This window comes from Argentina silus, assembly GCF_951799395.1.
Source record: "Argentina silus genome assembly, chromosome: Y".
Lineage (NCBI taxonomy): Eukaryota > Metazoa > Chordata > Actinopteri > Argentiniformes > Argentinidae > Argentina > Argentina silus.
This window is the reverse complement of record NC_139654.1, coordinates 22,520,850-22,592,938: the sequence shown is the minus strand read 5'-3', so window position 1 is coordinate 22,592,938 and position 72,089 is coordinate 22,520,850. Positions and strand designations below refer to the sequence as shown.

The following is a 72,089-nucleotide window of genomic DNA, read 5'->3' as shown; positions in this document are numbered from 1 at the left end:
GTCGGCCGGCGTGTCCCCGGCCTGTGTCGGGCGGTGGGGGTATGTGGGGGGACATGCAGCGTTCGGCCTGTAGAGGGAGCTACAGGACCGTGGCCGGGGTTTACGAAAACGAGGCTTCGTTGCGCAGCTGTTGCGAATGAAGCCTCGTTGAGGAAATGGTTTAAGATGTGTGTGCCTCTGCTTTGGGAGGGGAAGGCTGGAAAGCCAGGACTGGAAAGTGATCGAGTGTGTAACGATTATCATAATAAACGGGACATTCCCTCATCACCACACTGCGTCTGCCTCTCTGTGAACAAGGGACTCGTTACAAATGTATATTGAGATTTGTGTACATTTGTCTAGAGCTGTAGAATCTTCTGTCTTCAGGATTGGCTGAGTAGAATTCCTCCTGTATTTGAATTAAGTGTGATTTGCTAGTTACTTTGTCCGTTTTTGGTAGAATAAGTGGGATTGGTTAGTCTGTCAGTTTCTGTCTAGTTTCTGTTGAAAAGCTGTTATTATTGTTTTTAATAGATTGGCCATCTGGCTGTGTTTGAAGGTGTTTACTGGTAGTTTGTGGGATAATCATTCTCTGTAGGACTGCTGATAGGTGGGAGGGGCTTACACCTCTGCTACGCAATCAGCAATTTGTGAATTATTATTTTTTTTTTGAAAATGGCGCCGCCGATGCCGGTCGCCGTTGTGAGAGCTCCGCAGAGGATGTGCGTTTTTTTAGCTTTTATGTGTTTTCTAAACTTTCTCATTGTGAGAAACTCACTGGCACTGATATCCTACGACAAGGACACACTTCTACATTTAAACTACAACTTAAGACCAAGTATTTTGGATAATTATTCTATCGACACGGCGTGGCCGGCGGAGATCAGAAGGACCCCCCACGATAACAACAATGGGAGCGCGCCAAAAAAGAGGAGGAAACACCGGGGAAAGCGGGCAGGCATTCGGAACCGGCTGAGAGCTCAGGCCCACCGTCCACCTCTGCCTAGCATACTTCTTGCTAATGTCCAGTCTCTGGAGAACAAGATGGATGATCTAAGGGCGAGGATTACTTTCCAGCGAGACGTAAGAGACTGTAACATCCTTTGTCTAACAGAGACATGGCTTACCTCGTTGGTACCGGACCGAGTCATCTGCCCTTCCGAGTCCTTCTCTGTTTTCCGGGCGGATAGAACGGAGGAGTCCGGCAAATCCAAGGGTGGTGGAGTTTGTTTCATGACCAACAACAACTGGTGTAACCCTAACAACGTAACGACGCTTTCTCAGTCCTGCTCGGCTGACCTGGAGCATCTGACCATCTCATGCCGCCCATTCTACCTTCCCCGGGAGTTCAGCTCAATCATCATCACGGCCGTCTACATTCCACCACAGGCCAACACCGAGGCAGCGCTATCGACCCTACATGATACGCTGTGCCGGCATCAGAGCAACCACCCTGAGGCGGCGATGATAATAACAGGTGATTTCAATCGGGCTAACCTTAAAAAAGTTATGCCTAACTTCCGTCAACACATCAAGTGTGCCACCAGGGGAGATAGAACTTTGGACCATTGTTATACTCAGTTTAAGAATGGGTACAAAGCTGTTTCCCACCCTCCCTTTGGGAAATCAGATCACTGCGCCATTCTGTTGATGCCTGTTTACAAACAGAGGATCCAACAGGTAGCGGTCGTGAAAAGGGAGGGAAAGCGGTGGTCCGACCAATCAGAGGCCGCGCAACAAGACGCGCTGAGTGACGTCGACTGGGATATGTTTCAATCAAGTTCCAGCGATGTCAGCGAGTTTACAGAGACCGTCTTGGACTTCATCTCTACATTAGCCGATAACATCGTACCAACGACAACGGTAAAGATCTACCCCAACCAGAAACCCTGGGTCGACAGCTCCATCCGTGCCGCTCTGAGGGCTCGCACCGCCGCTTACAACTCCGGGCTGGCATCCGGCAGCATGGAGGAGTATAAAGCGGAGTCCTACAAACTGCGGAGGGCGGTGAAAGCCGCCAAGAGGAGATACGCAGACAGAATGCAGGCGCAGATGGAGAGCAACGACACCAGGGGACTATGGCGAGGACTACGATCTATTACGGATTACCGGCACACACCCTCCTCAACCGGAAGTGCAGATGCCTCCCTAGCTGAAGACCTGAACTCTTTTTATGCACGGTTTGAGGCTGGCAACACCACCGCTAGCGCGCCGGCTAACAACAACAACGTCAGAGTGCTGGCTAGCGCGGCTGACGGGAGTTCACACGCTGGGGCAGAGCAAGCACTCTCCGTGACGGAACACGACGTGAGGAGGGCTCTGCTGAAGGTGAACACTAGGAAGGCTGCTGGCCCGGATGGCATACCTGGGAGAGTACTTAAGACCTGTGCTAACCAGCTAGCTCCTGTGTTCACCACTATATTCAACCTTTCACTGGCTAATTCAGTAGTTCCCACCTGTTTTAAAAGATCATCTATCGTCCCTGTGCCCAAGATCACCTCCCCAGCCTGCTTGAATGACTACAGACCCGTGGCTCTAACCTCAGTGGTCATGAAGTGCTTCGAGAGGCTGATTAAGGATTACATCTGCTCCTCCCTCCCTCCGACCCTGGACCCATTGCAGTTCGCATATAGACCAAACAGATCTACAGACGATGCAGTTTCCCAGGTCCTCCACACCACTCTCTCCCACCTGGACAGGCAGAAGGGGGGCTATGTGAGAATGCTGTTTATAGACTATAGCTCAGCGTTCAACACCATAGTCCCCACCAGACTGGCTGATAAGATGATTGGTCTAGGACTGAACATTCCCCTGTGTGCCTGGATCCTGGACTTTCTGACGGCCAGGCCACAGGTGGTCAGGGTGGGTAGACACACCTCCAGCTCACTCACACTGAGCACAGGGTCCCCCCAGGGCTGTGTCCTTAGTCCCCTCCTCTACTCCCTGTACACCCACGACTGTGTGGCTAAGTCCAGCGAAAACTCCATCATCAAGTTTGCGGACGACACGGTCGTGGTGGGGCTGATCTCAGATAACAATGAGAAAGGCAACCTGGATGAGGTGGCGGACCTGTCACTCTGGTGTCAGGAGAACAGTCTCATCCTGAATGTCTCCAAGACAAAAGAGCTGATTGTGGACTTCGGGAGAGCACAACAACTAAGGGCCTACACACCGCTGGACATCGGAGGGACTGCTGTGGACAGGGTGAGCAGTTTTAAATACCTGGGAGTCCACATCTCAGAAGACCTGACCTGGACTACCCACATCAGTTCTCTGGTGGGAAAGGCAAGGCAGCGCCTGTTCCATCTCAGGCAACTGAGGAAATTCAGAGTCTCCCGGAGGATCCTTCAGTCCTTCTACTCTGGAGCTGTGGAGAGCATCCTGGCTGGCAACATCACCGTCTGGTACGGTAACAGCACGGCCCAGGACAGGCGAACTCTGCAAAGGGTGGTACGCCTGGCAGAAAAGACTATGGGAGCTCCAACCCCCCCTCTCCATGTCCTGTACACCAGGAGGTGTAGGACCAGAGCATACAGGATTATGAAGGACCCTCACCACCCGAAACATGGACTGTTCCAGCCGCTGCCGTCAGGAAAACGCCTCCGCTGTCATGCAGCAAAAACAGAGAGGCTAAGACTGAGTTTCTTCCCCCATGCCATCAGAATTGTCAACGATGACCCCACCAGTGCCCCCCTCAAGTCACTCACACATGCACTGTCATTCTAACACATATGCACACACATAATCATCCATCTGCTATTTATATTGCTTACTGGCTATACTGTTCATATTGTTTATACTGTTCATACTGTCCATACTGTATGTTTTTTAGTACTTCTATTTTTATTTTATTGTATTTTAAAACTTATTGTGTTGTTGCACTACTCTGTGGCACTGTCACTTTTGCATTTCACTGTTTCACTTGTTAAAGGCGCCGGCGTGAGCAGGCTGTCCATCCAGTAGCTCTCGTTGTTTTGTCTTTGTTAAGTCTTTTAACTACTTTTCCGTTTGCAATTTTTATATTTTATTTACATGCAACGCGTGGACATGTTGTATCCTATGGATACGGATACTTTTCCGCAAGAAAGCAGCAGCACAACGCGGACTTACTCGAGGAATCTGCTACTCGAGCTCAGATCAAAGGGAACTACCGACAGTACTTACGTTAACAGCATTCCGAAGGAGATTCGACGGCCTTATCGAGGCTGCAGAGCTGGGGCTAAAGTTAAGGAGAGGGCCCTAGCGAAGCGGTGGAAGTATAAACCGTCGATCCCTTCGTGTGTGATGGGTAACGTTAATTCACTTTCCAATAAAACGGACGAGCTGGCAGCTTTGGTGAGGAACGTTAAACTGTACAGGGAATGCAGCGTGATGATTCTCACGGAGACATGGCTGAACAACAACACACCAGATGCTAACATTGAGCTCCCTGGTTTCTCGCATGTGAGAGCGGACAGAGACCCGAGTTTAAGTGGCAAAAACAAAGGTGGCGGGCTCGTACTCTACATCAATAACAAATGGTGTAACCCTGGACATATTACGGTGAAGGACATTATCTGCTGCCCTGATGTTGAAGTACTAGCGGTGAGTTTACGTCCCTATTATCTGCCCCGAGAATTTACGAACGCCATCGTCATCGCTGTGTACATACAACCCCGAGCTATGGCTGAAACCGCGTGTGACGTCATCCACTCTACCATCGCGAAACTCCAAGCTCAGTACCCCGATGCTTACATCGCCATATCAGGGGACTTTAATCATGTCACATTGGATTCAACACTGCCCGCCTTTCACCAGTATGTCAACTGCCCCACACGACAGAGCAGAACAATTGACCTTCTGTATGCAAACATTAAGGATGCCTACACCGCCACATCACTACCACCACTGGGGAAATCAGATCACAATCTGGTCTCCCTACAACCACTGTACACTCCATGTGTTCGGAGAGAACCAATCAGAACACGCACCTTCAAGAAGAAGTCCCCCGAGACGGATGAGGCCATGAGGGACTGCTTGGACATAACAGACTGGAATATTTTCCAACAATCATATGGTGATGACATTGATGGGCTCGCACACTGCTACTCCGACTACCTGAACTTCTGTGAAGACATTGTTGTTCCCACAAAAACTGTGCGCTGCTTTCCAAACAACAAGCCTTGGATTACCAGCGATGTCAAGGCCCTCCTCAATAAGAAAAAGAGGGCGTTCAAAGAGGGGGACCTAGCAAAGCTGAAGCACGCACAAGGGGAACTCAAAGTCAAGCTGAAAGAGGCAAGGGAGTTATACAGAAGGAAGGTAGAGAGGAAGTTGCAGCAGAACAACGTGCGAGAGGTGTGGGATGGGATGAAGATGATGACGGGCATGAGGAAGAGCAGTAGCTGTGTTGAAGGAGGTCGAGACCGGGCCAATGAACTGAACCAGTTCTACAACAGGTTCAACCACCCAGCTGCGGTGGCCTACCCCACCCCCTCTCCAGGAGCTGTCTCTGTCGGCGTGCAGGGCCATTCTACACCTCTCCCCCATCTCACACAGCCCCCCATCTCCCAACACCCCCCATCATCAAAGGCGTCACCGACCTCAATCACCAGCCATCAGCCACTGTCTACTGGAGCGCCCAGGGACAAAGAGCCACCCCACCACCCACCCCCCCCTCCCTCCCAGCCCCTCCCCCCTACAATCACGGCAGACCAGGTGCGATCGGGACTAAAGCGACTTAACCCCAGGAAGGCAGCGGGTCCAGACAAAGTGTGTCCCAGACTGCTCAAGACCTGCGCTGCCGAACTGGGAGAGCCGCTGAGGTACTTATTTGACCTGAGTCTACGTCTTGGTAGGGCCCCAACACTGTGGAAGACATCATGTCTTATCCCTGTCCCAAAAAAGCCACACGCAAAAGAACTCAATGACTTCAGGCCTGTCGCACTCACCTCACACATTATGAAAACAATGGAGAGACTGCTTCTACATACACTCAGACCCCAGGTTAGCCATGCACTGGATCCACTACAGTTTGCATACCAGGAGAAGGTTGGAGTAGACGATGCCATCACATATCTACTGCACAGGACGCATTCTCACCTGGACAAAGGGAAAAGCGCTGTGAGAATCATGTTCTTTGATTTTTCCAGTGCTTTCAACACCATCCAACCCCTCAGATTGGGAGACAAGCTCCTGCAGATGGGTGTGGACGCCCACCTGGTATCCTGGATCACTGACTACCTGACAGGGCGGCCACAGTTTGTCAGACTGAAGGACTGCCTCTCGGACACTGTAGTATGCAACACCGGAGCACCACAGGGAACTGTGCTCTCTCCTGTCCTGTTCACCCTGTACACGTCTGACTTCTGCTACAACAAAGAGTCATGCCACATGCAGAAGTTTTCGGACGATACGGCAATTGTGGGGTGTATCAGAGATGGGCAGGAGGGGGAGTACAGGAGCCTGGTGGAGGACTTTGTGCAATGGTGCAAACTCAACCACCTACAACTCAACACTACAAAGACCAAGGAGATGGTGGTGGATTTCCGTAGGTCTAAGCCCACTCTGCTACCAGTCTCCATTGAGGGAGTCAATGTGGAAATGGTCAGCACATATAAGTATCTGGGGGTCCACCTGGACAATAAACTGGACTGGTCAGCCAACACTGATGCGATTTACAAGAAGGGACAGAGCCGGCTGTACTTCCTGAGGAGGCTGCGGTCCTTCAATGTCTGCAGCAAACTCCTAGGGATGTTTTACCAGTCTGTGGTCGCCAGCGTTCTCTTCTATGCAGTGGTGTGCTGGGGAGGAAGCACTAAGAAGAGGGATGCCGGGCGACTGGACAGGCTGGTAAGGAAAGCTGGCTCTGTTGTGGGAGCTGAACTGGAGAGCATCACTTCAGTACTGGAAAAAAGAACTCTGAGCAAACTGCTCACCATCATGGACAATGAAGGTCACCCACTGTACCACACCATCATCCAGCAGAAGAGCTTGATCAGCTGGAGGTTACGAGCACTGACAAGCAAAACTGACAGACTTACTAAATCATTTGTCCCCAGAGCCATACAACTCTACAATAAGTCAATCAAGGGCAAAGAGATGGACTTCTCTGCATAACCTCCACCCTCTGTATCATATCACTATCATGTATCATGTCACTGTTTCACCTCATTATCTACAATGTTTACTAGCTATGCTAGGTCTCATACACAGCTCCTACCTCCCTCCACCAGCCTGGACTAAATGCACTTTAAAATAGTCCATATTTATGTAGCCCGTATTTAGTTTTTAGTATTTAATGCTATAATCGCACTGTCTGCCTTACCTTTTCACACCTCACCTAACTGCAAAGACATTTACAACTGCACCTCGCCTGTATAAAATGCTGCTAATGTTGTATGTTGTATGTGTATGTTATGTGTGATACCCCTATGTCTGTATGCTACTTGGAACCTGAATTTCCCCCTGGGATAAATAAAGTTTCTATCTATCTATCTATATATCTATACTTGTATGCACGTGACAAATAAAGAAATCTTGAATCTTGAATCTTGAATCTTGAATTCCCTTTTAAGCCTCACTGATCTGACAGCACCAGCTGTAGCGTCAGCCTCTTCTTCTAAGACTCGGTGAACAAAGACAAGGGAGTCTATCTGTGGGAGTCCATCGAGGAAGGACAGAGAAGGGCCACACGGCTGAGTATTTGTTTTCGGTATTGTTGTCCTGTCTCATCTCCCAGAGAAACCGTATAGACTTGTAATGGAATTTAGCCTTGAAGGCCACAGGTCCTAGTCCCCCAACTCCCTTTCCCTAGCACCTGGTGTTATTTAGTCTCTGCGTTGTGTTTTGAATTGATGGATTGCTACTATGCGAAAGGTGAGGGGCACATAGGATACTTGGACAATTCTAACAACTCCACACACTCAAAATGTCTTTCTGTTGCCGGAGGACTCTGGAACTGCCAGTCAGCAGTCAGGAAAGCAGAGGCTATCGCATCCTTTGCCTCCTTTTAAATCCCTCCACTTCCTGGCTCTTACTGAGACATGGATCACATCGAAGAACACGGCTACTCCAGCAGCACTCTCCGCTACCTACTCCTTTTTTCACACCCCTAGACCCTCTGGTCGAGGGGGTGGCATAGGGCTCATCATCTCACCTAAGTGGACATTTAATGTTCTTTCTCTGTCACATCTGTCCATATCCTCATTTCAATTCCATGCTGTTTCTGTTACTTTCCCTGTCAAACTTCACATTGTTCTTATCTATTGCCCCCCAGGTCAGCTTGAAGACTTCCTAGATGAGATGGATGTCCATCTCAGCTTCTTTCCTGAGGACGGCACACCGCTCACTCTCCTGGATTTCTTAACCTTATCTCCTCATTTGACCTTACCCTGTCTCTTCTCCGACTCATAAGACAGGCAATCAGCTTGTCCTTGTCTTCACCAGATCCTGCTTCACCTCCAACTTTATTGTTTACCCCTCTTCCGGTTTCTGACCATCACTTTGTATCCTTCTCCCTTCCCCTCAAATACATCCCCTTCATTCAACCTCTACCCATTCTGTTACTACACGCAGCAACATGCAGACCCTCTCTCCCACCTCTCTCTTCTTCTGTTCTATCATCCCTACCCTTGACTGAATCCTTCTCCCTTATGTCTACTGATGCCTCCTCCATCCTCATATCCACTCTCTCCTCATCTTTTGACTCTCTGTGTCCACTCTCCTCTAGGCCAGCAAGATCATCTCCTCCCGCACTATGGCTGTCTGAATCCCTGTGGGCTAGTAGAACAGGCCTTCAAGCAGCTGAGAGGAAATGGAGGAAAACTGACCACCCTGACGACCTAGCATCTTAACACCCTCTCCTCCATTCTAAAATTCAATCATTTGCCTCTGACCCAAGGAAACTGTTTGCCACATTTTCTCCACTCCTCAACCCACCTTCCCCTCCCCCTCCCTCCTCCCTCTCTGCAGATGACTTTGTAAAGAATGCTGATGACATTAGCAGCTCTTTCACACAACCTTGTGCTATCACTACTATCAGTCGTAGATTTGGCTGTGGTTTATCATCACTTTCCCCTCTCTCTCCTGATGTCCTAAAACTTGTCTCATCCATTCGGGCAACCACCTGCCCTCTCGATCCCAACCCCTTCTCCAATCCATCTCGAACAACATCCTTCCTTTCCTTACCTCCCACATCAATTCCTCCTGACCACTGGCTCTGTCCCGCTGCCTTTAAGACAGCCAGAGTCAAACCTGTTCTCAAGAAGCCATCACTTGACCGATCTGTTGTCCAAAACTACAGACCGGTATCCCTTCTTTCATTCTTATCTAAAACTCGTGAACGTGCTGTTTGTAACCAATTCTCGCATTATCTCTTTCAGAACAATCTCCTTGACCCACATCAATCTGGCTTCAAGGCTGCTCACTCTACTGAGACTGCTCTCCTTGCTGTCACGGAGGCCCTCCACACTGCCAGAGCATCATCCCTCTCTTCTGATCTCATCCTTCTGGACTTGTCTGCCGCGTTTGACACAGTAAACCACCAGATCCTTCTCTCCACCCTCTCAGAGCTAGACATCTCAGGCTCGATGGCCGATTGCTGATACCAGGTGACATGGAGAGGGTCGCTGTCCACATCATGCACCCTCATCACTGGTGTCCCACAGGGCTCTGTCCTAGGGCCCTTATTGTTGTTTCTGTATACCAAGTCTCTTGGCTGTGTAATTTCCACTGCTATGCTGATGACACTCAACTTTTTTTTCTCTTTCCCCCCCTCTGGCACACAGGTGGTGACACGTGTCTTACAGACACCTCTGCCTGGATGTCTGCTCACCACCTCAAGCTCAATCTTGACAAGACAGCTTTCCTTCCTGGGAAAGCCTGGTCTCTCCAAGACTTCTCCATCACGGTGGAGAACTCCACTGTCCCCCCCCTCCCAGACAGCAAAGAATCTTGGGATGATCCTGGACAACCAACTGTCCTGTGCGGCTAACATCACAGCAATGGCCCGCTCCTGTAGATTCTTCCTCTACAACATTTGAAGAATACGCCCATTCCTCATGAGAAGCTGCGCAACTCCTGATCCAGGCACTTGTCATCTCCCAACTAGACTACTGCAACTCACTTCTGGCCGGGCTCCCTGCCTCTGCCATCAGACCTCTGCAGCTCATCCAGAATGCTGCAGCCCGTCTGGTGTTCAATCTCTCCAAATTCTCCCATGTCACCCCCCTCCTCCGCACCCTTCACTGGCTCCCAGTAGCAGCTCACATCAGATTCAAGACCCTGGTGCTCACCTACAGAGCAGTAGATAGGGAACAGCCCTTCCCTATCTACAAAAGATGGTCAGTCCCCAAACCATGGCCCGATCACTCAGTTGTTCCACTGTCAACTTTACATAACAATACATGAGTTACACTAAGTTGCCTGCCTCCTAATCATTATTTAATTTGTGCCTCCATCAAGGCTAACCAAAATTTCCGTCAAAAATAAGATTTCGAATTGGTTCCACACCGCGTGCAGCCTGCAGCCACCGGGCAGTCTAGTCATTGATGTGAAGGAAAAAAGAAAAGAAAAAAAGATATCGGCGTTGCATATGGCTTTGCATGTCGCGCAACATACACCAGAACCTATCATTGGGACGGTAAAAAAAATCATTGGATCCAATTGCTTTAACTCAGGTTACCATATATTTTGTACAGTAAGGTCATTTTAAGTATCATTGATGAATTTTTTGTGAGTATACGCAAAATCCCTACCAAATCAAGTGGGTATACTTGCGTATGGCCTCGACTACACCAAGTGTATGGGTTTTAGAAATTCATCTGTGTCCTCTGAGCTCCAATAAGCTTCATATAGCTCCATGTGGGGGGACATGCAGCGTTCGGCCTGTAGAGGGAGCTACAGGACCGTGGCCGGGGTTTACGAAAATGAGGCTTCGTTGCGCACCTGTTGCAAATGAAGCCTTGTTGACGTAATGGTTTAAGATGTGTGTGCCTCTGCTTTGGGAGAGGAAAGCAGGGACTGGAAAGTCCTACCCACCATTTATAATAAACATTCTAAATAAACGGGATATTCCCTATCACCGACATCGAGTCTGCCTCTGTGTTTAGGACCTGGTTACACTCCATTAAGACTTTTCACTGTTTTCGCGTCTTCAAAATAAAAGTTTAAAGTTAAAACATGAATGGAAATGATGAGATCACAATATTTTCTCTTATTTTTTGCTGAAAGGACAAATTACCCAACAGAAAGCATATGGGTGGTTGACATGACATGGCCTTTTTGTGGTTCCGAGTGTCAAACACAAATAAATAAAAATTCAATTTGTCAAAAAACATGCTGCTTTTTGTGAACATACTGAACATTCATGCAATTCATCACTCACTTTTTCACAATTTTCAACCAAACATAAAAAAGCTCATATGTTGTGACTGTCCCAAGCACGTTTCACAAAGTTTAAAGTTGAATAAAACTAGAAGAAAAATAAATGCAACTCTCCTCAATAAAGTACAGAATGATAATACATGTCTATTTGTGAGTCTGCTCTTTTCAAAGTCCAGGCATGATATTTTGAGTCAGCTCTGATCAAGAAGATTTTGTCCCAGAAATGGATACCATATGGTGTGACACTATTTTGTGATATTTAAATGGGCAATTGTTTGGAGACCCTTGGGGAGGAGGGGTGTTCAACCAGAAGTACAGATAACATCTCAGAAGGACATGAAAGCGTTACAAGGTGAGTTATCTCTTGTCATTTTTTCCATAAATCAAATCTTTTTGGCACTCCCACTTCAGTACCCTTTTCCAGTGTCTTTTAGTGTGACGCTTTTTACATAAAAATGCCAAAGATAAATAACTTTTTTGTCATTATTACATTTAAATCGATGTTACCATGTTGCATATAACTACAAGGTCCAATGTTGTGCTAAGTGCATTAAACCTCATATGGTGTGACAGGTTTTGCTTGTCACTTCACTAATACATTTGGGATTGAGTGAGTGGTGAAGCCTGTTCTCCAGTCTGAGTAAGTCAGTTTAATCTTGTCTCTAATCAGAGTGCTATTAAGAGTTGTTTATTTGGTTATCCTGCCTTAAGTAGTTTCTATTGGAAGCCATCTGTTTGAAGTCAATTAGCTGTGAAGTGCTGTCAATCTCCAGTGGGAGGGCCTAAACACTATCCTGCCAGGTATTTAACTCCTGCTCCCCCTGGACCACGACTAATACATTTGGGATTGAGTGAGTGGTGAAACCTGTCTGGTCGTTAACTGATCGTCAGGTGGGAGGGGATGCTACCCTGCTAGTCATCAGCAATCACAGAATCTGCATTTATTTTGTGACGATCGCAGAGCGACAGCCTCCTGACACGAAGACTCCAGACACTAAGACGAAGGAGTCTATCTGTGGACTCCATCGAGGAAGGCCTGAGAGGAAGGCCATACTACTAAGGATTTGTATTCTATTTTGATAATTTCTTCATTACCCTGAGTGTATTGAGCCTACCTGTATCCTACTTTTCCCACTAATCCTCTCCCTCTATACCGGCAAAAAATCACAATGTGCTTTCTCCCCATTCCTGTCATTTCCTCCATCAGGAGGACACATCGATGCTACACCTCCACTCGCAACCCTTCCAATCTAATCTACCCACCATGCTCAACTGACCACGACCTCACTGTCACGGGAGGACTTTGGAACTGCCAATCAGCGGTCCGGAAAGCAGAGGCTATCTCAGCCTATGCCTGCTTCATGTCTCTCCACTTCCTTGCTCTCACAGAGACATGGATTACACCGGATAACACAGCTACTCCGGCAGCCCTCTCTGATGCCTACTCCTTTTCTAATTCCCCTAGACTCTCTGGTCGAGGAGGAGGAACAGGACTCATCATCTCGCCAAAGTGGTCACATAATGTCCTTCCCCTGTCACACCTGTCCATATCCTCCTTTGAATTCCATGCTGTTTCTATCACCTCCCCTGTCAAACTTCACATTGTTGTTATCTATCATCCTCCAGGTCAGCTTGGCCACTTTTTAAATGAGATGGATGTCCTTACACTGCTCACACGACTGGGTGACTTCAACATCCAGTCGGAGAAGCTTCACTCGTCTGGAGCACTTGACCTTCTCTCCTCCTTCGGCCTTACACTGTCCCACTCTCTTCCCACTCATAAGGCGGGCAATCAGCTTGACCTTGTCTTCACAAGATCCTCCCATACCTCAAACCTCACTGTTACCCCACTTCCGGTTTCTGACCATCATTTCGTATCCTTCTCCGTCCCTCTCAAATGCTCACCCTCCCAACCAGTCTCTACCCACACTGTGTCCTCTCGTCGCGGCCTACGCACCCTCTCACTCACCACTCTTTCTTACTCTGTCTTATCCGCCCTACCCTCTGTTGAATCCTTCTCTCTTCTATCCACTGATGCAGCTTCCTCCACCCTCCTGTCCTCTCTTTCCCTCTTTTCCTCTCTGTCCACAGATCTCAAGGCCGGTACCATCCACTCCACGCACTCCCTGGCTGTCTGAAACCCTGCGAGCTTGTAGAATAGGGCTCCGGGCAGCTGAGAGGAAATGGAGAAAATCTGGCCTTCCTGATGATCTAGACCCTTATCTCTCTCTCCACCTCAACTACACCTCATCTGCATCAGCTGCTAAAGCCTTATACTACCATTCCAGAATTCAATCCTCTGTCTCTGACCCAAGGAAACTGTTCTCCACATTTTCCTCACTCCTCAACCCTCCTCCTCCTCCCCCTCCTCCCTCCTCTCTGTCTCCCGATGACTGTCACCTATTTTGAAAAGAACGTTGATGACATTAGCAGCTCCTTCTCTCTATCTCTCACCAACAATGCTACCTCTCCTCCCAAACCCACTGTACAACACCCAGTCTCTGGTTTATCAGATTTCTCCCCCCTCTCCCCTGAGGATGTTCTAAAGCTGGTCACATCCAAGCGGGCAACCACCTGCCCCCTCGATCCTATCCTCTCCCTCTTTCTCCAATCCATCTCCGTTCCTTACAACCTTAATCAATTCCTCTCTGTCCACAGGATCTGTCCCAGCTGCCTTCAAGACAGCCAGAGTCAAGCCTCTTCTCAAGAAACCAACTCTTGACCCGTCTGCTGTCCATAACTACAGACCGGTATCCCTTCTCTCCTTCTAATTTAAAACCCTTGAATGTGCTGTCTCTAACCAACTGTCTAACTACCTCCTTCAAAACAACTTCCTTGACCCTCACCAATCCGGCTTTAAAGCTGGGCACTCTACTGAAACTGCTCTCCTCGCTGTCACGGAGGCTCTCCACTCCGCTCAAGCTTCCTCCCTCTCCTCTGTTCTCATTCTCCTGGACCTGTCTGCTGCATTTGACACAGTAAACCACCCAATCCTTCTCTCCACCCTCTCAGAATTGGGCATATCTGGCTCTGCACTCTCCTGGTTTGCATCCTACCTGGCCGGTCGCTCCTACCAGGTGACGTGGAGAGGATCGCTGTCCTCTCCACGACCCCTCACCACTGGTGTCCCCCAGGGCTCTGTCCTTGGGCCTTTACTGTTCTTTCTCTATACCAAATCTCTCGACTCTGTAATTTCTTCACATGGTTTCTCCTACCACACCTACGCAGATGACACTCAACTTTTTTTCTCTTTCCCCCCTTCTGACTCACAGGTGGCAACACGTGTCTCGGCATGTCTTGCAGACATTTCTGCTTGGATGTCAGCCCACCACCTCAAGCTCAACCTTGACAAGACTGTAATGATGATTTTCAGATGTTGAAGAATGCAGTCACCGGTAGATACGCCGAATAAAAGTAGATACGCCGAATAAAAGTTGGATCAGGATAGTTTAATTCAGATCGATCTGGGCTCACAATGGAAGGTACATGGTCAGAGCATATTCCCCATAAGAGAGCAACGACATTGGGGTTTCGCTCCTATTTATACAGGAAGACAAACAACTTTGTAAGCCTCCCCCATACCATATGTGGCATGGTGCCAGTAAGTCTGGAGGTTGGGGGCCCCTAGGCTATGTTCCACATCTGGTTATCATTACAACAGAGTCTTACGTAGTTTGCCCCCAGCTAAAATTCCTCATAACACAAGACTGAGCTGCTCTTCCTCCCAGGGAAAGCCTGCCCTCTCCAAGACTTCTCCATCACAGTAGAAAACTCTGTGACCTCCTCCCATACAGCCAAGAACCTTGGGGTGATCCTTGACAACCGCTTATCCTGTGTGGCGAACATCACAGCGACAGCACGCTCCTGTAGATTCTTCCTCTACAACATCAGAAGGATACGTCCATTCCTCACCAGAGAAGCAGCACAACGTTTGGTCCAAACACTTGTAATGTCTCGCCTTGACTACTGCAATGCACTCTTGGCCAGACTCCCCGCCTCCATCAGGCCTCTGCAGCTCATCCAGAACGCTGCCGCTCGTCTGGTGTTCCATCTTCCCAAATTCTCCCATCACGCCCCTCCTCCACACCCTCCACTGGCTCCTGGTAGCAGCTCGCATGAAATTCAAGACCCTGGTGCTTGCCTACCGGGCGGCAAAGGGAACAGCCCCTCCCTACTTGCAAGCAATGGTTAGCCCCCATACCCCTGCAAGATCACTCCGCTCTTCCACCTCGGCTGCCCGCCTTGCACCGCCACCTCTACGTGGATGCAGTGGCCGCGCTACTCGGTCACGGCTTTTCACTGTCCTGGCGCCCTGCTGGTGGAATGAGCTCCCCACTACTGTCAGGACTGCAGAGTCACTTCTGATCTTCGGCCGTAGATTGAAAACCCATCTCTTCAGGCTACATCTTAACAGTCCCTCCTAAAGACCGCTTCACCCTCACTACCCCCCCCCCCCTATACTAACCCTACTGGCATTACGACTGCCAATGGCCCCTGGTGTGAGCATTGATTACTTTGTCTTATGATGACTGTTGGATAGATGATTCACTTACTTACAACAATACATTTGTTTAAGTCGCTTTGGATAAAGGCGTCTGCTAAATGCCATAAATGTAAAACAAATTAAAACTTCTTATAATCCATTTGTCACACCATATGATATGAACTGTATTTTCCTACACACAGAATAATGATTCATTTGAGCTAACAATTCATTCTTGTATTTTATAACTAATAGCTACGTTTAATGTATGTTTTGTCCTTTTTAACACTTTTGTCTGTCATCACATGAAAAAAGATGTATACCTACTCCACTCAGGGGAATCCATACTTACCTACTCCATTTGTCACATTTACTCACACGTGCTTCCTTTTTGTTTTGTCAGCTTGAGGCAGATACAGTAGAAAGATGTGCAAAAAGAACACGGAGATACAGGGAGAGATTAAACGCAGGTCCTGCAAGGAGAGAGGAAGTCCTGAGAAAACGACAAACAAAGTAAATAGAAATGTTAAACTTATTGATAGAGTAGTAGGCAAACCTGGGTCAAATATGCCAGTGGTACAACATGTGTAAATGTCAATTAATTACAATTAATTTAATCTAATTATTGGGTTTGTATTTAAAATATTTGAATACACTGTTTTGTTTCTCTGTTAACAGATACAAAGAGAAGAAACTCAAAGGGGAAATCAAAACATTCAGAGTGAAGCCTCTTCCACCATCACAAAGAGAAAAGCTTAGAGAATTATGGAGAAATTCACAGTTAATATACAGGACAAAGACAATAAATCTACAAGTGGTAATGAATTTAACCCCTTCATCCCCAGAAAACTCATTTAACCATGAAGTGGAAATCCAGCCTGACCCAGTGCCAGTGCAATGTAGCACACCAGAACATCCTAGTTATGAGTAATCAATACTTACCAGTAGTGAATATTCAGCAGACTTAACTGTAAACAATACTTACCAGACAATACTATACAAGTGATACTATTCTTTATTCGTGTGTTCCTCACCAGAAATATGGTTCTTCACTAGTCCTGTGTCCGATACCCAAGTCCTATACAGTGTTTAGTGGCACAATTTTCCACTCTTTTGTGTGATTTTTCTTAAACTTTTTTTGTTTGAATGTTAAATGCATATAATACAGTTTTTGCATTGACAAATTGTGGTGTGGTGTGGTTCATCTTATGGTGTGACACTATATCATTTGGTGTGATATTCAAAATTGTGACAATAAAAGTGATGAATCCTAAAAATCTCAATGGAACACATGGAAAATAGTATCAGCAAGAGTCACAAGCATTTTGTTAGATTGAAAGCAGGGTTTGTCAGAATTGATCTAGAATATATTGAAAGACTGAGGACAGATATCTTACTTTGCGCAATGATTAAGAAAAATAAGACAAAATGTAATGAATTTGCACAAGGAAATTCTGGATCTCAAGATAGTAATGATGAAGAATTATGATAAAGTGAGTTACTTAAGAAAAGTAAACCCCATTTTTTATTTTATAAACATGTCTACCATCCATATACAATTTTGAAAAAGTAATTTTAATCTTTAAAATGTGCTTATTGGTGAAATTACATGTAATTTTACACATACCTATTATATTTGTATGAACTAGACTGTACAGAACTGTAGCGAACGGCGAGGTAGAGTAACCTCTCGCTTACAAACCGGCCGCGCTAGCCACAACACCAAGAGAGTTACCTCCCTTGGCGGAGCTGCTAACGGGCCTTAAACAGGGTCGTTACAGAACTATTTTTCGAAGATTTCAATACTTCTCTGGTACCACTCTACTCACCAACACTTCTAGAATGCATATCAGGTGAGTTTGAATCTAAAGTGATGAAGAATTAAGACTCAGAAATCCTAATTTACATATATTTACATTGACCGGAAGTAGATGGGCGGAGTTCCACTATTGGAGCTCAGAGAACACAGATAAGACGTCGATGCTGAAAAGATAAAAATGTTACTGCTTGGCTAGAAAAGTGCCACGGTGAACAACGCTAGCTAGCCGTCTTATGCGTAGCAACAGTGGTTGTGCTTAGCTAGAGCGGATTGTGCTTGATACTGTTTTATTGTTTCCATTTATTTTCAATCAAAGGGTCATTATATGAAACGTCCAATCTGGATCGCGGCGGCACAAACAGGAAGAAGATAGAGGAATTCTCCAGGTCTGCTCGTGAGAAACTGGTCCAGTCGAAGAACAAAATGTTCTCCAAATTTACATCGATTCTCCAGCACGCAGTAGAGGCGGTGAGTTTTATATTTTATTTAAGAAATAGCTTATGACATGACAAGTCTTTAAACGGTAATGGTTTAGTCGAGGTCGGGAAGAGTAGCCTGCTTGGACGGTTAGAGTTAGCTACCCTAGCCATGTAGTTAACGATTGGTCAGTCTAAATGCTGGAAAAGAATGGAACGTTACAGTTGAGGATCATTGATGGCTTTTATGTTTAGCCTAAACATGTCTGTTTGGAAGTAAATACAAAGTGCATAACATCATTTTATTCTGAATTCACAGAGGTCATACGATGGTCATGAAGCTGAAAGTTTCATTATATTTTTGGTCCATGGATTTGTCCGTCTTGTTTACATTAGCTTGCGCTAGGTAGCTATTGGCCTGCCCTGAAAAGCAGCTAGCTAGCTCTTTTTAGTTCGGTATTGGTGTTAGTTTGGGCGTGTTTTATATTTAGCATGAGTTGATATGATATATTTTACATGTGAGTAACCACATTTAATGCTTTATGGCACCCTCATGGTTTGCTAATTAGCGTGCAACAACATTAAGACAGCCTTCAACTAGCTAGCTGTTCTGTGAACGATCTATGTTCTCTGAGCTTCAATAGTGGAATTACGCCCATCTACTTCCGGTCAGTGTAAATGAGGATTTCTTCAAAGTAAGAGTGCCCAAGTTAAACTTTATTTTGTATTTAAACATGGTAAATGGGAGTCAAGGAACCAGAAAACATATGCTAATCAGCATAACAAATATCAATCATCACCATATAATATTTGGTATAGTATTGCCAAAGAAGGGTGTGTAATTGTTCTTATATCCTAATTGTTATTATTTTGAAATGGTATTGCCCCAGAGTAATGGGCTGTACAGAGCAATTTTTCAAAGATTTCAATTAATCTCTGGAACACTTCTAGAATATGTGAGTTTGGTAAATTTGAATCTAGAGCGATGTCATTGCAAATGTTGCTGGCTATTTACTCCAGCCATAGGCCTTAGAGTACCCAGCTCAAAGAAATGTTTATGAAGAGAAAGACACACACACAGTCGATTTCTTCCATGTTTAATTTCCAACATTAGGACCAAGTGGCCTAGAACTTAGTCATACAAATGGGAACTACACCATTTGCATTACCAATGAATACATTTGATTGGGATACAGGTGGGCCATGTCTCTGATTGGTTACCCTGCAATGAGGTGTGGCAGTTATCTTCACCTGTATAAATAGGTGTTGGGCCTCTATCAACAGTCTTCTGTTGAATATTGCGTAGGCTTACGTCCTCTTGAATACTGCATCTCTGGAGAGAATTCTTCTGCTTCAACCTCAGGTGAGTTGAACTTTGACTTTGTTTTGTTTTTTCCATTATACTTTGTCAACAATTTATTCTTGGAAATGAAACCGGGTGTTTTTTTCTGTTCAATTGTAAACTGATAATTGATTTCAGAAATGTTTTCCAATCTAAGATTTGTTTTAAATTATAAATCAGACAATTATTTATTGTATCTGATTATTGTGATCACTGTCAGTGATTTTCTGGGCCCAGTATTGCAAGTTAATCTAGATCAGAATGATCCAGATCATTTTTTGCTGTCCAGGATGAGATCTGTCTTTTGAGTAGCATAGGGGACATTATCCAGCTCGATATGAAGCTGGATAACAAAAATGTATTCTGATGCAGATTAAATGTTTTGCAAATAGGCTAAATACTTCTAAGCTCTACATTGGGAATACCCAGTTCAGGACCACGGACAGCTAACGTGTAGGTCAGAGCGTGCTGAAACGATTGAACTGAATTTATTACTAATGTGAGGAGTGATGCAAGGGAGTTGGTTTGGAACTGACTTTGTAGCTTCTCTGTGTTCCAAACATACAGAACTAAGGTGGTGTTCAATTGGATTGGTCCAACTGAATGACTATTGTGAGGTGCTAAATTTGAGTCATTAGTAACTAATTACTGATGATGTGATGCAAAGGAGTTGCAACATTTGCAATTACATGGCTTTAGATTCAAACTCACCTGATATGCATTCTAGAAGTGTTACAGAGTAGAGTGGTACCAGAGAAGTATTGAAATCTTTGAGAAATAGTTCTGTACAGTCCAGTTTATACAAATATAATAGACATGTAATTCCACCAATCTATACATTTTGAAGCTCAAAATTACTTTTTCAAAATTGTATATACTTTCTGTTGGGTAATTTGTGCTTATTTCAGCAAAAATAAGAGAACATATTGTGATACCATCACTTTCCATTCATCTCTTGACTCGGAAACCGGACGTCTTAATGGAGCTAGATGGAGCTTATTGAAGCTCAGAGAACACAGATATAAGCATTTGCGTCGTGGCAGCCGCACAGCGATTCGCCAGCCACAATAAGACTTCAGGTTTTCGTGGGGGGGATATAAACTAACTTCTTATAATACTTAGTAAAATCATGTTTAGCCTTGGAAAAATGTTTGTGTAGAGTCTTTGTGTTCCCTATGCAATCTAGAGGAAAGCTTATTGGAGTTTAGAGAGCACAGATCTCCATCACGCGACACTCAAATCTATCTGTGTTCTGTGAACTCCGCTCACTTAGCTCAGGTGGATGTAGATGAGGATTTCTTCTCAATAAAAGTGCCCACGTTAAACTTGTTTAAGCATTTAGAAATACTAAATATGGATAAAGGAACCACTAATTATATGTAACTATACCTGGAAATAAACATGTAATCCTCTCGATGTGTTATTTGTGTTTTTAAGGGTTTGTAATTCTTCTAATATCCTAATGACCCGTATAAAAGACTGCTGCACTAATTGTCCGAACTTGCCGGTTTTTGTTGTTCAGAGATCACATCTATCATCTCATGAAATGATGAGTGTCGCGAGCGAAGCTAACCCTGAACCAGAACGACGACTTGCATGCAGATGTGTTGCTTATGCATAAGGAATCACTTGAACAGTTGGTTATGAACCATACCAGTTATCCTCCCTTACACCTGGTAACTTAGCTGTCGTGTGTTAAAAGGAACTAACTACAAGGCTAAGAATGATCTGTCACACAGTAAAAATAACCGATGATGAGATTCTGTCATTTAAAAAGGTTGTCAACTTCAACTTTAGCAACTGTTATGTACTGTCGCTAAATGTATCAATGTTCCGAAGAAGACTCGCCTGACCCCAGTTAGTAAAAGAAAAAAAAGATGATCCAAGCATACACGTATGAGTGTCTTCTTGTAGTTGTTTTAAATGTAATTATGGTTATATATGAATATAATTTTCTGTTTCAGCTTGCACCGTCACTGCCTCTCCAGGAGGACTTTGTTTATCACTGGAAAGCCATCACACATTACTACATAGAGACATCAGGTTAGACCAATACAGTAATCAATTAAATGTATTTGTATAGCACTTTTCATGCGCACGCACACACAGTGCCCTGCATAAGTAATGGGACAGTGAAGCATGTTTTCTTCTTTTGGCTCTGGACTCCAAAAGCTTGGGCTTGGTAATCAAACAATTACTGAGGTTCGAGTAGAGATTCTCAGTTTTTATTTGATGGTATTTGTGTACATATTGGTTTCACCATTCAGAAATTGCAACCCTTTTTATACACAGGCGCCCTATTTCAGGGTACCTAAAAGTATTGGAAAATTGGCTTGACGGGTGTTTCTTGTAAGTCTCCGTCGCATAATTTGTGCAGGCATAAGAGAGCTGTTCATGTCTGATATTGATTCTAGGCTTTGCATTTCCCTTTGTAGTCTGCTATTGATGTCTGTCAACATGAGGACCAAAGAGACTTCAAGGAAGCCTTTATTAGGCTGGAAGAAACAGAAACAAAACCTTTGGCTTGCCAAAATCAACAGTTAAATTATTAAAAGGAAGGAAAAGCACTGGGGACCTTAGCAATTGCAAACAGGCTGGTAGGCCAAGGAACACTTCTACAGTGGAGAAGAGGGATCCTTTAACAGTTTGCTAAAAAGCCTGCAGAGGTCTGGAAACGGGTATTGTGGTCAGATAAGATGAATATTATCAGGTCCCAGAGTGATTGCAAGTGGAAAGTTTGGAGAAAAAAGGATCTGCCCAAGATTTACACCATACCACCTCATCTGTGAAACATGGTGGAGGGGGTGTTAATGTTGGGGCATGTATAGCTGCCACCTGAACTGGCTAACCTGTCTTTCATTGAATGACCCTTCATCACATAGTAAGACAATGACTCAAAACATACTGCCATAGCAACTAGGGAGTTTTTCAGGGACAAACGTTCTTGACTGACAGATTTAAATCCAATTGAACATACATTTAATTTCCTGATGAGAAGATTTTAAGTAAAAAGAACTCAAAAGAACAATAACGACTGAAGATGGCTGCAGTTCGATTGTCCAAGATGGCGCCGAGTATGGCTGCCGTGCTTCGGGCTCCTGAACAACAATGCAGCTTTTTGCTTATTTTATTGTTACTTTGTGTTATTTTACCTTCTAAAGTAGCCTGCTACCTTAGATATGACAGAGACGCACTACTTCACATGAGAGAATTGGTGACTGCGTACCCAAAACCAGAGTTTTTTCACTGGGACCCGCTGCTCGCTCCAGACGCTGGCCAAACAACAACAATAGCCGGACCACAACAACAGAAGCGCCACCGGCGACGACCGAGAGGCCACAGGGCTGGAGTGCTGATGAAGCTGAGACGCCGCAGAAACAAACCTCCGCTCCCCAGCATTCTGCTAGCGAATGTCCAGTCACTAGACAACAAGCTCTGCGAGCTAAGAGCAAGGATTGCCTTCCAGAGAGAAACAAGAGACTGTAACATCATTTGCTTGACTGAAACCTGGCTTACGGAAAACACACCGGACCAGGCAATTGTTCCTCCGGGGTTCTCCGTATGCCGTGTGGACAGGTCAGCAGAACTTTCTGGACAAAGCAAAGGAGGTGGGGTGTGTTTTATGATCAATAACACTTGGTGCAAACCAGAGAGTGTTCATACCCTTAAGACTTTCTGCTCCCCTGACTTATACCTTAGAACACCTAGCGCTGTTGTGTCGCCCTCACTGGCTACCCTGTGAATTCACTGCCGTTGTGGCAATAGCGGTGTACATTAGACCATTAGCAAACACAAGTACAGCGCTCAGCGAACTTTATGACTTTGACAGCAACACAGAAAACAAGCACCCAGAGGCCGCTCTTATTGTGGTGGGCGATTTCAACCGAGCATCGCTGAAACAAGCAATTCCCAAACTTTACCAACACATCGATGTAAACACGCGTGCCGTAAGTATTCTCGATCACTGCTACACCCCCTTCCACCATGCCTACAAACTCCTCCTTCGACCTCAGTTCGGCAAATCAGACCACTCCTCCATCCTGCTTCTGCCCGCCCACAGACACAAGCTGAAACTCGCTCCACCCATCGTGAGAACAATCCAGGTTTGGTTTAAGGAGACAGAGGCTGTTCTCCAAGATTACCTGGACGACGCGGACTGGGAAATCTACCGCGAGATGAATGACGACATACATGGGTACGCGCAAGGAGTCATGGGATTCATACAACACGGAATACAGGAAGTTGTCCCCACAAAGACTGTACGGCTGTTTCCAAATCAGAAACCATGGATTAATAGCGTAGTCAGAGCCGCACTCACCGCGAGAGATACAGCCTTCAAATCCAGTGACATCACCAACGACAAGAAAGCCCGCTACGACCTCCGCAGAGTGATCAAGGTAGCCAAACGGGGATACAGCAATAAGAGAGTCACAACTATGCAGCAACAACTCACGCAGCATGTGGCAAGGGCAACACACCATCTCAGACTTCAAAGGGAGACCTGGCTTCGCAGCTAGTGAAGCTAGCTCTCTCCTGGACGAGCTGAATAGCTTCTACGCCCGCTTCGAGAACTCCAACGCCACCCCAACAGTGAGGACACACCGCAGACAGCACTGCCAGTGCCCTGGTCATCACCGAAGCAGACGTGCGCAGGCAGTTCAGGCGCGTCAACATCCGCAAAGCGGCCGGACCAGATCCCAGGCCGGGTGATCAAAGTGTGTGCAGCGCAACTGGCTGGTGTGTTGACGGACATATTCAACCTCTCCCTCTCCACAGGAATAGTCCCCTCCTGCTTCAAGTCATCCACCACTGTCCCAGTGCCAAAGAAGAACAAGGTAGCATGCCTAAACGACTGGTGCCCACTTGCACTCACTCCCATCGTGAGCAAATGCTTTGAGAGGCATGTCAAGGCCCAGATCTGCAGCATGCTCCCTCACACCCTGGATCCTCACCAATTTGTCTATAGGCAAAACAGATCCACTGACTACGCCATCGTCACCATGCTCTCACCCACCTGGAGAAGATGATGGGGTTGCTGTTCGTTGACTACAGTTCAGCATTCAACACTATTGTCCCCTCCAGGCTCGACACCAAGCTGAGAAACCTAGGCTTTGTCGGTGTTGAGAGAGAGGTTGTTCTCCTGGCTGTACTGGGCCAGGCGGTTGACCTCTCCTGTAGGCCGACTTCTTGTCGGACCGACGACAGGTGGTGAGAATGGGCTCGAAGACCTCTGCCCCCCAGGGCTGTGTCCTGAGTCCCCTCTACTCCCTGTACACCCACGACTGCGTGGGCACTCATGGCTCCAACTCTGTGATCAAATGGTGATGAGACGGCCTACAGGAGAGAGGTCAACCGCCTGGCCCAGTACAGCCAGGAGAACAACCTCTCTCTCAACACCGACAAGATCAAAGAGCTGGTGGTGGACTTCAGGAAGAAAGGCCGGGAACAGGACCCCATCACCAACAACGGGTCCGCAGTAGAGAGGGTCAACAGCTTTAAGTTCCTTGGTGTCCATATCTCCGACAAGCACACCAATCAGCTGAAAAAGGCACAGCAGCGCCTCTTTCACCTCAGGCGGCTGAGGAAGGTTGGCATGGGGCCCAAGATCCTGTGGACCTTCTACAGGGCCACTACCGAGAGCATCCTGACGGTATGCATCACTGCCTGGCACGGCAACTGCACCGCCCTCAACCGCAAGGCGTTGCAGAAGGTGGTGCGGACAGCTGAGCGCATCAGTGGATGTGAGTTTCCCTCCATCCAGGACATATAGAACAAAAGATGTCAGCAAAGCCCGGAGGATGATCAGGGACCCCAGCCACCCTAACCACAGCCTGTTTGAACTGATGCCGTCCAAAAGACGGAGCCTCAGGGCCAAAACTCAGAGGCTCTCCAACAGCTACTTTCCCCCAGGCCATCAGGCTCATGAACAAGCCTACCCCAAACTCTTCACTCTACCCCCATCACACCCACAGAATGGACTTCACTAGCATACAGTCACTTTAAACAACCACCTCTTACACCATCGGCACAGTGCAATAATAATGACATTCCACTGACCCACTTTTACTTACTATTTATACTGTAAATTGTGTCGTCTATTGTCTGTGTCCAACGATCGTCACTGTCCAACTGTCTCACTTATCTTGTAGTGTGTCACTTATTGTCTTGTCCTTATTTCATTGCACTACTGCGTATTTGTATTATTTGTACTATTTGTATGCTGTATGCTGCATTGTCATGGAACCAAGCCCAAGAATTTTACTCCCTGCACTCGTGTATGAGACGTAACAATAAACTTGAAACTTGAGTTCAGGCCTGGCAGAGCATCATCAGATAAGATACCCAGTGTCTGGTGGGTCAATGGGTCTCAGACTTCAGGCAGTTATTGCATGCAAAGGATTGTCGACTCAATACTAAATATGAGTGTTTAATTTGTCCCATCACTTTTGGGAACCCTGAAACAGGGCCTATGCATAAAAAGTGTTGGTATTTATGTCCACATTGATTTCACCATTCAGAAATTACATCAAATAAAAGCAGAGAATCTCTACTTTAACCGTAAAGTAATTTCATTTCAAATCCAAACTTTGAGTGTCGAACCAAAAGAAGAAAAAATGCTTCACTGTTCCATTACTTGCGCAGGGCACTGTGTGTGTGAAAATACACTCAGAAACACTTTATTAGGAACACCTGTACACCTTCTCGTGGTGTAATGGTGTGGGGAATGTTTTCTTGGCACGCTTTGGGCCCGTTAATACCAATCAATCGTCGCTTGAATGCCACAGCCTATTTGAGTATTGTTGCTGACCATGTGCATCCCTTCATGGCCACAGTTTACCCATCTTCTAATGGCTACTTCCAGCATGATAATGCACCATGTCGCAAAGCAAAAGTCATCTCAAACTGGTTTCATGAACAATAATTTCAGTGTTCTTTAGTGGCCTTCCCAGTCACCGGATCTGAATCCAAGAGAGCACCTATTGGGATGTGGTAGACTGGAGATTCACAGCTTGGAAGTGCACTTGAAAAATCTGCAGGAATTGCGTGATGCAATCATGTCATCATGGACCAGAATCTCAAAGGAATGTTTCCAACTTCTTGTGGAACCAAGAAGAATTGAGGCTGTTACCCAGTATTAGTATAGTGTTCCTAATAAAGTGTTGTGTGTGTCTCTTTTGTTCTTTTGTTTGTTTGTTTTGTACAATTTGGATGTGCAACAATGATGTATTTGCAATTTTCATCTAATGCAATGTTTTGTGTATTGGATTTTTCTGGTCAGATGACAAAGTCCCTGTGACGGACACCAACATCCCATCCCATTTGGAGCAGATGCTGGACATCCTGACGCAGGAGGAAGGGGAGAGGGAGTCTGGCGAGACTGGGCCCTGCATGGAGTATCTACTGCAGCATAACATCCTGGAGACCCTCTACACCCTGGGCAAGGCAGATGTAAGGGAACCCAAATGAACACGTTTGTTTGTTTTCCTTTACACCAAAACATGTTACAGTGAACAGGCACAAGGCCATTTCTAAATCCAGTTGTGATGTTTTTTTGTCTCCATCAGTGCCCTCCTGGAATGAAGCAGCAAGTTCTAAGTTTCTACACCAAGTTACTAGGACGCATTCGCCAGCCTCTACTGCCTCACATCAATGTCCATAGACCTGTACAGGTGAGATCACAGGGGTTTTACTTTGTAAATTATGGCTTTATTATGTAGGTCATTATTATGTAGACCATCATCGTTCAAGATTAGGGAGGATGATTTTTTTTTTTAATGAGTATGGCCTGATTTCTATTACAGCAAAAACTGCATTCATATTCCGTTCACCCAGCTTAATTTAACATTGATAGGTTTAGGCTATTACATACCCAGCCCGGGCATGATGCTAGAATTTTCCCACCCTACACCCATCATGTGGTTGCTACAACCTAGCCTACACATTAAAGTTAACAACGCAGGTGCACAGGAGGAGAGAGAGATTGGAGTTATTAAGGTGATGTGACGCATTCAATACCCGCTTGCACAGTCCTGCCTGGATCTGGCCGGTCTGATCACACACAGTTCCCTTTCATAGCAGCCACATACAGCATCATCACTTTGCTTGTTGTATAATTCCTTCTCATCCACACACTCTTCTCCTCTCACCTTTTCCCTTCTCCTGGGAACTTCAGTTCCACAACAGCTGTCTGTAAAACCAGGTGCAAAAACCTCGCAAATAACTGCTCCACAACATGCACGTTGTCACCATATTAATGAAGTTAAGAAACTGAGAACTAATGCATGTAACCTACAATTCCAACCAATGTTTACAATCACGGAAACAGCAAGCGGTTACACCGACGGGCCCAGGTGGCAATAAATTAATAAAACCGAAAGCTTACCATGAATCGCAGTTCCAGTTGGATAGCCTAGCCAGCTAGCTAACAGAAACAGCATTCCTCTGTGTTTGAGTCAGTCAGGTTGTTGAGGAAGCTAAATTGGCTGCATTAGCTAAGTAAAGTAAGGTAAACTAAGAAGAACAAAATAATATTACAAAAATCTCTCGCTCTCTTTCTGCTCCTTGTCCTTCATTTTAGTTTTTGTATTTCTTTCTCATCTCGCTCTCTCCAAAATGTTGTGCCAGAAAGACACGCACATACAGTCAAGATTCAAGATTCAAGATTTCTTTATTTGTCACGTGCATACAAGTATACAGTGAAATGCAAAAGTGACAGTGCCACAGAGTAGTGCAACAACACAATAAGTTTTAAAATACAATAAAATAAAATAGAAGTACTAAAAAATATACAGTATGGACAGTATAAACAGTATAAACAATATGAACAGTATAGCCAGTAAGCAATATAAATAGCAGATGGATGATTATGTGTGTGCATATGTGTTAGAATGACAGTGCATGTGTGAGTGACTTGAGGGGGGCACTGGTGGGGTCATCGTTGATGATTCTGATGGCATGGGGGAAGAAACTCAGTCTTAGCCTCTCTGTTTTTGCTGCATGACAGCGGAGGCGTTTTCCTGACCGCAGCAGCTGGAACAGTCCATGTTTCGGGTGGTGAGGGTCCTTCATAATCCTGTATGCTCTGGTCCTACACCTCCTGGTGTACAGGACATGGAGAGGGGGGGTTGGAGCTCCCATGGTCTTTTCTGCCAGGCGTACCACCCTTTGCAGAGTTCGCCTGTCCTGGGCCGTGCTGTTACCGTACCAGACGGTGATGTTGCCAGCCAGGATGCTCTCCACAGCTCCAGAGTAGAAGGACTGAAGGATCCTCCGGGAGACTCTGAATTTCCTCAGTTGCCTGAGATGGAACAGGCGCTGCCTTGCCTTTCCCACCAGAGAACTGATGTGGGTAGTCCAGGTCAGGTCTTCTGAGATGTGGACTCCCAGGTATTTAAAACTGCTCACCCTGTCCACAGCAGTCCCTCCGATGTCCAGCGGTGTGTAGGCCCTTAGTTGTTGTGCTCTCCCGAAGTCCACAATCAGCTCTTTTGTCTTGGAGACATTCAGGATGAGACTGTTCTCCTGACACCAGAGTGACAGGTCCGCCACCTCGTCCAGGTAGCCTTTCTCATTGTTATCTGAGATCAGCCCCACCACGACCGTGTCGTCCGCAAACTTGATGATGGAGTTTTCGCTGGACTTAGCCACACAGTCGTGGGTGTACAGGGAGTAGAGGAGGGGACTAAGGACACAGCCCTGGGGGGACCCTGTGCTCAGTGTGAGTGAGCTGGAGGTGTGTCTACCCACCCTGACCACCTGTGGCCTGGCCGTCAGAAAGTCCAGGATCCAGGCACACAGGGGAATGTTCAGTCCTAGACCAATCATCTTATCAGCCAGTCTGGTGGGGACTATGGTGTTGAACGCTGAGCTATAGTCTATAAACAGCATTCTCACATAGCCCCCCTTCTGCCTGTCCAGGTGGGAGAGAGTGGTGTGGAGGACCTGGGAAACTGCATCGTCTGTAGATCTGTTTGGTCTATATGCGAACTGCAGTGGGTCCAGGGTCGGAGGGAGGGAGGAGCAGATGTAATCCTTAATCAGCCTCTCGAAGCACTTCATGACCACTGAGGTTAGAGCCACGGGTCTGTAGTCATTCAAGCAGGCTGGGGAGGTGATCTTGGGCACAGGGACGATAGATGATCTTTTAAAACAGGTGGGAACTACTGAATTAGCTAGCGAGAGGTTGAATATGGTGGTGAACACAGGAGCTAGCTGGTTAGCACAGGTCTTAAGTATTCTCCCAGGTATGCCATCTGGGCCAGCAGCTTTCCTTGTATTCACCTTCAGCAGAGCCCTCCTCACGTCGTGTTCCGTCACGGAGAGTGCTTGCTCTGCCCCAGCGTGTGAACTCCCGTCAGCCGCGCTAGCCAGCGCTCTGACGTTGTTGTTGTTAGCCGGCGCGCTAGCGGTGGTGTTGCCAGCCTCAAACCGTGCATAAAAAGAGTTCAGGTCTTCAGCTAGGGAGGCATCTGCACTTCCGGTTGAGGAGGGTGTGTGCCGGTAATCCGTAATAGACCGTAGTCCTCGCCATAGTCCCCTGGTGTCGTTGCTCTCCATCTGCGCCTGCATTCTGTCTGCGTATCTCCTCTTGGCGGCTTTCACCGCCCTCCGCAGTTTGTAGGACTCCGCTTTATACTCCTCCATGCTGCCGGATGCCAGCCCGGAGTTGTAAGCGGCGGTGCGAGCCCTCAGAGCGGCACGGATGGAGCTGTCGACCCAGGGTTTCTGGTTGGGGTAGATCTTTACCGTTGTCGTTGGTACGATGTTATCGGCTAATGTAGAGATGAAGTCCAAGACGGTCTCTGTAAACTCGCTGACATCGCTGGAACTTGATTGAAACATATCCCAGTCGACGTCACTCAGCGCGTCTTGTAGCGCGGCCTCTGATTGGTCGGACCACCGCTTTCCCTCCCTTTTCACGACCGCTACCTGTTGGATCCTCTGTTTGTAAACAGGCATCAACAGAATGGCGCAGTGATCTGATTTCCCAAAGGGAGGGTGGGAAACAGCTTTGTACCCATTCTTAAACTGAGTATAACAATGGTCCAAAGTTCTATCTCCCCTGGTGGCACACTTGATGTGTTGACGGAAGTTAGGCATAACTTTTTTAAGGTTAGCCCGATTGAAATCACCTGTTATTATCATCGCCGCCTCAGGGTGGTTGCTCTGATGCCGGCACAGCGTATCATGTAGGGTCGATAGCGCTGCCTCGGTGTTGGCCTGTGGTGGAATGTAGACGGCCGTGATGATGATTGAGCTGAACTCCCGGGGAAGGTAGAATGGGCGGCATGAGATGGTCAGATGCTCCAGGTCAGCCGAGCAGGACTGAGAAAGCGTCGTTACGTTGTTAGGGTTACACCAGTTGTTGTTGGTCATGAAACAAACTCCACCACCCTTGGATTTGCCGGACTCCTCCGTTCTATCCGCCCGGAAAACAGAGAAGGACTCGGAAGGGCAGATGACTCGGTCCGGTACCAACGAGGTAAGCCATGTCTCTGTTAGACAAAGGATGTTACAGTCTCTTACGTCTCGCTGGAAAGTAATCCTCGCCCTTAGATCATCCATCTTGTTCTCCAGAGACTGGACATTAGCAAGAAGTATGCTAGGCAGAGGTGGACGGTGGGCCTGAGCTCTCAGCCGGTTCCGAATGCCTGCCCGCTTTCCCCGGTGTTTCCTCCTCTTTTTTGGCGCGCTCCCATTGTTGTTATCGTGGGGGGTCCTTCTGATCTCCGCCGGCCACGCCGTGTCGATAGAATAATTATCCAAAATACTTGGTCTTAAGTTGTAGTTTAAATGTAGAAGTGTGTCCTTGTCGTAGGATATCAGTGCCAGTGAGTTTCTCACAATGAGAAAGTTTAGAAAACACATAAAAGCTAAAAAAACGCACATCCTCTGCGGAGCTCTCACAACGGCGACCGGCATCGGCGGCGCCATTTTACATAGAGTCAGTCAGAGAGGACTAGCTAGTGTTATGGAAAATACATTCATAGAACTATTTTCAGGTTATACACTTTCATATGACTGATAGAACTTGTGTAACTACTGTGATTACATTTTCTCTTGCCACACCTCTAAAGTTCTATAGCCATTGTTCCGAGAAGCACTGTATGATTTACCATATGAACAGCGGTAATGTCTGAGGGAGTGGTGAGAGAGAGCAATAATGGGGGGACAGGCGCATCCTGCCGATAGGTGTGAAATGTTGAACAGCGATTAATCAGTAAGAAAGCCTCCCCCATTGTTCATTCTCTCCCGCCCTTTCTCACGTAAGCACAAGCCCATCAGCCGATAGCCTTGTTAGGCGCCTGGCATGATGTTTAAACTGTATAAAAGACGAACCTGATCATTGTCTCTTCAGACTTGTGCTGAACGGACCCCCGGATCTACGCTGGGCTGCTGTTACGCTCTTGTCTGTTGTTTGCAAGCAATAAATACCGGACTCATATATTGTGGCTACTCAGGACTTGTTTCTTGATTCTTACCTCTGAAGAGCTAAAGTACAGAGTGGTAAATCCTAGACTTCCACCACACTAGCCTATAATTGAATGGTCAGGATTTGAAGTTGCCATATTTGGTCTAAGAACCATCCTCGGGAGTTGCACATTTTACAGCTAAAATGCAAATTGAAAAAATATAACACTATGAATCGAGCAGCGAGGAGAGTCTCGAAATTCGTTGTCCTCTTTACCCATTCAGCCTGCAGTCATCATGTTCAATCATTTGGGACCACTGTTGAAATTACTTCTATCTGAGCCTATTTTTTTGGTTTGTGTGAGCTGTTTGAGTGCATTTTGTGCAGCAGAGATTTACAGTTTTTGTAGTTTATTTAATCAAAATTTCTCTTCCTCAATGGACCAGCCTCCACTGGTAGATGTGTAATCTGTACGTTATGCATTATTAGTAACTATGTTCCCTGGTGCTGCAATGTTTCTCAGAAACTAATCTGTCTTTGTGGGGAGATCCTTGCTGCTCCTACAGAGAATGAGGAGATCCAGTTCCTCTGCATTGTCTGTGCCAAACTGAAGCAAGACCCCTACCTGGTCAACTTCTTCCTAGAGGTATGATGTAAATCGGATGAGACCTCTCTGAGAAAGATTTAGATCAGATTTAAATTAGATTTTGCATCGGTGAAACAAACTTTAAAAAGCCACAGAGCATAGTTTAGACAACAGTGTCTCAGAGTGTGTTCCTCAATAGTTAAAGCAGTGTTTTTTTCCTGTTTCACAGAATAAGGTGAGAAGGCCTGAGACAAAGAGTCCTGGTGCAGAATGGATAAGAGAGCACCTCTCTGCTCCAGACACCAGCCAGTCCCAAGCAGAGAGCCTGGGGGCTGAACACACAGAGGAGCCCAGGGCTGCTGCAGCTGCCAGGTCCGCCCCGCCCAACAACTACAACCTGGTCACTTCCCTTCTCAACCTCACCCAGAGCCCGGTAAGTACCAGTGCAGTGTGGAGGTTGGGGGAAGATGGTGTTTGTTTTTTGTGGAAATTGAACTGTGTTGTCTGACTTGTACCTCTATCCATGCTCACTCTGTCTGTCTCTCTCTCTGTCTCCCAGGATGGCAGAATAGTGGTGAAGGCGTGTGAGGGCCTCATGCTGCTGGTCAGTCTGCCTGAGCCTGCTGCGGCCAAGTGTCTGACTGAGAACACTGAGCTCTGTGAGCTCTTGACTGACAGACTGTCAGCCTTCTACAAGGCTCTTCCCCAGTCCATGGACCCCCTGGACATTGAGACAGTGGAGTCAGTCAATTGGGGGTAGAGTTCGCTCCTCAAGCTACCTCGAAATAGCTGCCAGTGAATGAACTGCCAATGGAGAATGGTCAATCAATTAAGTGTAATGATTCATCAATGTTAATCCTGGTTGTCACAGAACACTTAAAATGCAACATTAGAGCCCTAGCCAGAAGCTAAGCGAAGGGCAAACGAAGACATGCTATCAAACACATCCAAGATCTCTACCTGAATTAAGGCGGCATTCTATAACATAGTCTGACATTGATTACAATTTGAGTGTTAATCAGTTATCTGGACCGTGTCTGTTGCAGACTGGATGTATACAACCTGATTGAGGATACTGCCGTCTTTACAGGAAAACGGGCTCTCATCTCCTTTTTGTCCTGGCTTGATTACTGCGACCAGCTAATTAAAGAAGCACAGAAGGTGAGCAGTGACAACACTGACATACCATTCAACATGCTCTTTGTCTAAAGCCAGGCAGACAGTGAACGATTTCACAAATTTGTCGACATTTACATATCCGATGTAAAAGCGGGTCATCTGCGGTGAACTTGATGCCTTGACTCGCACAGTGTGAGTTGGTCAACGACATTGAAAAGAAGATGCGATTACATCCGATTTGAATTCTGACGTCTGACTTTTTGGATTGTGGCTTTTTTCTACTCGTGCAGTGTGAGATGCACTACGGGGCGATTTAGAAAGTCAACCAATGGGAATCCATGAGGCTGTGCACAATGGCGCAACACGCAAGTTACATTTGGACCATACTTATAGAATACTTAAAGTAATAGCTCCATAATATATACTAATTCTCGGTTTGGAACCACGAAATTTAAATAAAACTTTTGGAGCTCTGGCAGGATATGAAACTGCAAAAATGATGACGATTGTTCTTTAGTTCTAATCTTTTTAAAGAATAGACATTCCCTGCTGTCCGTGCCTGGATATTGTGTCCAAATTCTCCTTATGTGTTAAGACTTTTTCTCTGGGTGTGAGAAGACTGGCAATGAACAAACATCATAGGGGAGGTTGAGAGGGGGCTCGTTCGCTTCACTCAGTGTGAGAGCTACCATCAGGTCTGCTCGTGCCGTGTACATTGCATCAAGACAGCATGACATGGAGAGTTTGCGTTGCAGTACGAGACCCTCTCATCGCAGTGTCCGCCTGGCTTAAGACACCATAGAGGCACTTGAAAGAGAGCCAGCCAAGCAGTCATGTATTAGTTTGACTATTTGTCACTTTGTCAGTATTGTTATGTTTCATTGTCTTGTTTCCTCAGACGGCGGCTGCAGTGTTGGCCAAAACAGTGAGAGAGACGTTCTTTGTGTCAATCATGGAGCCCCAACTGATGCAGACGTAAGTTCTATTCAGAATCACCAGGGGAACTCTTATGTGTGTTAATAGTGCCTCTGTGTGTTAATGTGTCTGTGTGGATACCAGAAAGGTTGATGTTGATGTAGTGCTGTATCAGTGATATTGTCCCCTGTGTGTCCCTGTGCAGGTCTGAGGTGGGTATCCTGACCTCCACTGCTCTGTTAAACAGGATCATCCGTCAGGTGACCTCCGAGGCCCTGCTACAGGAGATGGTCTACTTCCTGCTAGGGGAGGAGAGGGGGCCAGAGACCCCTGTCACTGTCACACAGAACCCCCTCAGACACAGACTCATAGAACACTGTGACCACTTATCAGATGAGGTACAGTTCTACACCCTGATACATACACTCTTCTAGCATTTGTTTGATGTAGGACACAACTTCCATTCATTGTGATGCTGCTTGTAATAGAAAGCACACTATTTTTACTGCCACTTTATGGTCTGTTTCTTCTAGGTTTTTAGCCTGTAAAAGAATGGCTTGCTTCTTTGACACACAAATGAGCAATGAATGTGTTCCTCTGACTAGAATTTGAATCAGCAAACCTCTAGTCACAACCTCACTAATGGTGCTTTTCCACCGTCACTTTTGACACTGGTGCTCGGCCCAAAGCCTCAGAGTTTTGTCTTTCCATCTCCAAGAAAGGCCCAAATATAAGCCCAGGGCCATGGCCCAAAGGTCCTACCCTGACCTGTGACCTTGGGGACATTTTTGGGACTTGGGTGGGGTTTGAGGGTAGGCGTGCCATGTGTACTGCGCTCTCCCAGTGTTTGGCTAGGCTAATCGATGGGTCTCCAATTGTTACTGAAGCATGAAAAAGCAATATAAAGTGTTACTTTGTTTTAGAGTCACGTTTAGAAGCATTTATATTCATGGGAAATGTGACTGGGTCATCAGGCTGCATAACTGAACAATCTGTGCTAGTTTTTCGTGTACATTTCCAAACTAAATAAATGCCTCACATTGAACAACACAATTCCTTTGCTTGTTTCAAAGTCAAAGTTACGAGTAGTTGGAGAGTGGAACTCGCCGGGAAGCTCGTTTCAACAATGTCTATGGTTTGCTCCTCCCTGCTCTCCCCAAGTCCTCAGAATCACCCTGGGTGGTCAAAACACAATGCAAAAAAAAAAAAAAAAACAGTGTTTGAGCCCAAAAACATTTTCGAGTGGGACCCGGTCTCTAGTGGAAAAGCGCCATTAGAATCTTACTGTGTGCTTAGAGCAGGCTCTCATTCCCTCGTTCTCATTCAGATCAGCATCATGACCCTGCGTCTGTTTGAGCACCTAATCCAGAAGCCTAACCAGCACATCCTGCACAGCCTAGTGCTGTGTGGCCTGGGGGAGAGGAACTACCTGGAAAACAAGCCCCAGGAGGAGCGGGAGCTGCTGGAGAACGGACAGCCGCATGATGCTGTGTAAGGGCCTCCTCACCTCTCAGAACTGCCATGCATGGGCTCTGGGGATCTGACGTCATGCACAAACACACCCAGTGGAAATAATTCTAATAAATTCTTCATAAACCTTCAAGTGTTCTCAGAATCAGTATTCTTTTATTTGGCCATGTATATTTACACATACAGGAAATTGACTTGGTGAGGTTGGTGCATGGGACATAAAAAACAACATTACTTATATTTGTATTTGTGTATGTATGTATGTGTATATATATATATATGTGTATATATATATATATATGTGTATATATATATATATATATATATATATATATACACACACATACAGTGGGGGAAATAATTATTTGATCCCCTGCTGATTTTGTTAGTTTGCCCGATTACAAAGAAATGAGCGGTCTATAATTTTTATGGTACTTTTATTTTAACAAATAGAGACAGAATATCAACAAAGAAGTCCAGAAAAAACACATAATATAAAGTTATAAATTAATTTGCATTTGATCGAAGGAAATAAGTATTTGATCCCCAAGCAAAACATGACTTAGTACTTGGTGGAGAAACCCTTGCTGGCAAGCACAGAAGTCAGACGTTTCTTATAGTTGGTCACCAGGTTTGCACACATCTCAGGAGGGATTTTGGTCCACTCCTCTTTACAGATCCTCTCCAAATCCTGAAGGTTTCAAGGCTTTTCCTTGGCAACTCGAAGCTTCAGCTCCCTCCACAGATTTTCGATAAGATTAAGGTCTGGAGACTAGCTAGGCCACTCCATGACCTTGGTGTGCTTCTTCTTGAGCCACTCCTTTGTTGCCTTGGCTGTATGTTTTGGGTCATTGTCATGCTGGAAGACCCATCCACGACCCATCCTCAGTGCTCTGGCTGAGGGAAGGAGGTTCTCGTCCAAGATCTTATGGCCCCGTCCATTGGCCCCTCAATGCAGTGAAGTCGTCCTGTACCCTTAGCAGAGAAACAACCCCAAAGCATAATGTTTCCACCTCCGTGTTTGACGGTGGGGATGGTGTTCTTGGGATTGTAGCATTCAGCATTTCTCTCCCTCCAAACACGAAGAGTCGAATTTATGCCAAAGAGTTCAATTTTGGTCTCATCTGACCACATCACCTTCTCCCAAGCCTTCTATGAATCATTTAGGTGTTCATTGGCAAACTTCAGATGGGCCTGTACATGTGCCTTCTTGAGCAGGGGGACCTTGCGGGCACTGCAGGATTTCAATCCGTTACGGTGTAGTGTGTTACCAATGGTTTTCTTGGTGACTGTGGTCCCAGCTGCCTTGAGATCATTACCAAGCTCCTCCCGTGTAGTTCTGGGCTGATCCCTCACCCTTCTCATGATCATCCTTACCCCACGAGGCAAGATCTTGCATGGAGCTCCAGGCCGAGGGCGATTGATGGTTATTTTGTATTTCTTCCATTTTCTAATAATTGCACCAACAGTTGTCTCCTTCTCACCAAGCTTCTTGCTGATGGTCTTGTAGCCCATTCCAGCCTTGTGCAGGTCTACAACTCTTACCCTGATGTCCTTTGAATGTTCTTTGGTCTTGCCCATGGTGGTGGAGAGGTTGGAATGGAAGAGATTGATTCTATTGACAGGTGTCTTTTATACCCATAACAAGCAGAGATTAGGAGTACTTTTCCTAAAGTGACAGGACTAAACTGTGTGCCTCATGGGCATATAACCGGTCTGTATGAGCCAGAATTGTTGCTGGTTTGTAGGGGATCAAATACTTATTTCCTTCGATCAAATGCAAATTAATTTATAACTTTATATAATGTGTTTTTTCTGGACTTCTTTGTTGATATTCTGTCTCTATTTGTTAAACTAAAAGTACCATAAAAATTATAGACCGCTCATTTCTTTGTAATCGGGCAAACTAACAAAATCAGCAGGGGATCAAATAATTATTTCCCCCACTGTATATATACACACACACACACTCACCGGCCACTTTATTAGGTACACCCTGCTAGTACCGGGTTGGACCCCCTTTTGCCTTCAGAACTGCCTTAATTCTTTGTGGCATAGATTCAACAAGGTGCTGGAAACATTCCTCAGAGATTTTGGTCCATATTGACATGTTAGCATCACGCAGTTGCTGCAGATTTGTCGGCTGCACATCCATGATGCGAATCTCCCGTTCCACCACATCCCAAAGGTGCTCTATTGGATTGAGATCTGGTGACTGTGGAAGCCATTGGAGTACAGTGAACTCATTGTCATGTTCAAGAAACCAGTTTGAGATGATGTGAGCTTTGTGACATGACGCGTTATTCTGCTGGAAGTAGCCATCAGAAGATGGGTACACTGTGGTCATAAAGGGATGGACATGGTCAGCAACAATACTCAGGTAGGCTGTGGCGTTTAAACGATGCTCAATTGGTACTAAGGGGGGCCCTAAGTGTTCCAAGGAAATATCCCCCACACCATTACACCACCACCACCACCAACCTTTGAGTTACTGTTTCTTTCTATCATCTCGAACCAGTCTGGCCATTCTCCTCTGACCTCTGGCATCAACATTTCGTCCAGAGAACTGCCGCTCACTCTATTTTCTCTTTTTCGGACCATTCTCTGTAAACCCTAGAGATGGTTGTGCATGAAAATCCCAGTAGATCAGCAGTTTCTGAAATACTCAGACCAGCCCGTCTGGCACCAACAACCATGCCACGTTCAAAGTCACTTAAATCACCTTTCTTCCCCGTTCTGATGCTCGGTTTGAACTTCAGCAGGTCGACCATGTCTACATGCCTAAATGCATTGAGTTGCTGCCATGTGATTGGCTGATTAGATATTTGCGTTAACAAGCAGTTGAATAGGTGTACCTAATGAAGTGGCCTGTGTGTGTGTGTATATGTATATGTATATGTGTGTATATATATATATATAAGCAAAATATTAACAAACATTTTACAAAAAGCCAAATATTCACAAAATAGCAAAAACAACATTTACCAAATAGAACAATAAAACTATAAATGATGCAGGCTGTGTGAGGCTAGAGGCTGTGAAATGGGTATGGGGCATGTACACTATAAATTAGAATAAATGTAAATAAATATAAATTACACTGTCAGTGCATTGTGTGTGACAGGGTGGGGTGGGGTGGGGTGCAAGTCCCAGAGTCAGTGAGAGGCAGGGAGCTTGTTTGTGAGCCCCACTGGTTTTGGTCTTGATTGACCGGAACCTTTTGTCGGATGGAAGTTTATGGAAGAGGTGGTGACCAGGACAGGAAGGATCAGCTATGATCTTTCCTGCTCTCTTACTGGTCCTGGAGTGGAACAGGTCCAGGAGAGATGGCAAGTTGCAGCCGATGACCTTCTCGGTTGACCGAATGGTCCGCTGCAGTCAGCATTCTCCCTCACACCATCAACAATACCTCAGTCAAGCATTCTATTTGTGCCCATATCCTTGAACTATGAATAAATATGAAAGAATGGCAAGCACTACAACTGCAAATATCATTCCATTGTATTAAGGAATAGAGGACATCATGGAATTGTAAAATGTCAAAGTTAATTTGAGTGATTCAGCAGTTTGCTGGGAAAAAGCCTCCCACCCTGTCAAACACAAACACTTTGGCAAGAACTCATCCCTTTAACTGTGTATTAAGTTTTCTTAGTAAATTAATTCTTGATTTATAATCATTTATGATACTTGTATAAGCAGTAAATGTTGATATATATTCATCTGTTTTTCCAGCGACCTTGAGGAAGACCCACTGTTTGCTGACAACCCCTCTCCAGACAATAGGCTCTCCAGCCCTGATTGGTGTAGCTCCTCAACACCACAGAGCCCACACCATACAAACACTGATGGGAAGACAGAGGTTCACAAGATTGTAAACAGGTGTCCAACAATTGTGGCCATTTGTTTGTAGTTTACATCTTAAGTTAAATACCTCAACCTTTTTCAGGAAGTAAGATTAATATAATTAATAATATTGTGTTTTCTGCAGTTTCCTATGTTTGGTGCCTGATGAGGCTAAATCCTCTTCTCATGTGGAGGGCACAGGCTATGACACCTACCTGAGAGATGCACACAAACAGGTGAGCTCTCCCCATGGCTCTCTCCTTCTATCCCTAACCCATATACAGTCATGGCCAAAAATATGGCACCCCTGCACTTCTTTCAGATGATGCACCACTTCTCCCAGACAATTGTTGCAATTCCAAATGCTTTGGTATTCACATGTTTATTTATTTTGTTTGCATTAGAACAACACAAAAAAGCAGAGAAAAAAAGCCAAATTTGATATTATTCCACATGGAACTCCAAAAATGGACTGGACACAATTATTGACACCCTCAGCTTAATATTTGGTAGCACACCCTTTGGAAAAAAATAACTGAAATCATTCGCTTCCTGTAACCATGAATGAGTTTCTTACACCTCTCTACTGGAATTTTGGACCACTCTTTATTTGCCAACTGCTCCAGGTCTCTCAGTTTTGAAGGGTGCCTTCTCCTGGGAGAGCTGGGAGACCCAGCTTTCTGACACTGGGCCCTACATTGCGCTCCAAAATTCTTTGGTAGTCTTCAGATTTCATGATGCAATGCACACAGTCAAGGCATCCGGTGCCAGAAGCAGCAAAGCAACCCCAAAACATCAGTGAACCTCCACCATGTTTGATCGTAGGGGCTGTGTTCTTTTCTTTGAAGGCCTAATTTCGTTTTCTGTGCTTTACCAAAAAGCTCTATTTTGGTCTCATCTGTCCACAGGACGTTCTCCCAGAAGGATTTTGGCTTCCTCAGGTAAGTTTTAGCAAACTCCAGTCTGGCTTTTTTATGTCTCTGTGTCAGCAGTGGGGTCCTCCTGGGTCTCCTACCATAGCGTCCCATTTCATTCAGATGGCGACGGATAGTGTGACCTGACACTGTTGTACCCTGTGTCTGCAGGTCAGCTTGAATTTGTTGATCAAGGTTCTTTATCTACCATTCCAACAATCCTTCGTTGCAATCTTTCATAAATTCTTCTCTTCCATCCATGTCCAGGGAGGTTAGCTACAGTGCCATGGGCTGTGAACTTCTTGATGACGTTGCGCACAGTGGACACAGGAACATTAAGATCTCTGGGGATGGATTTGTAGCCTTGAGATTGTCCATGCTTTTCCACAATTTTGGTTCTCAAATCCTCTGACAATTCTTTGCTCTTCTTTCTTTTCTCCATGCTTAGTGTGGTACACACAACACAAAGGTTGAGTCAACTTTTCTCCATTTAAACTGGTTGCAAGTGTGATTTCCATATTGCCAGCACCTGTTACTTGCCACAGCTGAGTTTAAATACAAATTAAAGGAGTATCACATGCTTAATTTCCAATTATTTCTAACAATTTTGAAAAGGTGGCAATCATTTTGTCCAGTCCATTTTTGGAGTTCCATGTGGAATGATATCAGATTTGGCTTTTTTTCTCTGCTTTTTTTGTGTTGTTCTAATGCAAACAAAATAAATAAACATGTGAATACCAAAGCATTTGGAATTGCAACAATTGTCTGGGAGAAGTGGTGCATTATCTGAAAGAAGTGCAGGGGTGCCAATATTTTTGGCCATGACTGTAGCTAGTTTGTACCTAACACTGGTACACTGCATCACCTGCTCAATATTGTCATTGTGTGTCTCCTCAGTTCAAGGACTACTGTGGGGTCTGCCTGAGATGGGACTGGCGCGGCACCCCCAAGGCCATAGGGAAGTATAACCTGGACAGTCCCTTTGAGGGCCACTTCCTCAAGGTCCTCTTTGATAGGATGGGATGCATCCTGGATCAGGTGAGTTTCAAGTCATAGTCTATCCATATGCTTTGTCTATGGAAATGATCTCTGTTCAGGGGGCGCAGAGTTGATTTATGAGAACACATTAGTAATTTAAGGTATATGGTGATACAATTAGATTTATCCTGGTGTGTATGAGCTTATTGTCCCCTCCTTTTCCTCTAGCCTTACGATGTGAACCTGCAGGTGACCTCAGTGCTGTCCAAGCTGTCTCTGTTACCTCACCCACACATGCATGAGTACCTGCTGGATCCCTACATGAACCTGGCCCCTGGCTGCAGGTCTCTGTTCTCTGTCATCGTCAGGGTACGTCTCTGACCTGCACCACAGCTTTACACATCCATCACCGTCACACATGATTCTGGCCAGCCTATGGACATAAAGTCCATCAATTACTGTTTGAAAAAAAGCTCAATAAACTAGATGCTAGAACGTGACTGTTCAATACATTTTAGTGTGAAAGTAAATATCTACAGGATGACTTTGCTATAGTTTACACAGAGGATAATTGTGCCTATGCTCTGAACACTTACAGTAATTCTGCCTGTGTGTACTGCAACATTACTACACTTGTCACTCTGTCAGGTGGTTGGGGACCTCATGTTGAGGATTCAGCGCATCCCAGACTTTACACCCAAACTCCTGCTAGTGAGAAAGAGACTGCTTGGTCTGGAACCAGAGTGCCTAAAGTAAGTACTGTACCTCAATTAAAGTTTTCTACTTCGCTCTCTTCCAAAGTTACCAACATAGCTTTTGCTTAAAATGTCCAGGTAAATGTTTCCAAAATGATAGTGAGATGTGTTAAATAGTGAACATGTTGATGTTTGACACAGTGTCTCTCTTGCCTGTGTAGCATTGACCACATGACCCTGCTGGAGGGGGTGATAGTACTGGAGGAGTTCTGTAAAGAGCTGGCTGCTATTGCGTTTGTCAAGTTCCACGCATCTGCCTCCCCCTCCCCCTAACTATCATGATCAGGCATGCAGTTCAGGACTGGCCCCTCTGGGAACTGACTGGGAGGCACAGGAGGATCAACACCCAGCCCTACCCACTGTGCACAGAACACATCAGGAGGTAGACCCCAGGCTTTTCAGGAGGAGGGGGATGTTGGATGCAGTAGGAGAGGGGACATCCTCTGGACTGTTGAGCTGGGCAGGGCATAGTCCCTGCATGCTCCCTCTCTTTCTCTCTCCCTCAGTCTTTGTCTTTCTCGTCAGCCCCTTACTATGTATGTCATAGAGAAAAAGGTATACAGTTAGGTCCGGAAATATTTGGACAGTGACACCATTTTCATAATTTTGGCTCTGTACGCCACCACAATGGATTTGAAATGAAACAATCGAGATGCAATTGAAGGGCAGACTTTCAGTTTTAATTCAAGGGGTTGAACAGAAATATCGTATGAAACGTTTAGGAATTGCAACCATTTTTATACACAGGCCCCCATTTTCAGGGGCTCAAAAGTAATTGGACAAATTAACATAATCATAAATAAAATGTTCATTTTTAATACTTTGTCGAGAATCCTTTGCAGGTAATGACGGCCTGAAGTCTGGAACCCATGGACATCACCAAATGCTGGGTTTCCTCCTTTGTGATGCTTTGCCAAGCCTTTACTGTCTTCAGTTGTGGTTTGTTCGTGGGTCTTTCTGCCTTTTAGTTTTGTCTTCAGCAAGAGAAATGCATGCTCAATTGGGTTGAGATCAGGTGATTGATTCGGCCATTGCAGAATATTCCACTTCTTTGCTTTAAAACTCCTGGATTGCTTTCGCAGTATGTTTTGGGTCATTGTCCATCTGTACTGTGAAGCGCCGTCCAATCAACTTTGCTGAATTTGGCTGAGTCCGAGCAGACAGTATATCCCTAAACACTTCAGAATTCATCCGGCTGCTTCTGTCTTCTGTCACAACATCAATAAACACTAGTGACCCAGTGCCATTGGAAGCCATGCATGCCCATGCCATCACACTGCCTCCACCGTGTTTTATAGATGATGTGGTATGCTTCGGATCATGAGCAGTTCCAAGCCTTCTCCATACTTTTTTCTTCCCTTCATTCTGGTTCAGGTTGATCTTAGTTTCATCTGTCCAAAAAATGCTGTTCCAGAACAGGGCTGTTATTGCATGCAAAGGATTGTCGACCAAATACTTAACATGAGTGCTTAATTTGGACATTTGATAATTCTGTCGCATCACTTTTGGTGGTCTAAAAAAGGGGGACTATCTCTAAAAAGTGTTGTAATTTCTGAAGAGTGAAACCAATATGTACACAAATACCATCATATAAAAGCTGATAATCTCTATTTTAACCTCATAGTAATTGTTTGATTTCAAATCCAAACATTAGGAGTGTAGACCCAAAAGAAGAAAGAAATATTCACTGTCCCGTTACTTACACAGGGCAATGTATATACATGAACATATACTTACATACACAAGGGTTTGTGTGGAGTACGCCCTTGTGTGCGTTTATACTTGAGATGCACACTGGGGTGTAGTATGAAATTCTGTTGAAAGGCATCAATAAATAGAGTCTGATTGTTTGGCACAGCCTCTGTGTCCCTGGGCCTGACCATCAGAAAGAGGGCTCATGTCCATGTGTCAGTCACTCTTAGTGTTCTGTGTAGCATCCAGGTTGACCACCTGCAGCTCTGTCAGGTTACTGCTGCAGCCGCTCGACTTCTGACCAATCACCATCTGCAACACAACACATTAACAGCATGCAGCACTGATGATGACCAATCACAGTCTGACAGACACAGAAAAGACAGAAGACTCTACACAGCACTGTTCCACTGAGCATGCCGTCATTTATGACTGAGTTGCCTGCTACCAGACTATACTACTACAAAGCCTTATAGATGACAAAATAGATTACCTTAAATGATCTCTGAATCTGACCCATTTTAAATGAATTACAACTTTAAAGTGGCAGTAGGCAGGATTGCCAAAAAAATTTCCTATTCAAACTTAAACAATGCCTGTCTTTCCCTCCCTGCTTGCTCCTCCCCTGATGTCGTCTCATGCACACGCACAAGATTTTCCTCTCAACATCAGCGTAGCTTAGCTAGTTACTCACCAAGGATCGCTCACTGTGTTATTGCACAGAAATGAGGATAAGAAAATTTAGCGTGTTATGACACGCAATGCCAAAAGTAGTCTTTTTTTCTGAATGGGATTTGAGATGGTCTCAGGTAATGATCTTCTGCATTGAGGAAGTGAGAGAGACAGCTGTTTTTACTGTGCGCTCCGTGGCACTCTTTGCTTTAATACTGCTTTAATGCTCCTTTCAACTTTTAAGTCCTTGATTTTACTTGCTACGCTATTTTCTAGTTTGTACGGTGCTTCCCTGGAACGTTTAATTCTATTATTTCCATGTTATGGCCCGAAGCACCGCCTCAAACCTGTCTTCATCAGCTAGCCTAGCCACCTAGCTCTACCACAGTACAGAGCCTAGATACTTGTGAGCTAACTAGGCTAAGCAGCCTAGGGTTCGAAACAGAGACTTGGATTAAAATATCCCTTCGCCACGGATATGTCGCACTGCAAAGACTGTCGGAGACATCTACAGAAGATTGCAGTACATGAAACAAAATTATTTAGTTTGGAAGACTCTGTGAGTACCGCAGCAGAGAATGATTGCAATAGTACGACTTTGCCTTGGACTCCAATTGTAAAGCTAACGTTAGCCAAACCCTGCCCAGAGCTCATAGACAATGCTAAGCTGATGGTGGCTCTGAATACTGCTAATGCCGAGGCTGCCACGGCAGTCAACAGTGTACCAGGGAAACAGGCTGTCAGTTACGATACTGCCTTTTGGAATGCGTGTGGGGCAAAGCCGAAAAATGGATCTATCCCCCACAAAATAGTGATACCCTGTTATGATGAATTTCAGCTGGGATCGAAATTACGTAAGACTTTGTTATGATGATATAGCCAGGTGTGAAACAGACTACCCTGGGCCCCTTGAAACCCCAGACTTGCTGGCGCCATGCCATATATGGTATGTTGGAGACTTCCTGAGAGTTGTTTGTCTCACTGTATAAACGTGAGGGAAACCCCAAGTTGGGTGCTCTCTTGTGGAACTATGCACTGACAATGTATATTTCATGTGAGCCCAGATCGATCTGAATTCAACTATCCTGATCCAACTTTCATTCCGAGTATCCGTTTTATTTACATCAGTGGTGACTGCATTCTTCAACATTAGAAAATCATCATTACATTCTCCAAGAAGAATGTTTCTCGCTCCGCTTAGGGGAGCTAGTCTCCCCCAGGGAGAAGAAGAAGGGATTGAGTAAAGGTGAGGCAAGGGTGAGGCAGTTTACAGACAGGTTTGTCCACTAGATGGAGCTGAGAGCGGAGCGGACCACACATCTTCTACCCTATTAGGACGCGGCTCTTGGTCAGGGTCAGGCGAATGTCAGGGATATCCTGGCTCCAGAACTGCCGCTGGGTCAGAGGTCAAGCAGCTACAATCGTGGACAAGACACTTTCCAAAATGACAATGTGCCACTTCATTCAACACAAAGGCAACCTGAGGACCGACACACACAACCAGGATTCAGACGGGCATGTGTAACAGTGCTGCAGACTGCGAGATCATATGATGCGGACAGCTGACACCTATCTAGGCTGTGTGAGATCTGGCATGCAACTGCAATGTGGTGAACGTTGAACGATCGACACAAACATGATAACACCTCATTGGCTATTGGTTAATACAAACAGACAACGTGGATGGTTAACAGCAGGGTGACTCTATTCGACACCAGCCTCCGATTATCTTCTAGAATACTAGTAGGTTAAGACCCTTTAGGCAGAAGATTTAACCTGTTAGAAGGAGGGCTGGACCGATACCCTGTACAAGGTATATATTCAATGGGAGACAGTAAATTAAATAGATTTACTATCATAGTAATATCTTGGTGACTCTTGTGGAGTGACCTAAATGACAGGAAGAACTGTGAGAAAACGTGTTCTTTATTTGAAGGAGAAGACAAACTACTTCTTACTTTTAGCTATTTATTTATATGTCAGAATTCCAAACTTGTACAAGGACCACTTTTGGAGAAGAAAATCACAGTCAGCAAGCTGTTAATCTGTAACCAACCCTCCAAAAATGGATACATTCAAAATGTCAAACAAAGCATTTACAGTATACAAAATGATTGTGATTGGCTATTTGGTTGGGGAGGAGCCGCGGTTTAGACTTGGCTCTCCTCTCGTTGGTGTTTTAGGCTAGTCCTAGCCCCTGACACTCGATCCGTTCCAGGTAGAGATATCGCCGGTCCGTTCCCTCTGGGGAACGAGTTGACCTGCTGAAGAAAACATATACTCTGATTTGTCCTTTCCTAGCCTAGTATTTTTCCATTACATCATTCTTGTGTTATGCGTGTGTTGCAACATCCATCTTGATGACCTGACCCTAACCTCTTCATGTATTAATCCAACGTACCATGGAACTAATGCTTGATTCATCTCTCATCAATCAACAGGCCATCATATTAGTAAATTTAGCACACTGCAGTAATGTATTTTTCTTATAGCAATAATAAACTGTTTTTATAAAAAATAATTTCTAACAGAACCTACCCATGAAAAGTATGCTGTACCAATGAATGGTATAAATAGCACCCTACATCATAGAGTCAATTAATATAGAATTGTCAATTAATATAGACACTTATTCAATACGATTAATGTCGGCCAACGTTTAGGGGTTGTTTCTGGACAGGGCTATGCTGTCTCTGAACATGTAACACAGATTTTCATGTTTTCGGCCCTCAATGCAAAAAACACTTGTACTTGAAGTAATCTTGTCTGTCCACAAGAGGGCAACATATCTCCATTTTTAACCCATTCAACACATCAAACTGGTGAAGCAGGCCAGGCTGCTGTGAAATGTCACCACTCACAGCTGTATTGCTGATAGTTATTTGACCCATACTGGAATGCTGAGCATTGTCAGCAGGTCACCACTGGTAGAGGATGAAGGCCTACAGGTCATTTTGTAGGTAAAACGAGGGGAAAAAGGAGTAAAAGGGAGGGAGACCGTATGGCCAGCAGGTCAGTGAGACAAAGGGGAGAGGGAGAGACTTTAAAGTTAATGGTAAGGGGTTACCGGAGAAGGGGTTACCATTCTGAGAGTAGAATGCTGAGCCTGAAAGGATTGTCCAATTTTCTTGGCTACTTGGGTTTTACAAGACAACGCCATAGCCTGAAATATGGCCCCGTCGAGTGCGATGATGTGAATAGGATAACATTGCATTTTTGTCCAAACCTCATATTTGGCACCGGTGCTTTTCCATGTGAAGGGAGAAAAACAATGTGATCGTAGTTCCATTAAAATCTCCATTGAAAGGGAAGGTCTATTCATCAGTGCTGTGAGCGGACTAACCTCTCCTACTGCGTCATCAAGTTGGTTATATTAGGATGTAAACACACAGGCCTCTTTCTGCTGTCTCAAGCCTCCTTTCTCAGGTTCACTCCAGGTGGGGCACAGGGCTTTCCAAGACATCAGGTCACAGACACAGACAGACACACACACACACACACACACACACACACACACACACACACACACACACACACACACACACACACACACACACACACACACACACACACACACACACACACACACACACACACACACACACACACACACACACACACACACACACACACACACACACACACGTGGTAGGCCATGTATTTTACACCTAGACCTTCAGTGCTATCTTCCCGCAATTAAACCGCCTTCGAATAACCTCACCATGACACTTGGGCTATAAGCCATTGTCATTCGACGTAACCACCCCATATTCACAGTGACAGTAACCTTTATCGAGTGGAATAAAGTGATCAACACCAACACCTATGAGTTACAATACACTATTTGCAGAGACATGAATACATGGTGACTGAAATACTAAGCCCCCTTAAGACCCCTCGTGGCGCCGGGTCCAGCTAGTAAAGATACATAAAAATCCATTCCTTACCAAAGCTGCTCATCATTTGAAGACAAAGTCCATCCTCCTTTCTTTCTTTATAAAAAGTTCAATGACAAAGACCGTTTGTTTTTCTTGTTTTTTTTTCTTTCTTTTTGTGTTTTGTGTTTGTTTGATTGGCTGTTTGATTTGCTGGAGTACGATGATAAAGTGGGGGAGATGGGATCTTGGGAGGGAAAGGGGGGAAGAGTTTGAGCTAAGATGTGTGGATGTGTGGATCAAGAGAGAACTTGACTCTAAGGATAATACATTATATAATGAGCCTTCCAATCTATCTGCAATTAGGTGTTTTGATATACAAAGACAACTGAATCACAAAGTAATCTTCCAAACAAAAAATTAGGACTGACGAGATCCAAATAGCAAGCTATAATGTAAATGGGTTGGCAAATAAGAGAAAGAGACGACAAATATTTACATGGCTCAAAGAAAAAAAAAATTCTATGATTTGTTTACAAGAGACACACTCAATACCTGCAGATGAACATCTCTGGAAAGAAGAATGGGGTGGTTCAGTTTTGTTTTCCCATGGTCTCAAAAACACGAGGTGTGATGATTTTATTTAATAAACATTTTGATATTAAGATAGAGAACACCCTCAAGGAAGATGGATCATTTTGAAATTTATTATTGAAGACAAAGAGATTTGTGTGATCAATTTATATGGGCCAAATGGTGATGAACTAAGCTTTTTTGAAGACATCAGCAAAGCCATTAATGGAATTAAGTTTGTAAGTGATTATTATATAATGGTTGGAGATTACAATATAGTCCAAAACAGTGAAATAGATCGTAAAGGGAACAATACAGCTAATTATCACCCACGAGCACATAAAGAGATTAGAACAATAATGGACGAAAAAGATTTGGTCGATATATGGAGGTTAAAAAATCCCAAGCTACAAAGATATACATGGAGAAGGCAAAATCAAGCAAGCCGCATAGATTACTTTCTCACTTCATTTTCCCTGGTATCTAGAGTTAAACGAGTAATAATTGAAGACAAATTGCGATCTGATCATCAACTTATATCACTGCATCTTGAAATGACAGAACACCCAAGAGGCAGGGGGTATTGGAAATTCAATCAAAAACTGCTAGAGGATCAGATATTTGTTGAAAAAACTTCAGAATTTATAATATATTTCTTTTCATATAATGTAGGCTCAGCCAACCCACATGCAGTTTGGGAAGCCTTTAAGTGTGCTTTTAGAGGGCATACAATAAAAATGGCATCATACAGACAGAAACTTCTTATATTAAAAGAACAGAATATTCAAAAAGACATTGGAATACTGACAACATATGTGGAGAAACAAGATGATACCCAGGATATACTAGACAAACTTGAACAAAAACAAAACAGAGTTTGAACAACTAATATATGAGAGGACTAACATTTCATACTATAAATCGAAAGCAAAGTGGATGGAAAAAGGGGAAAGATGCAACAAGTTATTTTTAAATTTACAACAAAGAAATCATTCCAAGAAGAATATACAAAGACTAAAGAAGAATGACGGGAATATACTAACTACACCAGAACAAATAATGAATGAAATAGAAAAATATTATACAGAAATGTTTTCAGCTGAAGATCAGGAAGAGTGTAGAGAAGATCTATTCTTTCCTTATAATCATGTGAAATTAACTGATGATCAAAATCAATCATGTGAGGGCCTAATAACAGAAGATGAGCTTTACTCTTCAATAATGTCTTTTAAAAAAGGGAAAACACCTGGCCTAGATGGTATCCCAATTGAAGTGTATCAAGTATTTTATGAACACATAAGAAAACCTCTTATAGAATGTTTACATTTCTCATATGAGGAAGGTATACTTACAGGTACACAAAGAGAAAGCGCAATCTCTATTGCTAAAACAAGAACCAAGTGGCAAATATAAAGACCCTGTTCACTTAAAGAACTGGAGACCTCTTACACTACAGGGATATGATTCTAAGATTCTAGCTAAATGTATAGCAACACGGATTAAAAAGGTTCTACCACCATTAATACGACACGATCAAACAGGGTTTATAGAGGGACGAAATATATCAAATAGTATAAGGCAGTTACTAGAAATAATAGAGCATTATGATACAGAAGAAAAGGCAGGTCTTGTTTTTATTGCCGACTTTGAAAAAGCCTTTGATAAAGTGAATTGGGAATTTATTAATAGATGTTTAAGGTATTTTGGCTTTGGAGATTCTATAATAACATGGATCAAAGTAATGTACAAGGGGGCAACCAGTAAAGTTATTAACAATGGATACTTTTCAAAACCTATCACTCTGGAAAGAGGAGTGAAACAAGGATGTCCTCTATCTCCGTACCTATTCACCATAGCCATTGAAATATTGGCAGAGAGAATAAGATCAAATGAAAAAATCAGAGGATTGCAATTACAAGGTATAAATTCAAAAATACTAATGTATGCAGATGATACAACCTTTATGATTAATCCGGACAATGTTTCTTTGCAAAACTTGGTTAGAGATTTAAATTCTTTTTCAAAAATATCTGGATTAAAACCAAACTATGAAAAATGTTATATAATGAGATTAGGCAAATTAAAATACACAAACTTCTCCCTTCCATGTGACATACCAGTAAAATGGACTAACGGATCTATTATTGTATTAGGTATTCATATACCAGAAAACATGAGAGATATATCAACAGTGAATTTTAACACTAAACTTAGTAGGATCTCCAACATTTTGCAACCCTGGCAAGGGAGTAAACTGACTATATATGGTAAAATAACATTAATAAATACACTGGTCGTGTCACAGTTCACTTACTTAATGTTAGCACTAGCTTCACCAGGAGAAACTTTCTTTAAAGACTATGAACAACAAATCTTTAGATTTATATGGAACAATAAAAAAGACAAAATCAAATATAAATATTTAATAAATGGGAAAGAATGATAGACGTACCTATCCCCTGGAACCAAGTTTTCATTACATTATATGAAACAACGCTTGATACAAGAATGAGATATTTCCAATATAAATTAATATATAGACACTTGGAAATAAAAAAAATGTTACATATTTGGGGAATAGAGGCTTCACCATGCTGCCGTTTTTGTCAGGAGGAGGAAGAAACAGTAGAGCATTTATTCTGGTACTGCTCCACAGTTGCTTTGTTTTGGACGGAAGTTGAACAATGGTTATTTGTTTGTGATGTACAGTTACAGGTAGACTTATTTTCAGTGTTGTTTGGCATTTTGTCAAAGAATAGTCAGGAACCGCAAAATATAATAATACTATGAGCGAAACTTTTCATTATCAGAACAACGGCAATAAATGTATTGAATATAGAGAGATTTAAAAATGATGTTAGGTTATACTATGCAACGGAATGCTTTATGGAGAGTGAAAACGAGAAAAGGCCTTATGCGGAAAGATGGGTTAAGATAAAGCAAGTGGAAGGATGGAACAATTAGAAATTAATGAAATTCTTAAATCTTATCATTTAAGAAGTTGTCGTCCCTTAGAGAGGTGGGGTGGTGTGGGTGTATATATATAGTGACGCCCGCCGTGCGAATGAGGGCGCACGGGAATGTGGAGTGGTGATAAATGGGGTGTATATCTCGCCCCGCTATGTCTCTGCTGTCGCCTCTCTCTCTCTCTCTCTCCCCTCGCAAGATCTGTGGCATGTCCATGTATGGAGTTCCGCCGGCCAGGGCGAGTTAAGCAGGAGAACGCAATCAGCGGAGCGCAGCTGAAACAGATCAGCGCGAGTGGAGGCAGCAGAAAAGGAGGACTCAGACAAACAATGGGGGGAAGTAACTTCGGTGAAAGAAGGTGGGAGTAGGTGATGAGAAGAGTGAGAAGGAGAGATTTAAAAGCGCTGTGTATGACCCATTTGTGTAGGAGAACCCCGTGGAAAGTCCGACCCCCCGCCTGTGTACCGAACTTCGCCTGCCCGACTACCCCATCCTGTATCGTATGACTGCCCGAGCCCGTGTACCGAACCCAGCGCTTGACCATCGACGACGGATTGACAGCCCAGCGGACGTATTGACTCCCGATTCTCCCTTCTCCTATCACCTCCCTTCTCCCTTCCCCGACTCCCAAATAAAGTTAATTAATTTGGATCCTGGTGCGGAACTCACGTCTTTTACTGTGTTTGGTTCAGTGACACTCCCTCATATATAGATATATTATTTTGCTATTGTTGTTTTTTATTTTTATTTTTCCATTTTATTGTGTTTGTAAAGATTTAATGGCTATCCTGTATCTGTTTCATGCTCTGAACAGATAACTAAAAAAAGACAAAACACACACAAAAAAAAAGATGAGTTTACAGTTATTAACAGTTAGTGCATGCACATTTTCTGAAATCCCCAACAGCTCTAGGTCAAATCCTAAATTTGGTTTCTTTATTGATAAGACTCATGCATTTACCTACCGTTGAGTCGGGAGACCCAGAACAGACTACACAAATTTCCTATTATAAGGCAGTAACGCTGCTCACCTGGTAGATATGGCCATTTAATTTGTGCAATCCGTCCAGTTCACTTTCTCAACGGCCGGTCTTAATGCGAGTCTTTGACATCAATCCTGTTTGTGACGCCAAGTATGTTGTAGAATTTAAGTTACTTACTTTGAAATTTAAGTTACATACTTTGAAATAAAATATCGTTAACCAGAGCTGTTGATTCATTCAAAGACTTTATTCAGAGAGAATATTTAGCCGTTCAGGTTTGCAAAGTTGACCCCGTTATCTCCTCAGTCACCTGCCTTTATAGACTTCGCACAGGTTAACGCCTTCTATTCAACGTATTTCTGTTTCCTGTCTACATGCACCAATAACATTCAAGATCTACATTTCGTCATCAAGGTGATCTTGAATGTTATTGGTGCATGTAGACAGGTGCCCGTTTGTCTGGTCAGGCCTTGCTGACGCCCAGGCTGTTTTCAAAAGCTGTTTGTTCTGGCTGTTTATGATTTAGTTTATGACTTAATTACCCTAACTTTTAATTATTCTATCCTGTTTTCTCCAGCTTTGATCCTTTGTTTTCTTCACCTATAGCAAACCCCTCAATCTGACCTCACCCCTCTTGACTTCATTCTCCAAATGTTCTAGGACCATCTGTTTTCTTTTGATCTCTTCCCTAGGTGTGGGATTACAAACCCTTATATTGTCTTTAAATTTACCATAGGAGCTACAGAACCATGAGCAATAGGCTGTGGGGGCCTACTCTGGGTGAAGACGGTGTTAATGGGGAATCATTCATTTGATGTCACATTACATCCATGCTGGTCTACCTCAGATAGGGAAATGTATTGTTTTGATTTGGGCAAAAATAACAACACTTCAATAAGAACCTCATTACTACTGTTTTTCTTTTTTCTTTTTTATCTTTCAAAATCAGGGTGAGCTGTGAGCTGCACCAATTCCAACTGACATCACTCCTGGAACTTCAACGTTACTGTGTCACCTATCAAGTGTGACAACAGACAGACAAAGACAACAATTTGTGGTATTTGGGTAGCAGGATTTTGTGTGTGGACTGAAAAACAAACTATGTGGAAAGCTGTTGAGGCATATTTACGCATACACAGTCAAACTTCATGACAACAGTTTGTGTTCTAATCTCTAACGATCATGCTTCAGCCTATTGTGCTCCTCAGTGTGATATTGTTACAGGTACAGACGGATCCACAGAATGCTGCCTTACAGTATGCACACAAGGTAGCAGGAAAGCTGAACCAATCTGCAATGTTATGTCTGTATGTTGATGCCCACATCTCACGCACTGGGAATACTCAAAATGCTTGTCCCTTTTAATGTTACTCTGATGCAAGACTACGACTCCATGGCTGCTCGAAAGAACACTCATTACTATGCCTCAGCCCTACAAATAGCTGTGTATTCCATGTTACCTCCCACACATGGATCTATCATCTACCTCAAAGGGAGCGACGGTTGACATGCGGCGCGCCTCCCCATGTGCCTCCCTACCCAGAACCCTTTCCCCGTCTCCCTGGGGAGGACCCTCAGGAGGAGCCCATGCAGTTGGGAGCAGCGCACCTCTCGAAGGCGGAGAGACAGCGCCGCCTGAGCGAGGGGCACTGCCTGTACTGCGGCCGGTCGGGTCACCGCTGCGCTGCCTGCCCGGAGAAGTCGGGAAACGGAGGGTCCCGCTAGTATCTGGGGGGGTGCTGGCGGGACGGGATCCACCCTCCATTCCTGGAGATTCCTGGACCTTTCTCCGGATCGCAGTGCAGTGGGGCTCTGACCCACAGAGGGTCCTCGCCCTGGTCGACTCTGGAGCAGCGGGGAACTTGATGGACACGAGCCTGGCGGCTGGATGGGGAGTCCCACTCATCCAGCTAGCGGAGCCCATTCCGGTCCGGGCCCTGGACGGTCGGCCCCTGGGAACTGGCCTGATTACCCAGCGCACTATCCCCGTGCGCCTCCAGGTCGAGGGGGCTCCTTGGGAGGAGGCTCATTTCTTCATCATTGAGACTCCTGACTGCCCCCTCGTCCTGGGTCACCCCTGGCTGGCTTCCAGCAACCCCCGGATTAACTGGGTGCAGGTTGTTCTGGGGGTAGGATCGACCGTCCACCCTTCTATCCAGTCCCCTTACTCCCATAGTCTATCCAGTCCCCTTACTCCCATTCCCCACCCACTGCCACCTACCTCCCCTGTTCCCGATCTGACCGGTGTTCCCCCGGAGTATTGGGACCTCTTTAGTAAGTCACGGGCCAAGAGCCTGCCACCCCACAGGTCCTACGACTGCGCTATCGACCTCCTGCCAGGTTCCACGCCTCCTAGGGGTCGCTTGTTCTCCCTGTCCCGACCAGAGACATTGGCCATGAAGCTTGGCGCTTCACCTCCGCCCCGGTCCTTGGGCATCCGGATCCTGCCTGGCCCTTCGTGGTGGAGGTGGATGCCTCCGACACTGCAGTGGGGGCGGTGCTCTCCCAGCGGTGCCTTACGGACGGGAAGGTCCATCCCTGTGCCTTATTCTCCCGTCGGCTGTCCCCAGCAGAGCGGAACTACGACGTGGGCAACCGTGAGCTGCTGGCGGTTAAGCTGGCGTTGGAGGAGTGGAGGCACCAGCCGTTTGAAGTGTGGACAGACCACAAGAATCTGGAGTATATCCGGGGGGCCAAGCGGTTGAACTCCCGTCAGGCGAGGTGGGCGCTGTTCTTCACCAGGTTCACTTTCACCATCTCGTATCGTCCAGGGGCGAAGAACATCAAACCTGACGCCCTCTCCCGTCAGTTCGACCCGGTGGACCTGGTGGAGACCCCCGACCCCATCATTCCGGAGGCGCTCATCCTCGCCCCTGTGTCCTGGGACATAGAGCGGGTGGTCAGGGCGGCCCTGGGGCGGGAGCCCGACCCCGGGGGGGGTCCGCTGGGGAGACTCTACGTCCCCAAGGCTGCACGCGCACGGCTGCTCCTCTGGGCGCATGCGTCCTCCCTCACGGGTCACCCAGGGGCCGCCAGGACCTTGGAATTCATCCGGAGAAGGTTCTGGTGGCTCACAGCAGAGGGGGATACGCGCGCCTTCGTGGCAGTGTGTGCGGTGTGCGCACGCAGCAAGAGCCCCTGTCTGGCCCCGGCGGGTCTCCTCCGGCCCCTTCCCATTCCCAAGCGCCCCTGGTCCCACATCTCTCTGGATTTTATATCAGGCCTTCCCCCCTCCAACGGGTTCACCACTATTCTGGTAGTGGTGGACCGGTTTTCTAAGGCGGCCCACTTCATCCCCCTTCCCAAGCTGCCCTCAGCCCAGGAGACCGCGGACCTGATGGTGCAGCACGTCTTCAGGATCCACGGTCTCCCCCAGGATGTGGTGTCGGATCGGGGTCCCCAGTTTGCCTCCAGGTTCTGGAAGGCGTTCGCCACCAGCCTCGGCGCCTCCGTCAGCCTCTCGTCCGGATTCCATCCTCAGTCCAACGGGCAGACGGAGCGCATCAACCAGGACCTGGAGGGCGTGCTGAGGTGCTACGTCTCCGGGAACCCTACGACCTGGAGCCGGCGACACCCTCCTCTGCTTCTATACTGGTCTGTCCCCCTTCCAGTGCCAGTATGGCTACCAACCCCCCCTGTTCCCTGAGCAAGAGGAGGAAGCAGAGGTGCCTCCGGTCCAGGCCCAAGTCAGTCGGTGTCGCAGGACCTGGAGACGGGTGCGGGCGGCGCTCAAGAGGGCTTCGGCCAAGTCCCAGCTCCAGGCCAACCGCAAGCGTCGCCCGGCCCCAGTCTTCCGCCCGGGCCAGAAGGTGTGGCTCTCAACCCGGGACCTTCCCCTCCAGGTCGAGTCCCGGAAGCTGTCCCCCCGCTTCGTGGGCCCCTTTCAGGTCATTAGGCGGGTGAACCCGGTCACCTACAAGCTGCGACTCCCCCCCTCAAGCCCGAGACATGAAAGGTTCACCCGACCTTTCATGTCTCCCTCCTCAAGCCCGTTATCTCTTGCCCCCTGGCCCCCCCCTCCCCGCCCTGCTCCCCCACCTCGTCTCATCGGAGGACAGCCGGCGTACACGGTAGACCGGATTTTGGGGTGTAGACGGGTGGGGAGGGGTCTGCAGTACCTGGTAGATTGGGAGGGGTATGGCCCGGAAGAACGGACTTGGGTGCCCCGGCGGAGTATACTGGACCCCACCTTGATTACTGACTTCCGCCGCCTGCATCCTGGGGCACCTCAGTAACGGCTGGTGCCGTTCGTCGGGGGGGGGTACTGTCACGCCTGAGGTTGCTGTCTGGTGACTCTGGCGCCCTCCTCTGGCGATACGGGGCCAGTGGCCTCCCAATCAACCCTGAATTGTTTCACCTGTGTGTTCTGTCCCCTGTTCGTTATATCTAGCCTGTGTGTTCCCCTTGTCTTTGTCAGAGATTCTCCCTGTCTTTCTGTAAGTACCTTGTCTGCCCGTCTGTTCCGCTATTTCCAGTTGTTATCCTGTTGCTCTAGTTATTCCACTTATTAAGTGTGTACTTTGGTTCATGGAGCTGGTTTTCTCCACCCTTGTTTTACCCTTTTGTCCCAGTGTTTGTTTGTATGCCGTTCCCCAGTTGCTTGCTGTTGTTTGAGTATCTCTCCGCACTTGGGTCCACCGCACTATCACCCGTTAACACAGACCAAACAGATCCACGGACGATGCAGTCTCCCAGGTCCTCCACACCACTCTCTCTCACCTTGACAGTCAGAAGGGGGGCTATGTGAGAATGCTGTTTATAGTCTACAGCTCAGCGTTCAATACCATAGTCCCCACCAGACTGGCTGAAAAGATGATTGGATTAGGACTGAACATTCCCCTGTGTGCCTGGATCCTGGACTTCCTGACGGCCAGGCCACAGGTGGTCAGGGTGGGTAGACACACCTCCAGCATACTCATCCTGAGCACAGGGTCCCCCCAGGGCTGCGTCCTTAGCCCCCTCCTCTACTCCCTGTACACCCACCATGTGTGGCTAAGTCCAACGACAACTCCATCATCAAGTTTGCGGACGACACAGTTGTGGTGGGGCTGATCTCAGATAACAATGAGGAAGCCGACCTGGACGAGGTGGCGGACCTGTCACTCTGGTGTCAGGAGAATAGCCTCATCCTGAATGTCTCCAAGACAAAGGAGCTGATTGTGGACTTCAGGAGAGCACAACATCCAAGGACCTACACGCCGCTGGACATCGGTGGGACTGCTGTGGACAGGGTGAGCAGTTTTAAATACCTGGGAGTCCACATCACAGAAGACCTGACCTGGACTACTCACACCATCTCAGGCAGCTGAGGAAATTCAAAGTCTCCCGGAGGATCCTTCAGTCCTTCTACTCTGGAGCTGTGGAGAGCATCCTGGCTGGCAACATCACCGTCTGATACGGTAACAGCACGGCCCAGGACAGGCGAGCTCTGCAAAGGGTGGTACGCCTGGCAGAAAAGACCATGGGAGCTACAACCCCCCCTCTCCATGTCCTGTACACCAGGAGGTGTAGGACCAGAGCCTACAGGATAATGAAGGACCCTCACCACCCGAAAACCGGACTGTTCCAGCTGCTGCGGTCAGGCAAACGCCTTCGCTGTCATGCAGCAAGAACGGAGAGACTAAGACTGAGTTTCTTCCCAGTGGGGGGACATGCAGCGTTCGGCCTGTAGAGGGAGCTACAGGACCGTGGCCAGGGTTATGTCGGCGAGGCTTCGTTGCACACCTGTTGCAAATAAGCCTCGTTGACTATGTCGCCGAGGGCGAGCCTAGTATGGCCTTTACCCGGCCTCAGCACCACACTCAGAATTACTCAGGCAGTAGTAAGAAATCAGAATATGTGCTGTGGGAATGTATCCCGGAGGAAATGCCTACGGATGGGGGAGCCGAGAACACCTACCGTATTATACCAAAGCCATTTGAGATAGGAGCCGGGGCACCAGTGGGACTTTGTAAGCAGGAGGCATCCACTGAGGGAGAGAAATTACCCGTACACACCCAGGAGGTGGAGCCAGACTCAGCTGAAAGCAAGGCCATAGAGACTAAGCCGGTAAGCATTGGACGAGAGTTGAGACCCCGTATAGCTGGGAGGTCACGACTGCCTAGTGAACTGACCTCTACCACGGATACTGACACCGAGTCAACTGACTCTGAATCTGATGTTTCTGAGTATAGGCCAGGGGCTAGGCCCAGTGGGCAAAGGTTAGAGAAACGTATGAGTAGAATGCGTAGAATGGATAGACGTATGGGTTTTAGACCTATTGGAGGGCCACATAAAAGCCACAGGGCTCAGGAAAGGAAGGCGGATACACCATCACCCACACCAGGTTCACCAGCCTCTTTGGGCACACCAGAGGATTTAATCAGACATCTTATTTACCACCCCGCAGTGGGGGAGGAAATGGAGAGTGTCGAACTGCCACCCGGCTGGGTGGTGTTGGATGAAGTAACCTCCCGTCAAAGTTCACCCGTCCAGAACGATTGGACTAGGGATACACCGGCTGCAGCTGGACCCCCTAGTACCCACTTACTTGCCACTCTCTTCTATCCTCTCTCTCCTAACCTCTCCCCCCCTCGCAGAAATGGATTGGTTAAACCAACACCGGTCATGGAGGAAACAGTTGCGGCATTGGTGGCTGGAGCTCAGGCTGCCCTGCAGACCCCCGTTCCCGAGAGAGAGGTTACTGTTATTGGTACCTTAGAGGAGGATATGATGCAGACCCCCCCTCGTGCAGAAGCAGTGTCTTTTGATATCGATCTCTCTGACATCTATGAGTTTCTCCTGCCAACTGTTGAAATGCCGGACCTGGAAGAAGGGATGGATCCCTTCCTCGACTCTATCCTCCTGGAATAAGTGGAATGATAAGTTGGCCAAAAATAAATATGTATCCAAGAATTGCTTAAAGAAAGTATAATGATTTAGAAGTAGAGCAACTATATAACTATATACTTAACCTGCAAATAATGAGTAGTTTTCAATATGTGTAATTGCATAACTAAATAAGAGGAATTAGAATGCAAGTGTGACCCAGAGTCACTATAGCTGCTTAGGCCTTGTGTATGAAGTGGGCCCACTAACAAAGAAAGTGCTAGAATTAACCATATTTAACTGTGTATTCTTGCTCAGAGTTGATTGCTGAGACAAGGCAATATATCTTTGGAAAGTTGATGTCATGTGTACAAAGGGCAACGGCTGTAGGAGAGAAAATGGGAAGTGAGACCCGTCTAAAGGTCAGGTCAGGTGATGGAAAGTCCCCAGCTGGACAGTGCCATGGCGTCCAAAATCAAGTAGAAATATGCTGTGTGAAGTGTGATATTATTAATATAAGAAATATAGCGATTTGCTGGTTTTAAGGCTTTTAACATGATTAATTACTATATGTTATACAATAGGAAAGTGCGTTGATAATGGAGCCTGGAAGCCATACTGGTTGGGGGAAGGGATAACGGCCTCACCACAGGGTTGCTACATTTGGAGCTACAGCAGCCCCCACCTTCTTATCTTTTGACTTCTGGAAAGGAAAACATTGCAGGCCTGCTGTGTACCAACCAGAGAATCAAACTATGTGAAGTGTGTAATAAGATGTGTAATAGTGTAATAGATGCACTGTAACCAAGGCATAGATGTACAACAGATAGAGAAGTTCTGCATGCAAAACATAGATATGTACTGTGCAAGCAGACCTAGACACGCAATATCCAGATATAGACAATGTCCAGACATAGACCCAATGATTCAGGCTTAGGCCCAGTGATTCAGACATCGACGCAATGTCCCAGACAGGGAGGTACCTTAGCCAGGGTATAAAACATGCTTTTTGGGGCATTTCGTTGGTCATTCCCCGCTGCAGAGCGTAATACTGGAGGCATTGGAGCAGGATTGAGTGTGTTGGAGACCAAGCCCGGAGCTCATACTCTGATCATATTCTGACTTACGGATTGCCACCGCTGAACAACTTTTGGAGACGAGTTTTCTTGATAAGTATTTGGAATTCAGTTTAGGGACTAGACCACAATTTGAGAACTCCACAGCTTCTCTTTCAGCACGGGGCTTAACCCTTAGCTGTTGGGGCTGTGGCTTTAGGTAATACCAAGGAACTATTATCACAGGTTTTCACTCTGAGGAGCTATTATCATAGGTTTTCACTCTGAGGCGCATTTATCATAGGTTTTCACACGAAGGAACAATTATTACAGTTTTGTTGTTTTCTAAGTATTATTGTTTTAAGAGGAACCCCCTTGGATATAGTGTTGTTACAGGAGTTCTCATCAGTTTCACAGATAATATTGGACACAGGATTTCAGAATCATTTGGATTTCAGGATCAATCGGAGTTCCGGATCATTGGGAGTTCAGGATCGTCTAGAATTCAGGATTCTTCAATCAATACCAAAAGAAAATAATTTTAGTAGTTTTTCTGGATTGTGCCTGTCAGGGGCAAGGCTGAAGCCCTGCGGGGAATCAGAGCCTCTTGGCTGGGTAGAGGAAACTCGAGCTTACCACAAACACGGCGGATAGAGGAAGCGGGTCTAACTCGACGGGGTTTGGAATCGAAGCCTCTCTAATCTTCACTGACCAGTAGTAAGACAGGCTGATAGGTTTTTATTATTTTCAATTTATATCATTTTTCTATTATCATGTTAACAATTAATCAAGCTGTCTGTAACCCCATTTATTGATATTTTAGCTATGCTGTAATGCTTTGAATTATTAATTAAACATCATATCCTGCATTTAAAGCAACAGTTTCAAGAAATTTAATGATGTATTATCATTTTACTCTAAATTGTAGAACTCAGTATAAGTCATATTACTCTTCCTGGTAATGTAAAAAGTTATAGGCTACTGTGCATGTGATATCATAGGATCTGAAAGGTTATATCTGGCCCCTTATTTTTACCTCCATTGGGTATATTGTCCATACCGATAGATCTTTTATCCGCAACCACACCAACTGGCACTCATTAAGGTTAGAGCAGCCGTCAACCATAGAGGTCATTTGCTTCGATGCACGGTTTTATAGGGGTGACTTTTCAGTGCATTGGAAGGGAGTGAAGGAAGATTTGGGGGAACTATGGGATTTTTAGGCTGTTAACAGCGGAGTGAATCTAACCACCACCAACCTACACCGGACCCCTATGGTCCAAACCTGTTACTAGAGGGTTGGTACCGGAGCCCTGTACTGGGCTATGAGTTCTGGTTGTGAATTTTATATTTTAAACTGGAACTCAACTTTTGCCGGGAGACAACTAGTGCTTAAGTAGTGTGTGCCTCTGCTTTTTCAGAGGAAGGGCTGGAAAGCGGGGACTGAAAAGTCCCAACGAACATTTGAAAACAAACATTCTGAATAAACGGGAGATTTCCCTATTTACCGACACCGACTCCGCTTCTGTGTTTAGGACTTGTTTACGTTGGGCCTGGCCACGGTCCTGTAGCTCCCTCTACAGGCTCCCTCTACAGGCCGAACGCTGCATGTCCCCCCACATTCCCCATGCCATCAGGATCATCAATGATGACCCCACCAGTGCCCCCCTCAAGTCACTCACACACTCATTGACATCATAACACATATGCACACACATAATCATCCATTGCAGACTCATCCTCCACTGTAATTAGCTGTACTGTCAACCTGTCATTGCCATTGTATATTGCCATTCCATTGCGTCCATTGCTTCACCGCTGTTTATACTGCTTATACTGTTTATACTGTTTATATTGTTTATACTGTTTATACTGTTTATATTTTTTAGTACTTCTATTTTAAAACTTTTTGTTGCACTACTCTGTGGCACTGTCACTTTTGCATTTCACTGTATACTTGTATGCACGGGACAAATAAAGAATCTTGAATCTAATTGAAAAAACTGTAAAGAAGCCTATAGACTACCACAGGTAGAAAAAAATTTGATATGTATGAATTGATTTTAAGGAGTTTATACAGTAGATCTCCAACATGAACATGCAAAATGTACCTTCAGCAACTGGTGGGTCTGTAAATGCATCGCTGGTGGGGGCTTGAGTCCCTGATGTGCCTGGCAGTGGATCACTGTCTGTGTCGGGGGCTTCAGAAACTGATGCACCTGGAGCGGCATCGCTGTCAAGTGGAGCGTCTGACTGGACACCTGTCAGTGCCACCTCTCCAATTATTTTTTTAATTATTAGTTCTACTTGCGAGACAGCCACCTCCACCTGTCCTCCTCCAGTTGTCATCATGGAGCTTGGGCAATGCATTTTTTTGCTCCCATTGTCATGTCAAGCCATTTTTTTTTTATTTCACTTACTGTGCGTCCCTCTGCTAACACAGCATTTACAGCATCACAAATATTGTGCCATTGCTGGGTTTTTGATTTTCCTGTAACGCCAGTACTGACACTCTGGAAAATCACGTTTACTTTGTTAAAGTTTATGTAACAGTATGTCGATTTCACTGCTGCTGAAGTTCTTCTTCTTCTTACAGCCTTTTTTTGGTGGCATCTCTCCAATTCTTGGGCATGTGCCAGAGTATTGCACACGGCACAACACCTGCCCTTATATAGTGTTTAGGGGGCATTACACCTATGCTAATAACAAACAATCGGCCACGCGCCTTCAATGTATGGGATTCAGTGGGATTCATCATTCAGCACACCTTGGTAAGAGCAGATTTGTTTGGTTAAGAACGTTTGGTCCATCTGGAGTAAGACATTTAAGAGAATGTTGCTGCATGAGGCCCATTGTTTCATTCCCATCAAGTGTGACAGGAATTGTCATATGGACACTTATGTATGTATGGTATGGTCTCTGAACTGGATTTGTGTCCTTCAACTGCACAGAAGCCTGCTGCTACAAGCCTTGTAAAATCTAAAGAGCCCTCGTTACAGATTGGAAAACATCAAGTAACTTTTTTCAGTGTGTGTGTGTGTGTGTGTGAGACTTCAGTATTCAGACCCCTTCACTTTTTCCACATTTTGTTGTGTTATAGACTCAATTTAAAATGGATACAAAAAATAATAATTGCCTTCAATCTACACACAATACCTCATAATGACAAACACGTTTTTAGAAATGTTGAAATACAGAAATATAGTATAGTATTCAGACTCTCAAAATTAGTTAAAATGCAAACATTACGTCAACAAGTCACTCAATAAGTTGAATTGAGTCCATCTTAATGCAAGGACAATAGTTAATGTGATTTTGGAATTAATATCTCTGTTTTTATAGGGTCTCTGATTTGCATAGAAATCAATTACACACTGTGTGGATCAGGCTGCCATTGCAAACTGAGCAAATGGAGAGGAACACCCTGAGGCCTGGGGAGACTTACAAAAATCTACAAAGTGCAATCCCTTAATGGAAAATAATCTCTCTCATCCATAATTTTGTTTGAAACAATTAATTCAAGTGATACAGCAAAGAAAGTGGCTGCAAATGTGTTTATTTGGTTTTACTACAAATCATTAAGTTTAGTGCAAGTCCAGCACAATGCAGTTTTTGCACCATCCCTCGTGTGAAGAATAGTGGTAGCTGCATCATGTTATGGGTATGTTTGTCACCGGCAGGGACTGGGGAGTTTGTCAGGATCAAGAGAAAATGATGACTGAGTTGGTAGTGACAGCCTAATCCACACAGTGTGCAATTGTTTTGATTCCTATGCAAACCAGAGACTATAAAAACAAAACATATTAATTCCGAAATCACATTAACTATTATCCTTGCACTCAGATGGACTCAATTTAACTTGTTGAGTGACTTGTTGAAGACATTGTTGCATTTGAGCAAATTTTAATACCTTTGCAAAAATGTCTAAAAACGTGTTTACGCTGTGTCATTATGGGGTATTGTGTGTGGATAGATGGCATATATATATACAGTGGGGGAAATAATTATTTGATCCCCTGCTGATTTTGTTAGTTTGCCCGATTACAAAGAAATGAGCGGTCTATAATTTTTATGGTACTTTTAGTTTAACAAATAGAGACAGAATATCAACAAAGAAGTCCAGAAAAAACATGTTATATAAAGTTATAAATTAATTTGCATTTGATCGAAGGAAATAAGTATTTGATCCCCTACAAACCAACAAGAATTCTGGCTCATACAGACCGGTTATATGCCCATGAGGCACACAGTTTAGTCCTGTCACTTTAGGAAAAGTACTCCTAATCTCTGCTTGTTATGGGTATAAAAGACACCTGTCAATAGAATCAATCTCTTCCATTCCAACCTCTCCACCACCATGGGCAAGACCAAAGAACATTCAAAGGACATCAGGGTAAGAGTTGTAGACCTGCACAAGGCTGGAATGGGCTACAAGACCATCAGCAAGAAGCTTGGTGAGAAGGAGACAACTGTTGGTGCAATTATTAGAAAATGGAAGAAATACAAAATAACCATCAATCGCCCTCGGCCTGGAGCTCCATGCAAGATCTTGCCTCGTGGGGTAAGGATGATCATGAGAAGGGTGAGGGATCAGCCCAGAACTACACGGGAGGAGCTTGGTAATGATCTCAAGGCAGCTGGGACCACAGTCACCAAGAAAACCATTGGTAACACACTACACCGTAACGGATTGAAATCCTGCAGTGCCCGCAAGGTCCCCCTGCTCAAGAAGGCACATGTACAGGCCCATCTGAAGGTTGCCAATGAACACCTAAATGATTCATAGAAGGCTTGGGAGAAGGTGATGTGGTCAGATGAGACCAAAATTGAACTCTTTGGCATAAATTCGACTCTTCGTGTTTGGAGGGAGAGAAATGCTGAATGCTAGAATCCCAAGAACACCATCCCCACCGTCAAACACGGAGGTGGAAACATAATGCTTTGGGGTTGTTTCTCTGCTAAGGGTACAGGACGACTTCACTGCATTGAGGGGCCAATGGACGGGGCCATGTACCATAAGATCTTGGACGAGAACCTCCTTCCCTCAGCCAGAGCACTGAGGATGGTCGTGGATGGGTCTTCCAGCATGACAATGACCCAAAACATACAGCCAAGGCAACAAAGGAGTGGCTCAAGAAGAAGCACACTAAGGTCATGGAGTGGCCTAGCTAGTCTCCAGACCTTAATCCTATCGAAAATTTCGCATCGGCGACATACCGGGCCCTCCCCCCGGACCAGGAGCGGCGTATCGTGTTCCGGTAAGGATACAGCATGATACGCACCAGGCGTTCCTGGATTCGGGCTGCATGCAGTCCATGATCCAGGAGCGCCTGGTTCGACCAGGGGCATTGTTGAAGGCGTCGAGGGTGTTGGTGAAGTGTGTGCATGGGGACGTTCACGAATATCCTGTGGTCGCTATCGAAATTTATTATGAGGGAAAAAAACATAGTGTACAGGCGGCGGTTAGCCCACGCCTCACGCATCCCCTGATTCTAGGTGTAGATTGGGAGGGGTTTCCTCGAGCGGTAAAGAGGGCTACCGGGGTGCGTGCACGACAGCGAGGGAGGTGTGAGGCGTGTAATGTGCTCTGTGCTGAGGCGGCGCCTCGCGACACTGCCGAGGATCCGGAGCCGGCGGGGGGGTCTCACCCCGAGATTTCCCCGCCGAACTATCCGCTGCTAGGGGACTTCCCCCTCGAGCAGTCTCGTGACGAGACCCTAAGATCGGCCTATGACCAAGTGATAGCAATTGATGGTACTTTGATACGGCCAGACACAGTGCGCGCCCACCCCTATTTTTCGATTATCAGCGACAGGTTATATAGAGTAAGTCGTGACTCACATAGTCAGGAGGAAGTAACCCAGTTGTTGGTTCCCCGCAGCCGCCGCGAAATGGTCTTCCAGGCGGCTCATTTCAACCCCATGGCGGGCCATTTAGGGTATGATAAAACACTGAACCGTATAATGGCTCGATTTTATTGGCCGGGAATTCGGGCAGAGGTGCGTAGGTGGTGCGCTTCTTGTTGCGAATGTCAGTTGGTAAATCCCCCGGCCATTCCACGGGCCCCCTTGCGGCCCTTACCATTGGTCGAGAACCCATTCGACCGCATTGCGATGGATATTATCGGGCCATTTGATCGGTGTACACAGGGATATCGATTTGTGTTGGTCTTGATAGATTACGCAACCCGATACCCCGAGGCAATACCGCTGCGCAATATCTCTGCCAGGAGTGTAGCGCAGGCATTGTTTCAAGTAATCTCCCGCGTGGGAATCCCGAAAGAGATTCTCACCGATGAGGGCACTAATTTTATGTCACGCACCCTCAAGGAACTGTATGGCTTGTTGAACATCAAGGCGATTCGAACCAGTGTTTACCACCCGGCCACTGATGGCCTTTGTGAGCGGTTCAATCGGACCTTGAAGTCAATGATCCGGAAGTTTGTACACGAGGATAGTCGGAATTGGCATAAATGGCTAGATCCCCTGTTGTTTGCGGTACGGGAAGTCCCCCAAGCTTCCACCGGGTTTTCCCCGTTTGAATTACTCTACGGGCGTAAGCCCCGGGGTGTCCTAGACCTTCTTAAAGAAAATTGGGAGGAAGGGTCTAGCGACAGTAAAAATGAGATTCAATACGTCCTGGACTTGCGCACAAAGCTCCACGCCCTAGGGGTTATCTCACGCGAGCATTTGCTGCAAGCCCAGGAGCGTCAAAAGCGACTGTACGACAGGGGAACTAACCTGCGAGAATTTACACCGGGAGATAAGGTGCTCGTACTGTTACCCACCTCCAGCACGAAATTATTAGCGAAGTGGCAAGGGCCGTTTGTGGTCACACGTCGCATAGGGGACGTGGATTACGAGGTAGTACGCTCGGACCGGGGGGATAGCTTGCAGGTGTATCACGTCAATCTCCTAAAAAAATGGAACGACGTGGTCACTGTTGCTCTGGCTACAATAATTCCAGAGAGAGAGGAGTTCGGTCCGAAAGTCCCAAAATCGAAAGTTAGCACTCCGGTCGGTATTGATAACCATCTCTCTGCTAGCCAGGCCACGGACGTTGCAGATTTGCAAGCCAAGTTCGCCGACGTGTTCTCTCCCCTGCCCGGTCGGACTACGCTCATCGACCACCATATAGAAACGCAGCCGGGGTTCGCCGAGACATTGTGTGCCGGGAGTTGGAAGTCATGCTGGAGCTGGGTGTGGTCGAGGAGTCCCGCAGTGACTGGTGTAGCCCCATCGTGCTTGTCAACAAGCCGGATGGGGCTATACGGTTCTGTGTGGATTATAGACGGGTTAATGCGGTCTCCAAGTTCGATGCTTATCCGATGCCCCGGGTTGACGAGCTCTTGGACCGGCTTGGTACGGCCAAGTATTTCACGACATTGGATTGCACGAAGGGATACTGGCAGATTCCACTCTCGCCGGTATCCCGGGAGAAAACTGCATTCTCCACTCCGCTCGGACTATTCCAGTTCACAGTGCTCCCTTTCGGGTTGTTCGGAGCCCCAGCCACTTTTCAGCGCCTCATGGACCGTATTCTGCGGCCGCACTCTGCCTATGCTGCGGCCTACCTGGATGACATTGTCATTCACAGTGACACCTGGGCGCAGCATGTGCAGAGTGTGGCTGCTGTTCTGCGGTCTCTGAGGCAGGCGGGGCTGACGGCCAACCCGAAAAAGTACGTGATCGGGCGGAGGGAGATCCGGTATCTGGGGTACCACTTGGGTCGGGGGGAGGTGCGGCCGCAGATTGAAAAGACTGCGGCCATCGCCGCCTCTCCTCGGCCCAAGACGAAGAAGGAGGTGAGGGCCTTCCTGGGGCTGGCTGGCTATTACCGGCAATTCGTGCCAGGGTTTTCAGAGCTGGCCAGTCCCTACAGACGGACGCGTCGGATAGAGGGCTGGGAGCAGTGCTGACCCAGCGCGTGGAGGGGGCTGACCGGCACGGTGGAGAAGGAGTGCCTGGCCATCAAGTGGGCGGTCGGCGCCCTCCGCTACTACCTGCTGGGTCGCGCTTTCAGCCTCTACTCCGACCATGCTCCCCTCCAGTGGCTCCACCGCATGAAGGATGTGAACGCGAGGATCACCCGGTGGTATCTCGCGTTGCAGCCCTTCAACTTTGCGCAGATGGTCGTGGCAGACTTCCTCTCCCGTGCAGGGGGGGGGAGTAGGTTGTCGGCCGTCGTGTCCCCGGCCTGTGTCGGGCGGTGGGGGTATGTGGGGGGACATGCAGCGTTCGGCCTGTAGAGGGAGCTACAGGACCGTGGCCAGGGTTGTGTCGGCGAGGCTTCGTTGCACACCTGTTGCAAATGAAGCCTCGTTGGCTAGTGCTTAAGATGTGTGTGCCTTTGTCATTTCAGTAGGTGGGCTGGGAACGTCAGGAGTGGCTTCCGAGAGAGACGACTGAAAAGTCGCAAGAACTTTGAGCCGATAAAGTGAATATTTGTGATAATAAATGGGACAAAATCCCTCACTATGATACTGCGTCTGCCTCTGTGTACAACGGATTTTGTTACACGCTCATTTCTTTATAATCGGGCAAACTAACAAAATCAGCAGGGGATCAAATAATGATTTCCCCCACTGTATATATATATATATATATATATATATATATATATATATATATATTTACACACATTAATTACACATACACACACAGTGCCCTGCGTAAGTCATGGGACAATGAAGCATTTATTTCTTCTTTTGGCTCTACACTCCAAAAGTTTAGATTTTAAATAAAATAAAAAGTAGAGATTAAAGTAGAGATTCTCTCTCTCTATTTGTGTCCATATTGGTTTCACCATTCAGAAATTACAACACTTTTTATGCATAGTCCCCCTATTTTAGGGTACCCAAATGTAATGGGACAATTGGTTTGACAGGTGTTTTTGGTAGGTCAGGTGTGTTCCATCACATAATTTGTGCAGGCATAAGAGAGCTGTCAATATCTAGTATTGATTCTAGGCTTTGCATTTGCCTTTGGAGTGTGCTATTGGTGTCTGTCAACATGAGGACCAAAGAGGTGTTAATGAAAGACAAGGAAGCCATTATTAGGCTGATAAATCAGAAGAAAAAAAAAGATCAGAAACATAGCCAAAATTAACAGTTTGTAACATCATTAAAAAGAAGAAAAGGCACTGGTGAGCTCAGCAATAGCAAACAGGCTGGTTGGCCAAGGAAGACTTTCACAGTGGATGACTGAAGAATGCTCACCATAATTAAGAAAAAACACAAAACAACTATCCCACAGATCAGGAACACTCTCCAGGAGGTAGGCGTGAATGTGTCAGAGACTATCATCCAACAAGAGGGGAAAACACCTTGGACTTGGTCTACACTTCTCACAAAGGAGCATACAAGGCCTCCCCCCTCCCCCACATCGGACTCTCTGATCACATCACTGTTATGCTAATGCCAGCATATAGGCCCAGAGTGAAAGTCGGAAAACCGGTCCGGAAAGAGATAACTGTGTGGCCGGAGGGGTCCAGGTCTGCTCTCAAGGACTGTCTTGCAACAACAGACTGGGGCATGTTCAAGCAAGCAGCCACACAGAACAACCATACGGACAATGAGGAGCTTACAGACACTGTCCTCTCTTACATCCGTAAGTGCTCTGATGATGTGACCCACACAAAGACCATCATCACTCGGGCTAACCAGAAGCCATGGCTGACAGGGGCTGTCCATCGGCTGCTGAGGGCCAGAGACAAAGCCTTCAGAGCCGGGGATGAAAATGGCCTGAGAACAGCGAGAGCCAACCTGTCCCGTGGCATCAGGAAAGCAAAACTGGACTACACAAACAAGATTACCTGCCACTTCAAGGACAGCAGAGACACGTGGAGCCTGTGGCAGGGCATTCAGACCATAACGGACTACAAGCCCGCGCCACAGACCTGCGACAACAACATCTCTCTGCTCAACAACCTCAACAGCTTCTTTGCACGGTTTGAAGCAACAAACAACACAAGCCCACAGAAAACTCCACCCCCCCCCCACGATCAGGTCCTGTGCCTGTCTGCTGCCAGTGTGAAGAGGACACTCTCTACCATCAACCCCCGCAAAGCAACAGGCCCAGACAACATTCCAGGCCGTGTGCTGAGGGACTGCGCAGAGGAGCTTAAGGATGTCTTCACGGACATCTTTAACACTTCTTTGAGTCAAGCTGCTGTCTCATCACATTTCAAGACCTCCATCATCATCACCTGTGCCAAAGAAATCCGTTCCATCCTGCTTCAACGACTATCGCCCTGTAGCACTGACCCCCATCATCATGAAGTGCTTTGAACGGCTAGTCATGTCTCACATCAAGTCCATCCTCCCCCCCACCCTGGACCCCTTTCAGTTTGCATACCGAGCAAAACGTTCCACAGAGGACACAATCTGCTCTGCTCTCCACCCAGCCCTCACCCACCTGGAAAAAGCAGACTCATATGTGAGAATGCTTTTCATAGACTTTAGCTCAGCATTTAACACCATAATCCCACAACAACTGATCTGTAAACTGGACCAGCTGGGGCTCAACACCTCCCTCTGCAACTGGCTGCTGGACTTCCTCAGTGAGAGACCACAAGCAGTACGAGTCGGCAACAACACCTCGAGCAGCATCACACTTGGGCCCCCCAAGGCTGTGTGCTCAGTCCCCTGCTCTTCACCCTGTTGACTCACGACTGCACACCAACCTACAGCACCAATCACATGGTGAAGTTTGCGGACGACACAACTCTGGTGGGTCTCATCTCCAAGAACGACGAGACCGACTACAGGAAGGAGGTCAACCTTCTGACCACGTGGTGCAGAGACAACAACCTCCTGCTGAATGTCAGCAAAACTAAGGAGATTGTGGTCGACTTCCGGAGAGGCCACACCGAACACCCACCACTGACCATCGATGGTGCTGCTGTGGAGAGAGTGAGCAGCATCAAATTCCTGGGGGTGCACATCAGCGAGGACCTCTCCTGGACCACCAACACTGCATCACTGGCGAAGACAGCCCAGCGGCGCCTCTACTTACTCCGCAAGCTGAAGCGAGCGAAAGCTCCCACACCAATCCTGACAACATTCTACCG

At 46.0% G+C, this 72,089-nt stretch overlaps 1 protein-coding gene across 2 annotated transcripts; it reads left to right on the top strand.

Annotated features, from left to right (window-relative positions):
- The first annotated feature begins 17,818 nt into the window (after window positions 1-17,818).
- Window positions 17,819-44,239, top strand: LOC310824272 (FHF complex subunit HOOK interacting protein 2A-like). 2 transcript variants are annotated; one of them, XM_083697137.1, is made up of 17 exons: window positions 17,819-18,113; window positions 21,368-21,446; window positions 26,683-26,852; window positions 26,969-27,073; window positions 32,339-32,461; window positions 32,631-32,834; window positions 32,961-33,157; window positions 33,448-33,562; window positions 34,419-34,495; window positions 34,641-34,833; window positions 35,763-35,926; window positions 39,638-39,784; window positions 39,894-39,984; window positions 41,560-41,700; window positions 41,869-42,009; window positions 42,289-42,392; window positions 42,557-44,239. In XM_083697137.1, exons 1-17 carry the CDS (start codon window positions 18,069-18,071, stop codon window positions 42,666-42,668), a joined length of 2,208 nt encoding a protein of 735 aa, XP_083553263.1. In that variant the 5' UTR covers window positions 17,819-18,068; the 3' UTR covers window positions 42,669-44,239. The 2 variants fall into 2 exon arrangements, with proteins under 2 accessions (XP_083553263.1, XP_083553264.1); XM_083697138.1 differs by lacking the exon at window positions 21,368-21,446.
- Window positions 44,240-72,089: the final 27,850 nt, after the last annotated feature.

Coding starts and splice junctions, on each gene's coding strand:
- LOC310824272 (XM_083697137.1), top strand. CDS start 18,069: ATGTTCTCCAAATTTACATCGATTCTCCAGCACGCAGTAGAGGCG. Junction 21,447..26,682: donor TTACTACATAGAGACATCAG/GTTAGACCAATA, acceptor TTTTCTGGTCAG/ATGACAAAGTCCCTGTGACG. Junction 42,393..42,556: donor CTGGAACCAGAGTGCCTAAA/GTAAGTACTGTA, acceptor TTGCCTGTGTAG/CATTGACCACATGACCCTGC.